General features: G+C 44.1%; 3 protein-coding genes and 1 pseudogene across 4 annotated transcripts in view; 2 read left to right on the top strand and 2 right to left on the bottom strand.

Moving 5' to 3' along the window:
• Window positions 1-13931: 13931 nt before the first annotated feature.
• LOC308629566 (eukaryotic translation initiation factor 2D-like) lies at window positions 13932-23909 on the top strand (the record flags this gene model as incomplete). The annotated part of the gene is made up of 8 exons (XM_081257564.1): window positions 13932-13987; window positions 14898-15088; window positions 16583-16666; window positions 17140-17230; window positions 19808-19915; window positions 21754-22172; window positions 22508-22625; window positions 23798-23909. 8 exons carry the CDS (start codon window positions 13932-13934, stop codon window positions 23808-23810), a joined length of 1080 nt encoding a protein of 359 aa, XP_081113690.1. The 3' UTR covers window positions 23811-23909.
• Window positions 23854-27264, bottom strand: LOC308611905 (dual specificity tyrosine-phosphorylation-regulated kinase 3; the record flags this gene model as incomplete). The annotated part of the gene is made up of 1 exon (XM_081224051.1): window positions 23854-27264. Exon 1 carries the CDS (start codon window positions 25369-25371, stop codon window positions 23854-23856), a length of 1518 nt encoding a protein of 505 aa, XP_081080177.1. The 5' UTR covers window positions 25372-27264.
• A 23478-nt stretch (window positions 27265-50742) lies between these two features.
• LOC308611906 (eukaryotic translation initiation factor 2D-like) lies at window positions 50743-59610 on the top strand. Its single transcript, XM_081224052.1, has 6 exons — window positions 50743-50963; window positions 51874-52064; window positions 53556-53639; window positions 54344-54434; window positions 57013-57120; window positions 58959-59610. The coding sequence occupies exons 1-6, from the start codon at window positions 50908-50910 to the stop codon at window positions 59467-59469; spliced, it is 1041 nt and encodes a 346-aa protein (XP_081080178.1). The 5' UTR covers window positions 50743-50907; the 3' UTR covers window positions 59470-59610.
• Window positions 59611-60524: 914 nt separating this feature from the next.
• LOC308611907 (dual specificity tyrosine-phosphorylation-regulated kinase 3-like) overlaps window positions 60525-61953 on the bottom strand; it is a 10267-nt pseudogene continuing 8838 nt past the window's right edge. Inside the window, exon 3 of the transcript in view lies at window positions 60525-61953. This exon is cut by the window's right edge and continues 679 nt beyond it. The product of the transcript in view is annotated as a dual specificity tyrosine-phosphorylation-regulated kinase 3-like (transcript).

Here is a 61953-nt window from a genome sequence, read left to right as displayed (position 1 = left end):
CTAAACGTTTCGATAGGACTTGCCCCCCCCCCCAAGTTTTCTTACCTCCTTCTGAATCACTGCTCTCTCCAAGTCTGCTTTAAGACATAGCTATGTAAGCCACCTTGAGGCATTCTGCTCCCCTTCCTGCCCCTGAGATAGGAAGCACAGAGGCCTCCTTTGTCTTTAGGCTACTGATCCCAAGGTCACGGGAGGGAGGATTACACGAGGATGCTGGCACTTCATGAGTCTCCGACCTTAGTGACCCAAGTAATTTCTTCAAGGAGCCCCTGTTTCATAACAGTGTGGCTGGATTAAAGCCCAATGGGGGATCTAGCAGGAGCCCCCACACCCCAGCTGAACTGCTGCCCTGTGCGCTCCAGCTCCTGAGCCGCTTCTACATCATTTACGCCCTTTCTTCCCTTCCCGTTACCAAGAAACTGGGTTTGCCTCTTGGTGGGTGTTGAGCCAAAAGATGCAATGAAATCAAAGAGTGAGAGAAGGAAGGATTTATTACTTGCAGCAAGTAAGGAGAACCCTGAGGATCTTTCCCAAAACAGTGTCTCCCAGAACTGTCAAACTGGAGAAGTTTTAAGCATATTCATGATTGACAGAGCTCAAGCTTCAGTTGATTGAAGTCATGAAGTTCATAAAACGTCAACATCATTATCCCTTAGGTTCCAGTTGATCTGGTTGCTGAGCACTTCAGGCTAATCTTTGCCATTGAAAGAGAACTGGGACTCTTTAGAACTTCTCTTGCCTAATAACAGGTAATGTTTCTGCATTCTTTTCTTCCCTTAAGATCATTAATTACTGAGACCTGTGCAAGGGCAAGCATTGTGGCCAGGCTTAGATAACAAAATGGCTTCTGTCAAGAAAGCCATGCCTGGTTCTTTTTCTCCAAGGATCCCCTACCCTATCTGCTTATGCTCCCTAGCCCCACTCAAGAGTAGTTCAAAATTTCCATTGTCTCTCTCAGTGCAGCTAAAGCCAGATTTACCTATCGTGGATTAGCCAAATATCCAGTAAGATACCTGCTTGCTTGTTGAAGCCAGTTCTAATATATCTGCAAAATAAGGAACCCCTAAAAAATAAACAAGAAAAATGGAACTATTCCACCCTCTTCAAAAATCATCAGAACATTCCGAATGTGATTATAACAGTTTCAAATGTAAAGATGAAGAAAATATTCCTATGGCCACATGCACCTGGAATATTGTGATGAAACAACTGTTGGTGGGTTAAGTTTAAATTCTCTTCAATAACTATAAATTATTCTTTGCAGCATGATGTGCCATAATGCATAGTATACCATATTAATCACAAAATTGGAATGCACTTTAAAAAAATCATTTATAGAGAACCTATGAAACTCACCATTTTCCCCAAGCTATGTCGACCTCAAGTTCACCTGAGCTCCAGAAACATGTATAGCTATTTTCAGAAACAGAGATTTAACTCACGGAAACACTCAAACCATGTCATTTTTCTGAAGTTTCAGAAAGCTGTCTCTCTTCTGAACCTCATGGACTTCTGTTACCAAACTCAGGTTCAGCTGTTCACCACTCAAAAACCCATACTTGAGAGGCAAGTGTTGCTTGGAAAGGAAAGGTTGCTTTATTCAGGAGGCTGGCAACCTGGGGAGAAGGCAGACTTGTGTCCAAAAACCAACTTCAGAGATTCTGCTGGACCATGAAAGTTTTCAAAAGGAGAATCATTTGGGGAAGGGGTCAGAGTCTTCATTATCTTCTACCTTGTACAGACTTCTGATTGGTTGGTGGTGAGGTAAGAGGGTGGTGTTCCCAGAATCTAGTGCTTAGCCTGAAGTTACCATCCTCCACCTAGGAGGGGGCCTTAGTTCCTGCAGAAGAACTCAAACATATATTGTTATGTATATTCCTTGAAGAGGAACCAGGAACCTGCCCCATGCTGCACTACTGTTTCTTGATTGCTCCTCCTTTCTTTCTGCAATCCCTCCCTTCCCTGATAAGCAACTGTTTGAATCTGCCCTTTGGAACTCAGGAAAGGTCAAGGAGGCTGAATGAAGACTATTTCCTACAGAGAAGAAACAGGGGACATGGAGAGGATTTATACCTTGGAGGGCCCCACAGGGTCCTGCAAGGTTTCACTTCCTGTACTTCTTCCCTCTCTCTCTCTTCCACAAGCTTTGAAAGTTGCCCCATTAATGCTTCAGAATCTTGAAAACAACAACAACAGCAACCAATAAAATCCCTATGCTTCTTCCAATACTGTAGACACTTGGTTCTATGTCTCCTAAATCCTGAAGTTTGTCCTTATTGATCCCTAACCCCAGAAAGATTTGTCTTTTCCCAAAATATCTGTCACCTCTTCTCACTCTTCCCAAGTCAACATGACCAGTTCCAGCGACAGACCTGAGGGGCCATGTGAAACTATGTTTCTGAAGTTTGAAAACCTAACCAGGACTCTTTCTAATATAATTACCGTTTTTAAAAAATATATTCATTTATTTATTTTGGCCGCACTGGGTCTTAGCTGCGGCACGCAGGATCTTCGTTGAGGCATGTGGGATCTTTAGTTACGGCATGCAGACTTTTAGTTGCAGCATGCATGCAGGGTCTAGTTCCCTGACCAGGGATAGAAGCCGTCCCCCTGCATTGGGAGCGCAGAGTCTTACCCACTGGACCACTAGGGAAATCCCTAATTACCATTTATTAAGTCTATTATGTTCCAGGTACCATCAGAAGTGCTTTACATATATTTTCTCATTTAAAACTTATAACAGTCCTGTGAGATAGGTATTATCCCTATTTTACAATTCAGAAAACATTCTCAAAGATTACCAACTTGTCCAAGTTCACCCAGCTGGTGTGTGGTTCCAACTAAAAATTGTCACTTGCCATCGGGCACTACAAAAATGAAGTCTCAAGCCACTGCAGTTGCTGACCTTCAACACACCCTGAAAGGAGTTTAGGGTAGAGATCAGGAATGAGGCCTTCTGTGCTCTGGGAGAAATTGGCAGAACAGGCCTTCAGATAGTTGGATATTTTCAGAAGGTTTTATGAGCCCAGTTTCTTGCATCTTCTCATATCTAGAGAATCACTAAAATCATAAATGGAGACATCTGCTCCTCATGAGTAGCAGCAACCTTCTGCCAAAATGTGTGCTTGACTGCATGTATCCCTCTTCACCAAAATCACATATATACTGACTTCCGCCCTTACCTCTTCAGAGCAGTTTATCAGAGTTATCTGAGAGGCTGTCTTCTGGGCTATAGTCCTCATTCGCCCCAAATAAAACTTAACTCACAACTCTCATGTTGTGCATATTTTTCCAGTCGACAGTTTTGGTGACCATGAAGGGACGCAGAGCAGACTTCTCTCCTTTACCTGAACTCTGGGAGAAACTGGAACATTGATAGTATCAGAGACCTCTTGTGTCCATCCACCTCCTTGGAGAGTCCAGACGAATTTGGGTGAGTCTCTCCTGGTTCTTGGATCTCCTGTATTGGTTGATGATCCTGAGTTTTATTTGGCAGTGTATAACAGGTACCTGGCCCCCGGTTGAAACATTCCGGGGTGTGCGGGGGTGGGCTGTCTGAAAAACAATGGGGTTTGCTCAGTTTAAAGACACTGAGCGGTCTGGGCTGAGTAGTTTGGTAAGAAGCTGATCTGACTCTTTTCCTCAGTTTGGCTGCCTTCATAGAATTTGTCAGGATAAAAGTGAAGATGTTACATGAGAGCTTTGCTCCAAAGAAGAGGGACAAGACTCCTCCTGGTCAGTTAGAGCTTTCTCAGGCAACTGAGATATGTATGGGAGTGGTGGAGGCAGAGTCCTCATACTGTGCAATGGTCCCACAGGGCAATCCACACATTAATTAAAAGACTTGCTCATCCAGGAATCATGTATAAGAATTGGCCATTCAGTGATCCGAGCACTCACAGTGGTCTTAGACCACTGAAGGGTGAAACTGAGCCACATAAGAGGGCTGAAACGACTCTAGGGTGATGCCTGGAGGAGTTAAGCTCACAAGCCGCACACTGGCCCATCACACAATTTCATTAGTAAGTTTTACCCCTGACAAATTCAACTTTAAAATGGGATATAGAGCCTCTCAAACAGAGACATGAGGAGCATCAGAAAGCCAGCCTCTGACTAACACCCCTGCCAGGTTTATGTATGTCCAAAACTTATATTTACAAGTACTTACTTATTTGGAATTAAAGGGAAACTTTGCCCTGAAAATAGCCAATATGGGCTCTTTTATTTTGTATGCAGTTGTTAGAGAAAGCTGGCTTAATAAAACATCTTTTCAGAATTCTGACCCTTGAGGGAACAGGTCCTTCTAGGAGAACATGCTTTTCTCTCCCTGTGCCTTGAGACCAGGGCTCTCAGGAACAGTTATCTAGACCATCTCTAATTCCAGAGACTGAGGAGAAAAACAGGGAGGAAAGAGGCCTTTTGAAATTTGACTTATTCTAACTGTTACAAAGTAGTGAGTTTTATATTGTAACACCTGATTCATGACTAAGTTTTAAAATAAAACGATGAGATCTCTGATTGTGTCTGTCTATATGTCCATGTGTGCACATATGTCTTTACCTTTGGATGGTATTATCAAAATTAATTTGCAAATGAGCTCTACTTAATTGGCTTAAAGTAAATTAAGCATTTATAAAAATTCTCAGAAATAAAAAAGGAAACTATCCAGAATGAATTTCAAGTTCATGTCAACTGGGAAATATTCAGCATTAAATTAATACCTGGTATTAAGGTTTGTCGGTAGATTTAATTAATACAGACATGTCTTAGAGTCATCAACATTAAGTATACTTTTATTGTACCTAGGTTTAATAAAAGTCAAATAAGATCTTATTATATCTGTTGCAAATTTGTCCACAAGAAAAATAACTTGGTATACTGAAATGTTTTATTACTAAATTAAATGTAAATGAGAAAAGAGGTTTTGGGTGAACTCTTTAGGAAAATTGTTTTAGGAATATCTACTTAAAAATATTCTCTCCAGATACTTGGCAACTTTAAATTTTAGAGTTGTACTAAATTAAGCTAAGTGATGGAAGTTTATTGAATGACTAGGTCATTCCCAAATAAAATAAGATAATGAAACCTTAGGTACTGAACACTGGCTTCCTTTTACAGGGAAACTAAAGGCATTAAGGACTATTAATAAACATGTCTGGGGCCACACTGAGATATTTTCTATAAAAAAACATGTTTTTTAGAAATTATTACTGGTATTTATGTTTGCCAATCTACAGAATGAAAATGTAAACAACAGTTCATAATTGCATACTTCTTAGTCTTCACTAGAAAGTAAGGTTTTAAGAGTTGTGAATTCTAATTAAATACGTAATTAAAGCTACTAGAGATAATAAAGGAAACATTTCCGCATATAGTAGCAAAGTAGGATGTGTGTCTTCAGTAAAAGAAGGTATGAGGAATGGAATTGCATTTTGTTAAGGGAAAAATGTAATTTTGTTCTAGAGCTGGTTGTTTATGGATGGGAAAAAATAAGGGACACACTAGTATGGATACAGAAAGTTACAGAAGGTTTATGGAAAAGGAATCCTGAGAAAAGAGTTCTGTGCATGGTCAGGATTGGCTAAGTGTAGAATACATTTAATTGAGTAAATGAATTTGAGAAATAAGCTGGTGCAAAACCTGAATTTGGTTTTTCTCTCTGTTAAGATGACACAGTTTTCTTAGAATATTGATCCACTTTTGATAACAGATTGTAAAGTTTCTTTTACCTTTAACTGGTAACATGTTATAACTGTCTGTAATTGCCTTTGAAATCTTTTTGTCACTTTGGTTAAGTGGATAAGCATTGTTTCACAGTGACCTATGATCCTATTTGACCAAGAGTTTTAAAAACTTTTAGATATTTTTTGACAAAGTTCCCAAATCAAATTCTAAAGAAGTTCCTTTGACCTCTAGCTAACTTTGACCTCTAGCTAGCATCAAAGGGCTCCCTGAAACATCCCAAAGAGAGGTATTAAACTAATTAGGTTCATTTGGTATGTTAAATTACATGGGAACTATTGTCAAATGAGTAATAAATCTTCTTAGGTTGTATTGCATGGGTAAATATCATTAATATACATAGTCTAGAAATTACCTAAAATTCCTAAAAATCTGGTATGTCCTGGTAAAATTTATCCGTCATAATTCTGGTTATTGTCCTAAAGTGTCACAGCAGTAACCAAGTTTCTTTGTCAATAGCATTGTAATCAGGTCTTTAACTGTGCCTTCTTAAGTCTTTTGTCATTCATAGACAGTTATTGTCTTACACTTATGCCTTTGCAAAAATGCTTCCTCTTCAAGAAGATTCATAGCAAGGACTTTTGGACAAGTACAGATTTCTGATAACTTTTAGAGCATTTTGCTGAACTGGGTAAGAAATTTAAAAATTCTACTGGAAAACCGGATGGCTTCATGAAACTATTAACAGAAACGATAAGTTACATAGGACTGAGTGAACTGATGAATGTGGTTATAATTTTTATGGTTTCTGTCTAAAACATTACTGGCTTTTAATCTGTGTTTTCCAGACATAAGCAGACCCTTTCCTCAAGCTAGTTATGACTTACAGCAATTTGGTAAGTTGTACCTCTGTAAGCAGAATTGAAACATTTATCTTTTCTGTCTACCTGATTCCTTCAGAAATTGGAAACTCATAGGTTCCCAGTAGGCTTATCAGGTAAATAAGGAAGGCAACCTCCTGGTTGGTGATATTGTGGGTATCTTGAAAAGGGAGTAATTCACCCAAATCTGTAAGGCAAAATCTGTGACAAGCCTTTGGCATTGCTTTCCTTGACCTCGAGGCCTTTTTTTTTTTTTTTTTTAATATTCATTTACTTTATTTTATTTATTTATTTTCTTCATTTTTTTGGCTGTGCTGGGTCTTCGTTGCAGCACGCAGGCTTCTCTCTAGTTGTGGTGCGTGGGCTTTCTCTCTCTAGTTGTGGCGCTCAGGCTCAGTAGTTGTGGTGCACAGGCTTAGTTGCCCTGTGGCATGTGGGATCTTAGCTCCCCAACCAGGGATCAAACCCGTGTCCCCTGCATTGGAAGGCAGATTTCGTACCACTGCACCACCAGGGAAGTCCCTGAGAGGGCTTTTTAAAAGAAAACTTCAGTCCGATACTCCTAATGAAAAGTTCCCCATGGCCAATATAAAAGATCCTATATGATCAATTACACTTACCTAAGTAATCAGGCCAAGGTTATTGAAATTAGACTTAATATGCAAACAAATTAATCTTACTTTGTCTATATTTGGTAAAAATGAGGGTAATTTTAGAGAGAAAAATTTATGTTTTAGTGGATATCAAATTCTAGTTTTGTTAATTGAGGTCTGTATTTACTGCTTAAGCCTCACTTCCGATTCAGCTCCTTGCTATTATGTTATATTATTGTAAACTTTAACTGAATTATTAAAAGGACACTCTAATTTGTTTCTGAAGATTATCTCAGTAATCTATCTTTGGATGAAGATCAGATGCCTCATGACCTGTAGCCAGGGATTATGCATACTGGAAAATACATCATTTAAAGGACTATCTCCAACCTAGATGGAAAGACCCTTATCAGGTACTCTTAACTAGTTCATGCACAGCGAAACTGAAAGGAATTGACTCTTGGATTAATGTTTCCAAAAGTGTCCCTGCACTGGACTGGCCTAGAGAGAGGATTGCTGACCTTAAAATCACCTTAAAACAAGACTCAAACAGAGGAGAAACTTCCAGACTAGGATGAGAAGATGACATCTGAAATAGACATCTGACCCAAGATGCTGGACCAGGCCTGTCTACCAATTACTTTGATAATTGCTCACAACTTTGCTTATGAACCGAATGTATTTCACAATCTTATACTGTGTTTAAAGTTAATCCAATTGTTGGCGTATATGGCTATTTACCTATATCCAGTTCTTCTGGATTACTCTGGTGGATTTCTCCACTCCAAGGCTCTAATTGGATAGCCCTTAGGAAATTTATTGTAGAAGAAAGAAATTATAGTTCTCTTTAGGCCACTATTGATATTACTAGGTGATATCCCTCACCTGGCCAATTAATAATACCTGCTCCGACTCTGACCATAAATATGAATTTTCTTTTAGGGCCACTCAAGCTCAATCAGAACATCAAGCAGAATCTCAGTCAAAAACCATAACCTCCTGTTTATGAGAAGGAAACCTCACACAGTTCTGGTATGTATCTATGTGGCTAACACCAGGCTATGCTCAAGTTTAAAGGCTCCTTTAGTATATTAAATCATACGAAGGATAACCAGCTAATAACAGTAGGAAATTGGGTCGGGTGCCTTATAAACAATACCAATATATAATTTCCTTTAAAGATAAGAACTGGTATAGAACAGGCTAAGTCAGGTGACCTGGGGATATACTGGGCTGCACCTAATAGAAGTTCTAGGCTTAAATTCTTATTTATAACCTTACTAATACTACTAGCTATATCATTTGTATTTTGCCTCTTTTACAAAATCTTTTTTTTAATAAATTAATTTATTTAATTTATTTATTTTTGGCTGTGTTGGGTCTTTGTCACTGCTCGCAGGCTTTCTCTAGTTGCGGCGAGCGGGGGCTACTCTTCGTTGCGGTGCACAGGCTTCTCATTGCAGTGACTTCTCTTGTTGAGGTGCACAGGCTTTAGAAGCTGTGGCACATGGGCTCAGTAGTTGTGGCTAGCGGGCTCTTGAGTGCAGGCTCAGTAGTTGTGGTGCACAGGCTTAGTTGCTCCGTGGCATGGGGGATCTTCCCAGACCAGGGCTCGAACCCGTGTCCCCTGCATCGGCAGGCAGACTCTCAACCACTGCGCCACCAGGGAAGCCCCTGTGTTTGGATTTTTTTGTGAGCATATGTTTTTACTCCTCTTGTGTTAGGTTCACAGGGCTTGTATTAGTTTCTCTTGTATTGTTTGCGGTTAACAAATTACCACAAATTGGGTGGCTGAAAACAACAGAAATGTATTCTCTCACAGTTCAGGAGGCCAGAAGTCTAAAATCAAAGTGTCAGCAGGGTTGGTTCCTTCTGGAGGCTCTGAGGGAGGCTATGTTCCATGTCTCTCTCCTAGCTTCTGGGGGCTGCTGGCAACCCTTGACATTCCTTGGCTGGTGGCTGCATTCCTCCAGTCTCTGCCTCCATTGTCACACGGTGTTCTTCCCTGTCATTAATCCTGTGTAGCCTGAGGGACAGTGGAGTTGGTAGATAAGCAGGGCAATGGGGCATTGTGACTAGTTGTAAGGGATACTTTTGGGTCAAATCCTGTCCCCACCCTTAATTTACAGGCTCTCTGAAGGCTGGACCTGAACCCTAGGCTGGGCTGACATCACTGACCTGAGCAAAGATGTTCATCTGCTTCTTTCCAAAGCAAAGGAAGCAGACATCAGCGCTTGCAGACGTGAAGCCCATGTTCCTGCCCTTCTTCCCCAGAGTTTCCCCTCTCTGGATATCCACCCCTAAACATCCAGCCTTCCCATACTCCAGAAGTGTTGCCCAATCCCAGATTCTAGAAATTCTCTTGCCTTCAAGTCCTCTCGAAATGAAATGATAGACAAAACCCAGCCTGTCTGGGCTTGGCTTTGCTGTGGACAGCACAGAACCAGAGGAACTGTGACATTCAGCAATATACCTGCAGCACTTGTCCCCTGAGCCTCTTTCATCTACAGCCTCTGCTGTGTGATCTGGGCAGTTCTAGCTCTAGGTTTGATCACAGGATCCAGAAGTACATTAGGCATCAGTTACAAAGGAACATTTCTCTAAGGGTCTGGTACTATGTGAAAGCCTGACTTTGAAGTTAAGGAAGCATCTTGACTCAGCCCCAGGGCTTTGCATCTAGACTTTGCCTGTGCCCTGCCTGGTCTTCCCTCTTACAGCCACAATAAGAAGCCCACAGCTGGCTGCAGGGCTTCCATTCCTCCTCAGTCACCCCATGCCCTTGGCTTTTCCTTCCTCCTCACCACAGACATCCAGCTCCGAGCTCAAAGGTCCCTGGGAATGCAGGTCATCTGTGGTGTTTTCCCAGAGTCTATTAGGTTCTGAGGGTTTCCAACGACAGGTTTCTACAACAGAAACCTTAGATCAGTCCCTTCCAGATCTATCCCAGGCAAGGAAATAACTGTAACTTTCTGAGATGTAAAAGATTTTACTTCTGAGCAGCTATACAACTCTTTTTTTGCCCAATTGCCAGTGTCTGAGGGTTCCTACAGGCCTCACCTGGGATCGCGCAGGTTCATTAGCTTTTGGGTGTGTGAGTTTGGGGGAGGCAATGAAGAGGAAAGGGGATTTTCAAAAGCCCAGCTGAATATTTAGTTTGAGCAGTCCCAAGAAAAGAGAAAGCACAGGTGGGCATCAAACTCACAAAGAAAGTCCTCACCGTGCTGAAGCAGGGGGCACCTCGGCTTCTAGGGCATGTGTGTCAGGCTGGCTGGGAAGTGGATGCAGCTGTTCTCAGACTGGGTGCTCTGGTCTTGGCTGGCACCCACCTATCCCTGAATACCAGGCAACATATCAGTGCTGAGCTGGGCATAGTGGAACTCTGCCTTCTTCAAATTTGCCTTGTGGTTTTATTTTGCAAGTGCAAGCATCCGATGTGCGTATCTTTGCCTCCTGTGTCCCCCTTTTATATTGTGAGTTCAACATCTTAGGCTTTTAGGTTTTCAATTTCCACATCGTAAGCAAAAGAGCTAGTGGAGGATGATTTCCTGGGAGAAGAGCTGGACTGTACACAGTTGTGGCTTCAATCGCAGTGACATGGACCAACTGGCTATCTCAGGATGCACTGGGAGTGAGAAATGCTTGGGTTCCTGTATTAGTTATCCAGTGCATCATAACAAACCATCCCCAAGCTTAATAACTTAAAACAGTAACTATTTACCATCTCATGACTTCTGTGGATCAGGACTTGAGACAGGGCGTAGTGGAATGGCTAGTCTCTGATCCCTGGTGGCTGGGGCCTCAGCTGGGAGGCTTGAAAGCATGTGGGATGGGACGACTTGCCCAGGGCTGGAGGCTGTGCTTCCAAGGTGGCTCAATCACATGGCTGGCAAGTTGGTGCTAGGAGATGGGTTCCTCTCCACACGGACCTTTTGACAGGGCTTCCTGAGTGTCCTTTCAAGATGGCGGGGGGTTTCCCCCAGAGCAAGAAATCTCGGAGACCAAGGTAGAAATGGCAATGACTTAGCCATAAGGAGTCACACAATATCACTTTGGCCATATGCTAATGGTCACAGAAGTCAGCCCTGGTCTCATGTGGGAGGGGACCACATAAGCACACGAAGACCACTGAGAGCCCTCTTGGAGTCTGGCTATCATCATCTACCCTCTGCCCTTCAATGACGCATGTGCCTCTTAAATGCAAAACATATTAACTTCTTCCCCAGGTCCCCTCAAATTTCACTCCTTTATCTGCTCAAAATGAAGGATCTCATCTTCTAAATCAGGTCCAGCTGTGGATAATGAGCCTCAGGTGTATTTCCTTGAGTATAGCTGCTTGAGTACAGTTCTTGATCTGAAGATCTGTGAACAAAAGACACAAGCTTTCTGCCCCAAACAAATTTGACATTCAGTGTTGGGACAGGCATATTATAACCACCTGTAACCATTGTAGACACTCCTCAAAGGGGAGAAAAATGGAGTCACTGATTATAGCTAATACGAAATGCATCAAGGCATGTGTTGCCAGTTCCTTGATTATGGCTGAAGTCTTGTGAATGACAGTTCTTGGCTCTACCCTCTGGACTCTAACTTCTACCTTTCCTTTTATACAAATCATAAATCAAAGAGAGCCTGTGTTTGCAGCTTACCCAAGAGTGGGCAGCAGGTTGGTAGCCCTGTGGGGCTGTACTGGAGCCACAAAGGGAAAGTTAAAGAATCTAGGCTTGCTGGACTCAGGGTTCAGCCAGCTTGCCTAGCAACAGGGCCACCGGCAGGGAGCACACAGGTCCCTGATGCAGGCAGAGAAGTTGGGATGGCACCCTCCTGGGGAAAGGGAGATCTTGCTCTGCCAATAGGGAGGCAGGATGCTGTGTACAGCATCCCCTTGGGTCTTGGCTCCTACTTGTCAACCATGAATTAATTTTTAGGCTGCTAATCTGTGCCTTCTTAGCCAGGACATATGGTGTGTACAATAGTTTTCACAGCTTGAAATTTCTAGTATGCCCTTGAATAACCTTCCTCGGCTCCTTGGTCAGAGACTGCTTCCATGGCTGTACTGCAATAGGCCTGGTCAACAGCACAGAGTCTGGCACCACACCCCCCCGAGTGTGGCTGGGTGGGGGCCCAAGCGGAGAAGGATCTGTGGCACTCTCCTCCTCTGGGCTCCTCTGACGTTGGCTTTATGGCTGGGGTGGTTCAGAATAAAGGCATGGTGGGTCAGAAGTGCAGGAGGAGATGGAGCTGTGGCTGACCCCAGATTAAGGGCAGAGATGGTGGTGGACAGAGACTGTGCAAGGCCTCATCTTTGTTATAGCCCAGATGGACTTCTCCTCTGTGTGACTGTATCACCAAATTAAAGCAATCAGGATTTCTTTTTTCTTGGTGGATGGACACTCTGCTCTGAAATTTTCATTAGCAAAATTAAGTTTAGTAGGGGCCAGGACCCCAGGTGATTAAATCCTTGTCTCCAGGGTACACAGCAGTCCCTTTCAGGGAAACCCAATCCCTCACCCCTGCCTGAGACTGTTTTTTGTTTGTTTGTTTTGGACTAATATCTACCATTTATGGGAAAATTTCAAAGCACCCTGCAATATATCACATGCGTTATCTCAGTGGTTTCTCACAGAAGCCCAGTGAAGTAGGTATTACCTCCACATCTTACAGAGAATGTAACAGTTTCAGAAAGGATAAGCCATTGGCCCAAGATCAAACTGCTAGGGAGAAGCCAAACCATAATTTGATTTTACTATGCCTCAAAATTAGTTTTTTTATAAGCACTCTGAGTTTTTAAAATTGCTTTGGAAACAAAATCCCCCCAAATAATGCCTGAATGCAAAAGGTACCTAAAAAGGTCCAAAAATGTGGGGTTTTTTATCCAAAAATGTTTTAGGGCTTCCCTGGTGGCGCAGTGGTTGAGCGTCTGCTTGCCGATGCAGGGGACACAGGTTCGCGCCCCGGTCTGGGAAGATCCCACATGCCGCGGAGCGGCTGGACCGCTGAGCCTGAGTCATGGCCGCGGAGCCTGTGCTCCGCAACGGGAGAGGCCACAGCAGTGAGAGGCCCGCATACCGCAAAAAAAAAAAAAAAAAAAAGTTTTAAATAACAGATTTGAAGATCATTTGTATAGTTTTTTCCTCTTAACAGGAGGTCAAACCTCGGACTAAAGTGGATTCCCTCTTATTGTTATTATCACCTCATGTAAATTAAAAAACAGGAAGGAGAAAATCTCGGAAAGAATTCTAGCTGAGGCCCCAAGTGTGCAATAAAATGTAAAGATCTTAAGAAACAAAAGCCCTGAAGAAAACCATTCAAGAGGCCTGCAAGTTTAAGAAAACACGAGTTCAATTAATTTTGCCCAGCTGAACTAAACTGCATGGAATGAGAGCTGGCAGAGCTCCTACTCAACACACTAGAACGCTGATGGAGTAAAAATGAACGGAATCGCTGTTGGCCCCAGAGATACTACAGACGCACCCGCTCAAGCCACTCGCCTAGGCGCAGAGCCGGGCGTAAGGGGTGAGGCGAAAGGGTGCACCGCTCGGCGCAGGGATCCGCCCCGCCTTCTCCGGCCCCGCCCCCCATGCTTCAGTTCCCAGCCTTGCCATTAGGGGTGGCCGCGAAGCTGCGCGGCCCCGGTTTCCAGCCGGGCCCTTTTCCCAGCCGGGCCCAAGCATGGCTGCCCCCAGGACTGCGGGTTGGGAAGCCTCCGTGCTCGCGCTTTGCTGACAGTCCCTGGCTGCTGTGGTCTCCTTTTCTTCCCCAGGCCCCTCCAGCAGACATGTTTGCCAAGGCCTTTCGAGTCAAGTCCAACACGGCCATCAAGGGGTCGGACAGGTGAGGGAGAGAAGAGCCTGCTCTGCCCACCAGGGCACCCAGACATCTCTCAAGCTCGGCTGGCTCACAGCCTTTTCTGGGCTGGAGGCCGAGGGGTACAGCCGGAGAAGGGACCCCGGGGGGCGGGCAAGGGTGAGTTAGACGTGTTTTGAGAGTGAAGATGGAGAGGAGGCCTGATTTATCTCCCAGGCTGTCTTTTGGATATTTTAGTGAGTTTACGAGAAAGCGTATAATTCAATCAGCGCGTATTGACTGCAGTCTGTTTAAGGTGTCGTGGAGGATGCCAAAATGAAGGAAAACGGGGTCCCTGCCCTACCAAGAGCTTTGAGTCCCTTGGGAGAGATTAGATGGGGCACAGAGAACTACAAGCATACGAGAAGAAGTGTCTAGTGATTACCACTGGCAGGAGAGACAGGTGGAGGGTGAGGTGAGAGGGGATAAGGCACATGTGGTAAGAAGTGTATCTGTTCAGTTTTGCAAATGAAGGTGTCACCTTGGGAATTTTGGAGGCAGTGTTCTATAGTTGTCATTCTTGGTGCCCTAGCAGAGCTGTTTAATCATAAGTTGACAGATTGGCCAAGCATAGATGAGAAAGGAGTGGGTCCAGGAGCTATGTGTGGAGTCAGGAAGGCAGGGCTTAGTTTCCAGTGGCAGGCTAACTTGGGTCGCTTACCGGATCTCAGTTTTTCCCTCTCTTTGTAGAATGGAAAGACATGCCCCAGGAACATGTGAAAATAGATGAGACATTGGATGAGAAAGAGAATGGGAGGTTTTGGAAGAGTGAGAATACGGCATCATCAACCAGTCTTTTTCTTGGGCCTCGTGATTGTATAGTAAGTCTTGAGTCCTCAGTATTTATTGGAATCCATCCGGGCAGCATACCTACCAGGTGTGTGCGCTCTCTCTGCAGGAGGAAGCTTCGGGCCGAGGTGACAGCTGCTTTCCCCACTCTTGGAACGGATCAGGTCTCTGAGTTAGTACCTGGAAAGGAAGAACTCAACACTGTGAAGTTGTATGCTCACAGAGGGGATGCAGTGACTGTGTACGTGCGTGGTGGTAACCCCATCCTATTTGAACTGGAGAAAACTCTATATCCGACAGGTATGGCAGTGGGATGGAGATGGCCATTACTATGGTCCTTGCCTAACATCTGTTTCTTCCATTAATCCGTCTTCCTTAAAACAAATAAATGCAAAATCTCCCTAAGAATCTTTTTGGACTTAGTGTCCCTAGAATTGGGTCTTTCAAGATCAGAAACTGCTATAGAAGTGAGGGGGAAAAAGGGTTAACACAAAAAGAGGGTGGTTGCCAAGGGAAATTCTGAGGTGAAGAAACACTGGTTTCTAGTGGGTTAAGTAGGGATTGGAGCAGAGGTCGTGAAAAGGGTGGAGTTTCAGGGCATGTAAAAAATGCTTCTTAAAACTTCCACGAGTGGAATTTTCTTAAGCTACTGAAGAGATCCTGTGATGGGAAAGAAGCTGGGTTAGTTAAACTCCATACCCAGCTGTCTTAGTGGTGGACTTTGGTTGAGATGTCTCACAGGGATTCTTTCTTAGGCTCTTGTCTGGCTCTCAGGATACTTTGCTTGCTTTCTTTGTCACAGATCTCAGAGAGGCAGTGTCCTTTTCTCTTTTCCATGGCTGCGGACACCTACTTTGTCATTCGGGCGCTTTTCTTCCTCCCAGCTTGGCTGCAGCAGTGCAGTGCAGTCTCCTACCCCAGGCCACCCTACCCCCACCCAGCTTTGCTGCTGTACACATACAAGCCCTTTTTGATCTAAGGGTTTTACTGCTAATCCCTGTGGAAACAGAGAGAATAAAAATAAGAAACATGGGAAAGTTTCAGAATTTCTTACAGGCTGGTGCCCTGGTTTCGGATTACTTGCTTCTGAGGACATAAAAGGAATCCTCGTTGGGGCTCTGTCCCTACTTTTATCCACTATGGCCATGTTTGGCTGCTGCCGTCCAGGTGGAACAATAGGTGCCTCCAAGTCTCAAGTGACACCCAGTTTCTTAAGTCTCCGCCTTCTTCAAGACTGCAGCCTCTTTGAGAAGGGAGTCAGCCTGATGTAAACTATATGGAATGTGTTTCCCACAGGAAAAGGGGCACTCAGTTCCCAGAGAGGGGAAAAGGGATACTGGACAGGCAAAAGCAGATGTTCACTTCATCACTAGTTTTAGCCTTACACATAAATATCCAACTTTGGCAGCTAAGCAGACTCTTAGAGCTGTAGCTCACTTCATGTGTCTTCCGACCAGTAAAAGTGATAACTTCTCAAGATCATAGATTGAGAGAAACTACTGCAAAGAGCTCAGTATAAATATGTAAAGAATGCAGGTCTCTAAGGCTAAAGGAAGCAAGGATTCTCAAGTAAATAGCATATAACATATAAACCGCTTCACAAACTTGGGGTAACCTAATAAAAAAAAAAAAAAGAATGCAGCTTCTTTGGGCATCCCCTTACAACCTTCTCTCTAGCTTTGACTTGAGTTTCTTTCTACATGTTGATTAATGTGGCCTTAGTGTTTGGCTTTGCCATTCCCCAGGGGGTTGACTTTTGGGCAGTAAGTGTTTTCTGGCTCTCTTCTTGGACAGTGTACACCCTGTGGTCTTATCCTGATCTTCTAGCAACATTTACAACATGGCCCCTGGTGCTTGAAAAACTGGTGGTGGGAGCAGGTAAGAGTATTTTCCTATATTCTGGATAGTGGCTGAAACCTACTTAGTAAAGGCCAACTACTTTAATAAATGTACCCATTTTGTGCATTCATATGATTGAAAAATAGAATTTTTCCCTCATGTCTGTTGCATCTCTTACTTGGCTGCTTCCATAAGCTCTCTGACCCTGCTGTAAGGCTTAAATAAGATAAGTGACATGAAAGTGCTCTGTGAACTGCCATATGCTATACTTTAGATGAATAAACTGAATTTAGGAAACCAGAATAAGATAGATCATGGAACTGGACCCTCAGCTTGGTGCTTCAGTTTGACCACTAGTCTCCCAGAAGGAAAAGGTCTGATCCTCAGTTTGCCACTTTTTATTTTCATTATGAATAATGTAGTTGATGCTTAACAAATGTATGTTTGTTGAGCAAATGAGTAAATGATGAAGTAAACTGTGGAGTTAGTTGCAATGCTTTTGTTTCCTGCAGATTTGATGCTGCCAGGGCTAGTGGTGCCCCCTGCTGGTCTGCCTCAGGTACAGAAGGGTGACCTCTGTGCCATTGCCTTGGTGGGGAACAGGTACTGTGCCAGTCAGCTGTGCCTATGGGGAAACAACTTAGGGAAAACTTGGGAGGGGTGGGAATGACAACTTCACAGCATATGGATAAAGGATTAAAAGAAAAAACATATTCTTCCTGAGCAATCAGAGAGTGGGGAATGGCAGTGAGCCTGTGGGGTGTCCATACATCTGGGCCAAGTGTATTTGCTCCTGCTGCTGCTGCTTCCTTTTTAAAATTTATTTGTTTTTTTTCTCCTTTAAACATTTTTTTCTTAGATTTACAGAAGAGTTGCAAGTATAGTACAGAGTCCTGAAATACTCCTTACCCAGCTTCCTGTAATGATAACATCTTGTATAACCACAGTACAGTTATCAACACTAAGGAATTAACATTGGTACAGTCCTTTTGACACTATTACAGACTTTATGCATATTTCCCCAGTTTTCCCACGATGTCTTTTTTTTCTTTTTTTGTGTTCAAGAATCCAGTCCAGGGTACCACATTGCATTTAGTTGTCATGTCTTCTTAGTCTCCTGTCTGTGACATTTTCTTGGTCTTTCCTGCCTTGCATGACTTCAACATTATTTTTGTCGAACATCCACATCATCATCCTCATCTTTTAATTATTTTTAATAGATTTATTGAGATACAGTTTTCATACTATAAAATTCACCTGTTTCAAATGTACGATTCGGTGATTTTTTTTAGTATATTTACAGGGTTGTTCAGCCATCACCACAGTGTCTCTTTTTTAAAATAAATTAGGAAGTAATGGTATGAACAGTTGTGAAAAATCAAAACCCTCTCACCCCATAATCCTTTTCTCCTAGAAGTAACCATTATCATTCTGATGCACGTCCTTGTCAGCCTTCTTCAATGCATATATACACGGGCATATAAAATGTATGGTTTGGGGTGTGTATGTTTAAAAATACAAATAAACAAACTTTATCCCTATTACTTTTTCACTTCAGGTAGTGGGGACATGTTCCATGTCAGCAAGCACAGATAAGCTGAATCTTTTTACCCACTGTGGGGTGATGGGAAAAGTCCTCTTCCAGTGGACATTGTGGTTGCCTCTACTTCGTCTCTATCACAAACAAGATCTTCCTGATGCCTCTAGGGACACTAGTGCCAATATTTTTCTAAAGTAGGTACTAGGAAGCAGAACTGTTTGGCTGAAGATCGTGCATATTTTCTGTTGCCCTATAAAAATGCTGTGTCAGTTTTCCCTCCTACCTACAGGGTATATGGAGCCTGTTTCCTTACATGCTCACCGACACTGGATATGATGGGTCATTTTCATTTGTATCATCCTGAATGAAAAATGACATCTTATTATTGTACTCATTGCTTCTTTGAGAGGGAAACATGGGAGGCATGGGAGGGGTCAGTGTTTAAAGATCTTATTTTTGTTGCTCATATTCTCCCATTTTCCTTGAACCTTTGGGAACCAAGCTCCTAGAAATGTTTCGTCCCTTGTTTACCTGTAGCAAAACTTGAAGTTGAAAAGAATGGTGAAATTATTGTTTTTTCCCCCCAGTATTCTATCCAAGATCGGAGAAAACTACATAAATGTGTATTTGGCCTCTGAGTTTGGCATTTAGAATGTATGTGGGAATGAATCCTAGGTGGTTTATGGAAGGGGGTGAGGGTACAAGGGAGTTTACTAAAACTACAAGACAGGTTCGAGACCGAAGTTCTTGAGCCATTGACGATTCCAAGGGTGGAAGACAAAGACCCGTCTTTTAGGAACTGGGAAAGAAGCCAAATTCAAAGATTCTGTGGCAGGAACTGACACATGGGCACAGGAAGTGGAGCCACCGGATTAGCAAACGTTTTTTTTGAAGTTCAGGTGTTGGGAAATCTGCCCTTGAATCGTCTCCCTTGGGTCCAGGCAACGTTGCCAGGCTTGTATATTCCCCCCCTGTTAGCCAGCTGGACACCGATCCTTACAGGCAATGTGTGAGCATTGCTGAGTAACAGTGGGCTGACAGAGATTTCCCATTTGGGCTTTGGAAGTTTTTTGTAGTTATTGTAAATGTGGTTGTTTCTGATATTTTGGACACATCCAGTTCTTAGATAGATGTTATACAGAGCAAGGCCTGTTATAAAGAACCAACTCAGAAGGAACCTTTCGTTGGTACCACTGTATCTCTCTTCTCTCTTCCCTCTGGCATCCCTCAGCCTAATTTATGGCATATGAATGGCCTCCCTTCTGAATTTCCATATAGGATGGCTATGCCTTTTTTAAGATAGGGGAGATAATTTATTTTTTGAAATTAAAGAAAGGGAACTTTAAATATCCTTCTGAGTCCTGGCTGGGTTTGGTTCATAATAAGAATATAAGAATGATAACATCAGTAGAGGAGTTACTTACACAGAAGGGAATATTTGGTCAAGGAATTTTTGAAAGTCATATGTGTAGGTAATTTGAATAAGATTGAGACTGCACCGAGTTTTAGCTCTGTGATACAAGTGGATGCTTCAGATTTGCAACCGTGGTGCTTTGAACACATGTGTAGAAACCTGGTCCTGACATGTGCCCTCCTGGAAGACTTTCCCTGACCCTCGTCTCTGACCTCCTCCTTCTCAGAGCCCCCGTTGCCATCGGAGTTGCTGCCATGTCCACAGCCGAGATGCTGACCTCAGGTCTGAAGGGAAGGGGCTTCTCTGTGCTCCACACCTACCAGGACCACTTGTGGTGGGTTCCATGCTTTTTCTGTTTTATAGGGAGCTGGGTGGGCGGAGGGAGCACAGGGCCTGGATTGAGAAGCGAGAGTTTTGATCCCTGCTGTGTCCTTAGTCAAGTTGCTGACCCTAGACATTAATTTCCTTGCAAAATGTGGAGAAAAGATTTTTTTTTTGGCCTGTTTAGAAAAGAAATTACAGAGAACTTGATTTCCTAGGTGAATTATAGAATCCTAGGGCTGGAAGAAGGCCTTAGGGATTGTCTTCTCTGCCTCTCAGTACAGTGATATTCTTTATTTTTATGGCACTGGTCGATCTGGCCTTTTCTGCCGTGTACATTTAGGCATTTTCTGACCCCATGATGAGTGCTCGGGAATTCTCACATCTGAATCCAGATCAAAGCAGAGTAGATCCTCAGGCACCAGGGTGACAACCTGATGACTTTCCTGTTGTTCAAGTTCCACATTTAGGATCTCCTCCTCATTACGGAACTTGCACTTTCTCACTGTGACGGTTGCTCTCTGGAGCTGTATGTGAGTTTATTTTCTGGTTATTTTCGTGTCATTTAACCAAAATAGTAAGTAGTGCTTTTCTCGAAAGCAGTCTACCTGGTCTTCTGGCCAAGTGTTGTGTGGCCTGTTGGTATAGATTTACCCTTACGTTTTTAGTCAGTCTTGGAGTTACTTATTTTACAAGTATTGGCCAAGCCCTGCTTTGCTGGAGGTACAGCCTCATCAGTGTGGGTTTCAGCAGGCATCTGAGGGCTGCTTACTCACGTACTCCCAGCACCTTGTTTTCTGACTGTTAGTCTGGGCAGTTAAGGTCCTGTTGTCTAAATTGTTTTATCAGTGGCTGCCTCAGTCTCCCGTCCTCCCGCCCTTTGAAAACACTTATGGTATTTACCTGATCAGAATAGCCTAAACATACGCTCTGGCCTCACTAGTAGCCATACTTAATAAGCCTTGCTGCGGCTGTTAGTAAAACTTTGTTTGACTTGCATAATCTTAGTTAACATAAAGCTTTTTGTTTTTACCGCTCTGCTATGTGGCATCCCTTTTTTTCCTGTCTTCATAAGGCTTAGTGGCATAAAGCCATTGTAATCTCTACTCTGCAGGTTAGATTGCATTCTTTTTTTTCAGTTGAGGTATAGTTGATGTACAATGTTGTGTTAGTTTCAGGTGAACAGCCAAGTGATTCTAGTGACCATTAGTATATCTAGTGATTCTAGATATAGATATATACATATATGTTCTTTCTCAGATTCTTTTCCATTAAAGGTTATTACAAGGTATTGAATATAGTTCCCTGTGCTATACAGTTGGTCCTTGTCATTTATCTATTTTAGATTGCATTCTGATTTAACACAGAAGCAGTCTTGAGCAGTCTTGAGCAGTCCAGGTGTTTGTAATTTGTTCCATACGCTCAACCTTGGGTTTGTATTTCACCAACCTGGTACTACAGATGCGTTTGCAATCTTCATTTGGTTATTTAATTCAAAATGGTTTTATTTTTAATTTATATGGAGGGAATACTTTGGAAGGGGAGCTCCACTTTAACTATGTTGTCTTTAATTTTTCTCTGTCCCTGAATTTCTGTTAATAATATTATTATTCCTTGGGTTAAGGAGGAGGCAAGAATTACTCTCCCCATTTCAAAGATGAGGAAACTGAGGCATGGGACTTCTCTGGGCCCAGAATTGGAAACAGAGTTGAGAGGCACACCCAGGTTCTCTGGCCTCTCCTGGACACCCCTGCCTGTGGGTCTTACTCTCTCTGGACCCCTGCTGACCCCCTGACCGGGGCTGGAGTGTTGTGGCTGCTGCTCAGTGTTTCTGACATGAGGTTTTTGCAGGCGATCTGGAGACAAGTCCTCTCCACCATCCATTGCTCCACTGGCCCTGGATCCCCCAGATCTCAGTGAAGAGAAGGGGTCTGTCCAGGCAGACACCACCTTGCAGGGAGACATGAGGCGCCTGACCCTGGCGGGAGAGGAGGAGGAGGGGGAGGTTCAGCAGAGGTGTGGGGAGAAGTCCCCGTCGGAAGCTACAGAAGACCCCAGTGTCGGGGGCCTGAGCCCAGAGCCCACGGACAGCAAGACCCTTCCAGGTACAGCTCTGGCAGGAGCAGGGCGCTCGCCTCTCAGTGTGGGGACTGAAGCGCTGGGCTCTGCTTCCGCCCAGAGCGGCGCCACGGCTCCGGGAGGGGCGGGGAAAGGCCTTAGTTTTGGTGAGGGTGGTGCCACAGCCCTTTGCCATCTTACCTGGGAGTCTTGCGCATATGTGGCGTTTCCCTGGATACCCGTCGGCTCTGCTATTTGGACTGTTCCCAGCTACACGGCCCTCTTAGTTTTCTTCTGGCTCTGACTTCTCTATCAGAGAAGCATCTGCGCCTGGCTGGGTGGGACTTTGTGGCCTGACCCCCTCTGTGGGGTCAGACCTCTGTAAAGGCTCAGTGTTCTAGAGAGTCTGGGAGCTTTGGTGCCTGGGAATGGGCTCCTTCAGAGCTGAGGGTTGAGGTACGGATGTCACCGTGCGGGGAGTTATCTTGTGCTGCGCGGGCCTTCTGCGGCCTTCAGGAAGGATGTGGTTCTTGTCTTCTCCTTGCAGATCAAATGGACGAAGTGTTGCAGAGATGCTTCTTGCATGCTTTGAAGTACCGCGTCAAAAAGGCTGACCTCCCTTTACTCACCAGCACTCTCCTGGGCAGCCACATGTTCTCCTGCTGGTATGGAAGGCATGGTGTGGGCTGGGGGCCGGGCGGTGGGTCTGTCTCCTGCTCTTTGGTGGTAGGATGGGACAAGGCTGATGGGGGAATTGTTTTAGGGACATGATGTGGAAAGAGCGAAGTGGAGGGTTGATCTAGCAAACACTGAGTTTTAAAGACTTAAGTTTTAGCCAGTGAAAGGATGTCGAGGAAATGAAGGTTAAAATGCGCAAGGCGCTTTGAGCACTGCCTCTGCTGTGGTGATTCTGGGCTCTTTTACAGATTGGGCAGCATGTCCGGCCCCGGAAGGGCCCTGGGGCAGCCTGTTTGTTCTGGAGGCTTCAGTCCCCTCACCTTTCTGAAGAGTAGGTGGGCCAGATTAGGTTGTGTCAGCAGGAAGAATCGGTGTGAACACCCCCACCCGACCCGCACACACAGCCACCAGCAGAGGGAGTGTTACATGTGGGTTGAACCTGGACTTTGAAGACTGAGCCATCTGGGCTCAAAAGCCAGCTCCCCAGGGTGTTGGAGCAAAGGTGTATTTGAGCCCATTACCAGGCTTCTCTGAGCCCTGATTTCTAACACTTGTAAGATTGCTGTCAAGATCGAATAACCTGACATTTAATAAGCACCCGGTAAATATTATCATGTCAGGAGATTTGCTTATTGATTTTCACCTCAAGTCTGAACTTCTTTCTTTTTGAGAATTTTGCTCTGTTTTTTAAACAAGGGGTTTTAATGTAATTCTCTTCCTCTACGTGTGAGCTTCTTTAAGGCATTCTATACACATGTGGGGTCTGGAGTGCGCGGCAGATCTAGTTTTCAGTCTCATCTATAACTACGGCCATGTCCCAAATTAAGCCTCTGGAACAGATGCCGAGGGAGACTAGAAGTGAATGTTCAGGATATACTTTCTGGTATATCGTCTACCTTGAGAGAAAAGGATTTAAACCCACAGAATAATACACAGGTTGGTGAACACCTGACAATAATAACAAAAGATGCACTGACTTATAAAAAGTCTTTTACTATGTATCCCAGGATGGCCAATACAAGCTGGTTAGGTAATTAGCCCTTCAAGAGTTCTTTTACAGTCATATAAAAATGCTTTGCCTTGTTAAAAAAAGATATCTAGTCTACCAAAAACATATCCATTAATGGGCTTGGTGTTGTTTCTTTTTTTCCATTTTCAGGTTTGCAAGATAATTAAAAATACCTACATTTCATCTCTGAGCACACCAGCTGTCCATTAGCTAATCAGTTTTGGCAATACAGTGCACAGAGGTATACCACCACTGGTTTCTGACATTAAGTTAGCTTTAAGCTTATTGGCTATTCGTACAATTGGAGGCAGCTTGGAACCCAGGCCCTGGAAAGCATTTGCAGGGTTTACTACCCTTTTGCCTGACACCTTTTCAATGGTGAGAGGTCTGGGCACAGACTTGCTAATCCAAGGGTGTCTTAGTGCTTGAGCTGGGGTCAGGCGGGCAGAGGGGTCCCAGGTAAGACACCTTTTCAAAAAGTCTATGAAGAGGTAATCATCACACCCCTTCAGTGCTGTCCGCCAGTCTTTGCTGCCTGGGGGACCCCGCTTCTTAACCCTCCGTGAACGACCGCCCACAAACACAACCCTCCCATCTGCCCGACTGGTCACAAAACAGTAGCGAGGTAGACCTCTGGAGTTAATAAAGTACTTGGCACGTTTGGATTGCTCCAGGAGTTTTGGTGGTGGCATCCCTAGAAGCTCCATCATACAGGCCAGCTGGTCTCCTTCATCCTCTCCAGGGAAGAGAGGATGTCCTGTTAAAAGTTCTGCAAGGATGCAGCCAAAACTCCACATGTCAATGGACGTGCTGTAGCGGCTTCCTAAGATGATCTCTGGAGCTCTGTAGAACCGAGACTGGATATAGGTGTAAAGCTTCCGGTACTCAAAACAGCTGGACCCAAAGTCAATGACCTTAGTCGCACTGTGCCCATCGTGTTTCAGGAGAATGTTTTCTGGCTTCAGGTCACAGTGAATGATCTTGTTTCTGTGGAGAGCATCCAAGGATTGCAAGATGGATTGAGCAAACTTGCGAACCAACTGGATACTAAAACCCTGGAACTTGTTTTTTTTCATGAGCTCATAAAGGTCTACGCTCAGTAACTCAAAGGCCATGCAAACATGGTTCCGGAACGTGAAACTTTCCAGCATATGAATAACGTTCATGCTACCGGTTTTATCCTGCTTTTTAAGATGCTCCAAAATCCGGATCTCCTCGGCTGCTTGGCGATGGAGGTGCTTTTCATTGCGTACCATCTTCAGGGCCACGTACTGTCGAAGTTTGTGATCATAGACCCGGGCTACCTGCCCAAAACTGCCCTTGCCAATAATTTTCAGCACCTCATATCGATAAGCTAGATGGTCTCGAGGCACGTGAATGTAGGCCCCATCTGCATCATCATAACCCCCATTATTGGGACCACCGATAACTCCATGTCTTTTTTTGGCATTTGGACCCACAAAGTAGATTTCTGGATAATTGATGATTTCCAGCTTCTCGTAAGCAGTGAGGTGGTGTTTATACTGCTTCAGTGCTTGTTCTGGAGTCAGAGGCAACACTTTGGATGCTTTGGATGAACTGCTGGATTTTACTGTATTCAAACGATCTGAACTTTTACCCTGAGAAACTGTAGGAGAGCATTTTTCAGAGTCGTTGATGCCATCTGACTGAAAAGTATCAGATCTTCTGTTGCCAGATTCTTGAAATAGTTGTTCTACCTTCATCTCACCTCCATTCAGGAAGCACTGAGTAGGATCTCTTGTTAAATGCTCAGTGGTGATCTACGGCAAAGAGAAGTGAATCTATGTTAAAGTCACTAAAAATGGTGGAAGAACGAAAGAATCGTCCCCCTGACTGAACAAAACAACAAAACATGCCAGTTGTGTAGTTAAAAGGCCCAAAAGTGAGATAAGAAAAGCAGGAGTCTCTAGAAACTCGTGTTATGTTAATCCTTAGGTTCCCTGACTGCTGTGGCCACCCCAGCCCCACTACATAGGCCTCCCTTTGTTCAAAACAAGACGGTCATCTTACCATACCCGAAACATGCTAGATTCCTTCTAACTGGTATGTCTTCCTACCGAGAATCTTTTCACCCTATCCACTCAAATCCTACGCTCTTTCAAAGCCCAATGCTAGTCCTCCCTCTTCCACTTAGAACTACTCCAAGCCCATACTAACTATGGCTCCACTCACATCTTAGCTGCAGCTTTTCGAGTCTGCCACGTAATCTGGCCCTTGTTATATATATACTGTCCTATATTGTTCACAAACTGTTTCAAGTATCTTCCCAAATCTTAAGGGCATGTACCAGGAGCAAATGAATACATATTAAAGTGTTCTGTAAATGATAAAGGGACAGAGGCAGGATGTGATCCCCAGGTCTTCTGAATCTTGGTCCAGAACATTAACATAACCTGGTACCAGCTTCTCCTAGTGCCTGTACTATTCTCCAGTAGGGCTGAATGTTGACCTTGGCCTGGAATCAACCAAGGCCTCATCATCTACTCCTGGGTCCCCAAATAAATGATCGCATCTTTCTATCTCAGTTCATTGAATCACAAAATTTCTAATCCAGAGAGAACTCTTGAGATCACCAAGGCCAATTCTTTATGTATCTGATGAATAGCAGTGAGAATCTAAGGCCCCAGGGTGCTTCTTGTAAAACTCTCCTAAAGACAAAGAGTCTCCTTTCTCTGTCCTTCCCTTGCTCATAGACACATACACTAGTCTCCCTCAGCAAACGCCTACGTGACAAAGGCATACAACTCTTTTTACTTGATTTGGCATCACCTTTTCCTGCAAGGAACAATAACCTACAGAAGAAAACTCTACTTATTAAATACCTCTGAAATGAAATAAGATTCTTTGAAACTCGGTGGAGGGAAAGACAATGACAAAGCCAGACGCTAAAAAAAATACTAAGAAAAATATAAGAATGTGCTAGAAGGAAAGAAGAAAAAAAGTGCTACATCTGTTGTTTAAAAAAAAAAGTCTGGGATACTTCAAAGAACAACTCTTTTTCGTAACAGACCCTGAAGAACTTTACCCCCGATCTGTATGATTGAGAGCCTCTATGATCAGGGGTAGATAATTCCAGAGAAGCTCTGAGCTATCTTTATGATCTCTTAAAATATAACGCAAATTATAAGGTAATGATCCAAAGTGGCCAACCATTTAAAAAAGAGAATTTTAATATAACCTAAGCAAACAACACCTGACCCATCACCTATATAAATAAAAATATAAAAGATGTAAATATAAAAAACAAAAAAGGGATGAAAAAAACATTAAGTGTTGTCATACTTTAGACAGCCCCTAATTTAGTTATAAAAGCACGACATTAGTTCCTGCCTGCTTCTTTTAGGTCATTTAATCAATTTAAACATTTATATAGTACTACAGTTACAAAAATGAGGCACTGCACCATCTTACATATAAGCAAAGCAGCCAGTACAACGGTAGCCATACTTTGGCATTGAGTTTCCAAATAAAGAGGCAAGATACGGACCAGGAGAGATCTCTGATACCAAAATAGAGAACTATCACTAGTCAAGAAAATAAAACAGGCTGGCAGACAGAACCTAAATACCTTGCTAAGATGTAAGTATAATGCAACATTTTGTTTATCAGCAATTAAGTCAAATAACCTTTCCTGTTTTTAGGGATGGAAAAAAAAGGCCTCATCCATCCATCTAACATTCACATGAGCACTAATTGTTCACAATTATAAAAGTGCCAAAAAACAGGTTACCTCAAGGCACTACAATCTATTAGGAGATAGGTTTGGCTGAACTAGGGAATTATAATTATTTGGTTTTAGGTAGATTTACATAACAAAACCAAATATTTGCATGCATCTAAACCAGTTTTCCTTAAATTTTTACTACCTAACCGAAATGCATCTAAATATTTACTGCTAAAATCCTGGGGACACATTCTGAAGAAACGTGAAGTCAGAAGGCCTAGGTTGGGGTCCTGGCTACACTGCTCAAAAACTGTAGGTCCCAGGGTAGGCTTAACCTTTAGCCCAGTTTCTTAGCCTCAATTTCTTTATCTTTAAAATGTGGATAATAATACCTCCTTGCAGGATGTTGCGTGAATCAAATTATAATTAGTAATATATGTGAAAGACCCTCAGAAACTATAAAACATGTTAAAAACACTGGTAACAATTAGGCAAAATTCTCAATATATTGTTTAAACTCCAATACACCCTCCCTTTCCCCTTTCAGCTTATCTTTTCTCTCTGTGGTGCCTTCCTCTGCAGTTCCAGACTCCCTCCACCAGACATCTGGCATCAACTATGCCTTCTGCTCCGTGAAGGCCTGCACAATCAGCCTTCCCTTAGGATGCGTGGAAACACCTCACCCACTTTCTCCCCCACATAAAACCTCCTTTCAACTTGCCATGCAATTTAATGGGTTATCTCTCCAGACATATTTGACCTTTAAAAAGATCAATGCCTTAACCCAAGGGAATGACTCTCTAGGACCCGCGGTCATCAATGACAAGCTGGTAGGAAAGGTATTTGTGGTCCAGGGTCCACCCCTGGGCATTTCACCTACTCTACCTACATGTAAGGCTGTGCTGGCTCTGGAGGTATTCATTTCTGTTTGTGGTAAAGAGAGGGTCTCAGGTACAGACTGTTAATAAGAACAGAAATTTAACTTCCACAGAACTATTACAATAAGATTAAGGATGTCATTTGGATTTCCTGACTCATGGTTTTTCCTTAAAGTGAGCCTAAATCTCTCTCTCTGCAAATTAAGTCTTATTTTGCCCTCCGGAACTACACAGGAGTGTCCAAATTTCCATGTTAAAGCCCTTCAGATACCTAAAAGGGGCTGTCCTGCCTTCACCATTTTTTCTCGAGGCTCATCATCCCCATCACATCCTCCACCTCACACAGCCTGGGTCAGGCTGCCTTACTATATCCTATTCACGTTCTCAGCACGTTATGGGCTGCACGTTATATCTCTCTGCAAGTGTGGCTTCCAGAACAGAACAAGACACTTCAGGTCTAGTCCCCTGTGGACTGTCAAGGTTTGAACCTCCAATGAATCTGAAGAATTCCAGAAAGAAATTTTTCCACACAGGGAGGGGTTCTCGCCTTAGCTTTCTTTCCTTTCCTGTAATAACTCAAATACTGGTCTGAATCAATTATGTATCAAGTCTGCTGTGCTATAAATAAAATCTTCCTTCCGTTGTTCTACGAGAATCTACAATTTTCACACATGTTAAAGTAGTTACAAAACACTGTATATTTCTAGTCTAGGGTTATAATCACAAGAACTGACCAATGTCTGCTATCGACTTCAAATATTTTAACTATGTAATTATATCCAGAGAGACAAATAATGCCAGATTAATCATGTTTCATTTAAGAATGCTTCATGTACATTGTTAATTTGGAGCCCTCTTTTTTTTTTTTAACACCCCTGTATTGGAGTATAATTGCTTTACAATGGTGTGTTAGTTTCTGCTTTATAACAAAGCGAATCAGCCATACATATACATATGTCCCCATATCTCCTCCATCTTGCGTCTCCCATCCTCCCTATCCCACCCCTCTAGGTGGTCACAAAGCACCGAGCTGATCAATTTGGAGCACTCTTGACATTTCAAATAGAATCTTCAACTGCGTTAATCAAGTCTTAAAGATCTTGTTGAGAAATTCAGAAAAGGAATATCCTTCTCATCCAGATATAAAACACCACCCCCTCCCTCGTTCTCGACCCTAAATCTCTGCAACACAAAGCTAACCCAATAAAAGCCTATGAGCAGATGATTTATAGTTTCCAACAAGAATGTAAGGGCATCTTGGATAAACAAGGAAGCCAAAGCACTTTGTGAAATGAGCAATAGCGTCTCGCAATGGAGTCATGGCATAATGAACTATAAGTGTTACTAAGAGGTCAAAAGCACTTTTTTCAGCAAAATTTGCAAAGACACCATTGTTTTAGAATCTAAAATCTTGTGTTTTGCAAGCTGTGTTACTCTGAATACCACACAGTAAAAAAAATCATTTTGATCCTGAAACATACAATTTAATTGCCCTACTATATGGTGATTAGCACTGGCCAACTCTGAAGTAAAGTTAAAATGGACTTTAAGTCACATGATGACGGACTGTAAAAGTTTCCCAGAGAGATGTGCTAATTGTCAGCAAGTAACCACGAAATCTGATAGTCAACACACGAGTATATAGGTGGTTCTGGAGCTCTTAGAGGTTTTTACATATTAAAAACAATAAGCTTGTGGAGAATGGAAACTTACTGCACTTTGGAAAGGAGATTAAAAATAGGGTGACCAGCCTTCCAAATATATGTAGCCCGTATCTTGTAATATTATTAGCCTTGAAAGTAGTGAAGGGGTTGATTTTTAATGGCAAAAGCTGACAAAGCGTTGGGAAGGACTATGAAAAATGCAAGCAGTGTTTTACATAGAAATAATTTTAGGTCTTAAACAGAAATAGGAAGGAGAATTATTGATAAATTAGTCTACTCAATTATTCAGTTTGTTCGTTGATGATATATGCAGCAAATTTTAAAGTCACAGGATAGATTCTCCCTGTCATGGAACTTGTCCAAAACCCTGCTCTCCCTACCTCTCTATGAGTGCCGAGGGACTGGGAATTAATTTATTCTCTTAAACATAAAACGGTGTCAAAAGCTAAATGTCTGCAAGCTCCAAAATGATTAAATGCATCGAAACCAAAATGTATTGCTCAAGTTTCATTTATGATCTATAAAATGGTTCTCTTAAGCATACTAAGAAGCTAGGACTGCATTTCTACCGTGCAGGAAAAATCTGCAGATCTGTAAGTTCAGAGGTATTTTCTGTTTCTTGTTCTTGTTAAAATGAGCCATCATAATATACTGCACATATCATTCTATCAAAAAAAAATAACCACTATCTAGGGCTTCCCTGGTGGCGCAGTGGTTGAGAGTCCGCCTGCCGATGCAGGGGACACGGGTTCGTGTCCCGGTCCGGGAAGATCCCACATGCCGCGGAGTGGCTGGGCCCGTCAGCCATGGCCGCTGAGCCTGCGCGTCCGGAGCCTGTGCTCCGCAACGGGAGAGGCCACAAAGGTGAGAGGCCCGCGTACCGCAAACAAACAAACAAACAAACACTATCTAGATAAAAGTAGCATGTCGTTTTTTCCCCTGTTTACCCCAGTGATTGAAAGGAATAGGTGGGCTCCAAATCAAAATCATTCTGAAAAGCTGAACTTGGACCACAGAAATTGTTATTTCAAAGTCAAGAGAAACCAAAAGTGAATAAAAAAGAGCCTGGGTTACCAGTGACATGTAACTGTACCTTGACCATTTAAAGTAGCACTTCCTCCTTTCCAGGCCCATTAGAGCTCAAAGAATTACTTCATTTACTTACATTTAGTCTTCTGGGTAGAGGTGGTTCAGAAGGATTGCAGAGTGTATTTGAACAGGGTGAGCCTTTGGTTTCATCTATTAGGACAGTATCATAGACAAAATCATCCAGTCTAGTTGAAAGGATTACAGATAAAATCTGTCAGTAACTGAAGTATATAAATTTGTATTTCCAAAACACCCTTTAACTGCTTCATATCTGCTACAAAGAAGAATTAATACAAACAAATGTCCACACTGCATTTTGGCACTGAATACACACCACAGGGGTATTTGGCAGAGGAAGGGAGGAAACCCAACTTTTCCTCCTTTTTTTATTTTTAAAGAAAGGACAGCATTTCTAGGTTTATAGTTTGAACTTGTTAAAATAAGTCTTACTTTCTGAATGTTGTTAACAATAGGGACCATCAAAAGAATCTCATTTAACTTACTACTTGAAAACGAAGGCTAGTTGAAATCTGAAGCCTAAAAGCTAACCAGAACAAACAAACAAGACAGAGAACTGTATTTTCAAGTCGGAGACTTGGATTCTAATCTCAGCTCTACCACTGGCTACTCTACCTTCCTCTCTGAGCCGTTGGCCACATGTTGTAAAGGGAAGAATAGTTCCAGTCTACGCACTTCTGGGTCTCACAAGCAAGAAATAAAAGGCCTTCTTAGGGCTTTCTCTATATTTATTTATTTACTTTCCTACTTAACATCTATCTAACTTGTAGAAAACTACAGTGAATTCTACAGCAAATACTATAGGGATTCTCTAAATTACAAAACGTACTGGATTTCACATCTTTACCCACTTAATTTTCGGGTGGATGGTGGAAGCTAAATGCCAAATGATAATTTCTCTGCTCTTTAACACTGTGCCTCCCTCCACCACTGTAAGGGAACACAAAAGACGGAGAGGATTTATTTAATCCACAAGATGGCTCTGAATAATGTATTTCATCTGCCACCAAGAACATGGATTTCCCAGTAACACACATCAGCATTTCATTGTATCATTTTTACATGATATACTATGAATACAATGATAATGAGCCAGCTGCAAGGGAAGAATTTTTTTTAATCTTTAAAACTATGCTGGAATATTTTAGTGGCTTATAAAAACTGTTTTGTAAAATTCTAGAGTTTTCTTAATCGATGTGTTATAGGAGTACAAAGAAAAAAAAAACGAAAAACAAAAACCAAACAGAAAACCCACTACAAATTATTTTTGGAATGTTCTCTTTTTAAAAAACATGCTTACATTCTGATAAAATTATACCTTTAACGGAAACTGCTTCATTGACAAGAACCAAAAATTCTGGATGTGACTGATTCTTTGCCAACAGCACGAATAAAACAAACAAAATGGGACAGACGTCCACATTTACAAAGAAAAAGACAGACTGAAGACCTACAAGATTTCCTATAAATAGCCAAAGGAAATTACCCAAAGGTAGTCTCCATGCAAATGAAGTGGGCAGGTGGTCCCTACTCTCCATCAAGGTGTAAAATCCTATGAAAGGTGGAGAATCTCTCAAAACACGATCCACAAAAAGTCCTACTCGGCAGAGCCCCTCACCTACACCCCTCACGGCAAAGCCCTTGGTTATCTGCTCTGAGCAACAGGGCTTATTTGAAAAGGGATTGCTCCCTGTCTCCCCCAGTTTGCTAAAAACCCCACCAAAAACCTCCCAGCTTCTCAGAGTTCCTACCATATACCCCCGATGTAGGACTTGAGAAATAATCCCCAGGGTGGGAATTCTTCTTTGCCTAACTCCTTTCTAGCCCACTCCCGCGCTGGGCTGGGGGCAGGGGAGCTGATGGAGAGGAAGAGGGTGGGCCAGTCCCGGAGAGGGAGTCAGACCCCTTCCCTCGTCCTTACTGCTTGGGGGCTCGCTCAACCTCCAGCGCAGTCCATCCACGCCCCCCGACCTCGCCTGCCAGCTGCAGCGGCTCCTTCGGGAGCCCTAGCGCGTTATCCCCCGGCGCCGTTACCTCCGCGGCTGGGGCGGCAGTCCGTCTCCTGGCGGCCCCGCATCTTTCCGCCCGGACCCGCGAGCTGTGCCTCCCATCCGTTAGCTCCGGATCCCCCGGAGGGAGGGGCGGCGTTTGGACGGTCAGGCGAGCAGCGTCCACCTGAGCTGGGGCGGCTGCCTCCCGGGCCGCGACGTTTCCTCGGTACCTCTCTTCCACACAGTGCAGCTCCCAGCGCGTCCGCTCGGGACTGGCTGGGGTCGACAACTGCCAGAGGAGCAGCAGGGGCGGGAAGGGGAGTGGTGTGGTCGCCTAGCAACCGCGGTACGCCCCTTGAAACGCCTCGGCGCAACAATGTGGCCACGCACAGGGGCGGGGCCGAGGCCCCTCCCCACTGAGCGGCGCGTGTCTCGGAAGCTCTCGCTGGCCCCGGAAGGTGGGAGGCGGGAGGCTGGGAACCCGCCGCCTGAGGTTTTCTGGTCGCTGGCCGAGGCCTGAGGGCCGCGGCTGGGGAGGTAGAAGGGCCCTGACGGGGGGTTTGTGAAATAGCAGCCCCCGATTTCTGCCTCAGAAGTGGCAGCCGGCACCTCACGGTCAGCTAGCTATCTCTTAGCAAGTTGCAGCCTAGAGTTCTAAAACCTCCCTTGAATATGAATAAAATAAGAACGAAAGACATGGGTAATTTCTCAGACTTCTCCACTGAGGGGCGTCCCTCCGGAGGGTAATGAGTTAACAAAGGAAACCAATAATAATAAACCCATTTTGTGACACCACCGGCGCCACGAATCTTTTCATTTAGCCTCGGTAACCATACTAGATGACATCCCTCTTTTATATAGATTTAACTAGGATCCGGAATTTAAGCTGAGGTATGTCTGACTCCCCTGCAATGGGATGCCACGGATGGTAGGGCTCAGAGCCATTTTAAGGATGAGGAAAGTGAGGCCAGAGGAGATCTGTGGTTGGCAAAGCGTGAACTAAATGTCTCCAAATTCCCAGCCTTCGTCCTGCTGCACCAGACCCCCTGGAAAGAAGGCTCTTCCTGTCTTCTTCCTTGGAATGGGTGGGGGTTTTCCCTTTACTTTTCTGAAAAGTTAAGATGCCTCGGCAACACCAAGGGTAAGCGGATTTGGATAGTTGGAACGAAAGTGAAAGGGAAGGAGGTTAAAACAGAAGAACACAAGTGTTGTTTTCTTGAGCGTAACAGCCAGTCGGATTATCTAAACCTACAAAACACGAGGCAGGCTGTCTGACCCTTGAGGAGAGAACTAAACGTTATGGAAATGCCGAACACGGGCGCCACCTGGTGGGGCTTGGGGACTCACTGCCCCAAGCCTGCAGAGCATAGTCCAGAAACCTGAACATTTGCATCCAAGGCTCATTTCCGTGAGACTCAAAGTCAGAGTCCCTGTTCTCATGTCTTTAGTAAAAATGCCCTTAAAATCCAAAGGCTCTTCACTTTATAAATTACTAATGTGTCCGTTTGGGGAACTTTACAATCAATGTTTTCTTTAGCCTATGATAAAAATATAAATTCAAAGATTTTCTTCCATGATGATTTAAAATTTTTTTCTAATCTTATGAATAAGCTTTTTTTCCCTAGCCTCGCCCAGCCCCTCCCCCACCCCTCCCCAACCAGAACAATCCTGCTTTCATGTGGGTTTGTATTTAGACTCCTATGGAAGATTTTGTTTGAAGGAAGAGTTCCATGGCAGCGAAAGGTTTGGACTAGATTGTTGCTGAGGTCCTTTCCAGCTCTAAGGTTGCAAACTTGTATTAAGTAATCATTGTTCTTAGTACTTATGTGGACCCCTCAGACCACTTTACTGCACTAAACGTTTCGATAGGACTTGCCCCCCCCCCCGCCAAGTTTTCTTACCTCCTTCTGAATCACTGCTCTCTCCAAGTCTGCTTTTTTTTTTTTTTTTTCTTTTTGCGGTATGCGGGCCTCTCACTGTTGTGGCCTCTCCCGTTGCGGAGCACAGGCTCCGGACGCGCAGGCCCAGCGGCCATGGCTCACGGGCCCAGCCGCTCCGCGGCATATGGGATCCTCCCAGACCGGGGCACGAACCCGTATCCCCTGCATCGGCAGGCGGACTCTCAACCACTGCGCCACCAGGGAGGCCCTCCAAGTCTGCTTTAAGACATAGCTATGTAAGCCACCTTGAGGCATTCTGCTCCCCTTCCTGCCCCTGAGATAGGAAGCACAGAGGCCTCCTTTGTCTTTAGGCTACTGATCCCAAGGTCACGGGAGGGAGGATTACACGAGGATGCTGGCACTTCATGAGTCTCCGACCTTAGTGACCCAAGTAATTTCTTCAAGGAGCCCCTGTTTCATAACAGTGTGGCTGGATTAAAGCCCAATGGGGGATCTAGCAGGAGCCCCCACACCCCAGCTGAACTGCTGCCCTGTGCGCTCCAGCTCCTGAGCCGCTTCTACATCATTTACGCCCTTTCTTCCCTTCCCGTTACCAAGAAACTGGGTTTGCCTCTTGGTGGGTGTTGAGCCAAAAGATGCAATGAAATCAAAGAGTGACAGAAGGAAGGATTTATTACTTGCAGCAAGTAAGGAGAACCCTGAGGATCTTTCCCAAAACAGTGTCTCCCAGAACTGTCAAACTGGAGAAGTTTTAAGCATATTCATGATTGACAGAGCTCAAGCTTCAGTTGATTGAAGTCATGAAGTTCATAAAAAGTCAACATCATTATCCCTTAGTTTCCAGTTGATCTGGTAGCTGAGCACTTCAGGCTAATCTTTGCCATTGAAAGAGAACTGGGACTCTTTAGAACTTCTCTTGCCTAATAACAGGTAATGTTTCTGCATTCTTTTCTTCCCTTAAGATCATTAATTACTGAGACCTGTGCAAGGGCAAGCATTGTGGCCAGGCTTAGATAACAAAATGGCTTCTGTCAAGAAAGCCATGCCTGGTTCTTTTTCTCCAAGGATCCCCTACCCTATCTGCTTATGCTCCCTAGCCCCACTCAAGAGTAGTTCAAAATTTCCATTGTCTCTCTCAGTGCAGCTAAAGCCAGATTTACCTATCGTGGATTAGCCAAATATCCTGTAAGATACCTGCTTGCTTGTTGAAGCCAGTTCTAATATATCTGCAAAATAAGGAACCCCTAAAAAATAAACAAGAAAAATGGGACTATTCCAGCCTCTTCAAAAATCATCAGAACATTCCGAATGTGATTATAACAGTTTCAAATGTAAAGATGAAGAAAATATTCCTATGGCCACATGCACCTGGAATTTTGTGATGAAACACCTGTTGGTGGGTTAAGTTTAAATTCTTTTCAATAACTATAAATTATTCTTTGCAGCATGATGTGCCATAATGCATAGTATACCATATTAATCACAAAATTGGAATGCACTTTAAAAAAATCATTTATAGAGAACCTATGAAACTCACCATTTTCCTCAAGCTATGTCGACCTCAAGTTCACCTGAGCTCCAGAAACATGTATAGCTATTTTCAGAAACAGAGATTTAACTCACGGAAACACTCAAACCATGTCATTTTTCTGAAGTTTCAGAAAGCTGTCTCTCTTCTGAACCTCATGGACTTCTGTTACCAAACTCAGGTTCAGCTGTTCACCACTCTAAAACCCATACTTGAGAGGCAAGTGTTGCTTGGAAAGGAAAGGTTGCTTTATTCAGGAGGCTGGCAACCTGGGGAGAAGGCAGACTTGTGTCCAAAAACCAACTCCAGAGATTCTGCTGGACCATGAAAGTTTTCAAAAGGAGAATCATTTGGGGAGGGGGACAGAGTCTTCATTATCTTCTACCTTGTACAGACTTCTGATTGGTTGGTGGTGAGGTAAGAGGGTGGTGTTCCCAGAATCTAGTGCTTAGCCTGAAGTTACCATCCTCCACCTGGGAGGGGGCCTTAGTTCCTGCAGAAGAACTCAAACATATATTGTTATGTATATTCCTTGAAGAGGAACCAGGAACCTGCCCCATGCTGCACTACTGTTTCTTGATTGCTCCTCCTTTCTTTCTGCAATCCCTCCCTTCCCTGATAAGCAACTGTTTGAATCTGCCCTTTGGAACTCAGGAAAGGTCAAGGAGGCTGAATGAAGACTATTTCCTACAGAGAAGAAACAGGGGACATGGAAAGGATTTATACCTTGGAGGGCCCCACAGGGTCCTGCAAGGTTTCACGTCCTGTACTTCTTCCCTCTCTCTCTCTTCCCCAAGCTTTGAAAGTTGCCCCATTAATGCTTCAGAATCTTGAAAACAACAACAACAGCAACCAATAAAATCCCTATGCTTCTTCCAATACTGTAGACACTTGGTTCTATGTCTCCTAAATCCTGAAGTTTGTCCTTATTGATCCCTAACCCCAGAAAGATTTGTCTTTTCCCAAAATATCTGTCACCTCTTCTCACTCTTCCCAAGTCAACATGACCAGTTCCAGCGACAGACCTGAGGGGCCATGTGAAACTATGTTTCTGAAGTTTGAAAACCTAACCAGGACTCTTTCTAATATAATTACCGTTTTTAAAAAATATATTCATTTATTTATTTTGGCCGCACTGGGTCTTAGCTGCGGCACGCAGGATCCTCGTTGAGGCATGTGGGATCTTTAGTTACGGCATGCAGACTTTTAGTTGCAGCATGCATGCAGGGTCTAGTTCCCTGACCAGGGATAGAAGCCGTCCCCCTGCATTGGGAGCGCAGAGTCTTACCCACTGGACCACTAGGGAAATCCCTAATTACCATTTATTAAGTCTATTATGTTCCAGGTACCATCAGAAGTGCTTTACATATATTTTCTCATTTAAAACTTATAACAGTCCTGTGAGATAGGTATTATCCCTATTTTACAATTCAGAAAACATTCTCAAAGATTACCAACTTGTCCAAGTTCACCCAGCTGGTGTGTGGTTCCAACTAAAAATTGTCACTTGCCATCGGGCACTACAAAAATGAAGTCTCAAGCCACTGCAGTTGCTGACCTTCAACACACCCTGAAAGGAGTTTAGGGTAGAGATCAGGAATGAGGCCTTCTGTGCTCTGGGAGAAATTGGCAGAACAGGCCTTCAGATAGTTGGATATTTTCAGAAGGTTTTATGAGCCCAGTTTCTTGCATCTTCTCATATCTAGAGAATCACTAAAATCATAAATGGAGACATCTGCTCCTCATGAGTAGCAGCAACCTTCTGCCAAAATGTGTGCTTGACTGCATGTATCCCTCTTCACCAAAATCACATATATACTGACTTCCGCCCTTACCTCTTCAGAGCAGTTTATCAGAGTTATCTGAGAGGCTGTCTTCTGGGCTATAGTCCTCATTCGCCCCAAATAAAACTTAACTCACAACTCTCATGTTGTGCATATTTTTCCAGTCGACAGTTTTGGCGACCATGGTCAGGATTGGCTAAGTGTAGAATAAGTTTAATTGAGTAAATGAATTTTAGAAATAAGCTGGTGCAAAACCTGAATTTGGATTTTCTCTCGGTTAAGATGACACAGTTTTCTTAGAATATTGATCCACTTTTGATAACAGATTGTAAAGTTTCTTTAACCTTTAACTGGTAATATGTTATAACTGTGTGTAATTGCCTTTGAAATCTTTGTGTCACTTTGGTTAAGTGGATAAGCATTGTTTCACAGTGACCTATGATCCTATTTGACCAAGAGTTTTAAAAACTTTTAGATATTTTTTGACAAAGTTCCCAAATCAAATTCTAAAGATGTTCCTTTGACCTCTAGCTAGCTTCAAAGGGCTCCCTGAAACATCCCAAAGAGGGGTATTAAACTAATTAGGTTCATTTGGTATGTTAAATTACATGGGAACTATTGTCAAATGAGTAATAAATCTTCTTAGGTTGTATTGCATGGGTAAATATCATTAATATACATAGTCTAGAAATTACCTAAAATTCCTAAAAATCTGGTATGTCCTGGTAAAATTTATCCGTCATAATTCTGGTTATTATCCTAAAGTGTCACAGCAGTAACCAAGTTTCTTTGTCAATAGCATTGTAATCAGGTCTTTAACTGTGCCTTCTTAAGTCTTTTGTCATTCATAGACAGTTATTGTCTTACACTTATGCCTATGCAAAAATGCTTCCTCTTCAAGAAGATTCATAGCAAGGACTTTTGGACAAGTACAGATTTCTGATAACTTTTAGAGCATTTTGCTGAACTGGGTAAGAAATTTAAAAATTCTACTGGAAAACCGGATGGCTTCATGAAACTATTAACAGAAACGATTAGTTACATAGGACTGAGTGAACTGATGAATGTGGTTATAATTTTTATGGTTTCTGTCTAAAACATTACTGGCTTTTAATCTGTGTTTTCCAGCCATAAGCAGACCCTTCCCTCAAGCTAGTTATGACTTACAGCAATTTGGTAAGTTGTACCTCTGTAAACAGAATTGAAACATTTATCTTTTCTGTCTACCTGATTCCTTCAGAAATTGGAAACTCATAGGTTCCCAGTAGCCTTATCAGATAAATAAGGAAGGCAACCTCCTGGCTGGTGATATTGTGGGGATCTTGAAAAGGGAGTAATTCACCCAAATCTGTAAGGCAAAATCTGTGACAAGCCTTTGGCATTGCTTTCCTTGACCTTGAGGTCTTTTGTTTTTTTAATATTCATTTACTTTATTTTATTTATTTATTTTCCTCCTTTTTTTGGCTGTGCTGGGTCTTCATTGCAGCACACAGGCTTCTCTCTAGTTGTGGTGCGTGGGCTTTCTCTCTCTAGTTGTGGCGCGCAGGCTCAGTAGTTTTGGTGCACAGGCTTAGTTGCCCTGTGGCACGTGGGATCTTAGTTCCCCAACCAGGGATCAAACCCATGTCCCCTGCATTGGAAGGCAGATTTTGTACCACTGCACCACCAGGGAAGTCCCTGAGAGGGCTTTTTTAAAAAAAACTTCAGTCCGAGGCTCCTAATGAAAAGTTCCCCATGGCCAATATAAAAGATCCTATATGATCAATTACACTTACCTAAGTAATCAGGCCAAGTTTATTAAAATTAGACTTAATATGCAAACAAATTAATCTTAATTTGTCTATATTTGGTAAAAATGAGGGTAATTTTAGAGAGAAAAATTTATGTTTTAGTGGATATCAAATTCTAGTTTTGTTAATTGAGGTCTGTATTTACTGCTTAAGCCTCACTTCCGATTCAGCTCCTTGCTATTATGTTATATTATTGTAAAGTTTAATTGAATTATTAAAAGGACACTAATTTGTTTCTGAAGTTTATCTCAGTAATCTATCTTTGGATGAAGATCAGATGCCTCATGACCTGTAGCCAGGGATTATGCATACTGGAAAAAACATCATTTAAAGGACTCTCTCCAACCTAGATGGAAAGACCCTTATCAGGTACTCTTAACTAGCTCATGCACAGCGAAACTGAAAGGAATTGACTCTTGGATTAATGTTTCCAAAAGTGTCCCCACACTGGACTGGCCTAGAGAGAGGATTGCTGACTTTAAAATCACCTTAAAACAAGACTCAAACAGAGGAGAAACTTCCAGACTAGGATGAGAAGATGACATCTGAAATAGACATCTGACCCAAGATGCTGGACCAGGCCTGTCTACCAATTACTTTGATAATTGCTCACAACTTTGCTTATGAACTGAATGTATTTCACAATCTTATACTGAGTGTAAAGTTAATCCAATTGTTGGCGTATATGGCTATTTACCTATATCCAGTTCTTCTGGATTACTTTGGTGGATTTCTCCACTCCAAGGCTCTAATTGGTTAGCCCTTAGGAAATTTATTGTAGAAGAAAGAAATTATAGTTCTCTTTAGGCCACTATTGATATTACTAGGTGATATCCCACACCTGGTCAATTAATAATACCTGCTCCGACTCTGACCATAAATATGAATTTTCTTTTAGGGTCACTCAAGCTCAATCAGAACACCAAGTGGAATCTCAGTCAAAAACCATAACCTCCTGTTTATGACAAGGAAACCTCACACAGTTCTGGTATGTATCTATGTGGCTAACACCAGGCTATGCTCAAGTTTAAAGGCTCCTTTAGTATATTAAATCATACGAAGGATAACTAGCTAATAACAGTAGGAAATTGGGTCGGGTGCCTTATAAACAATACCAATATATAATTTCCTTTAAAGATAAGACTTGTTATAGAACAGGCTAAGTCAGATGACCTGGGGATATACTGGGCTGCACCTAATAGAAGTTCTAGGCTTAAATTCTTATTTATAACCTTACTAATACTACTAGCTATATCATTTGTATTTTGCCTGTTTTACAAAATCTTTTTTTAAATAAATTTACTTATTTAATTTATTTATTTTTGGCTGTGTTGGGTCTTCGTCACTGCTCGCAGGCTTTCTCTAGTTGCGGCGAGCAGGGGCTACTCTTCGTTGCAGTGCACAGGCTTCTCATTGCGGTGGCTTCTCTTGTTGAGGTGCACAGGCTTTAGTAGTTGTGGCACGCGGGCTCAGTAGTTGTGGCTCGCGGGCTCTAGAGCGCAGGCTCAGTAGTTGTGGTGCACAGGCTTAGTTGCTCCGTGGCATGGGGGATCTTCCCAGACCAGGGCTCGAACCCGTGTCCCCTGCATTGGCAGGCGGATTCTTAACCACTGTGCCACCAGGGAAGCCCTAAAATTGTTGTTTTTTGCATTATCAAATGTGTGACTGAGACTTTGATAAAATAATGACTAGGTGAACTTGAAGCAGTTGACCATATACATAGTTCTATGTCACATCAATGATCGTAATAGTGTAACTCTTGATATGGGGAAAGGCAACAAGAGGGAATCATTTCCTGTACCATAACAGACTAGTGAGACTGTCTTGTGGTCCAGAGACTTTGGCTACTGTTAATAGGGCCTAGTCCAGTAACAGCACATTGAGTTGCCTATCGACGAAACCCTCACGTGGTGCAGGAATGCCTTAGCACTCTGGGACAAAATGCTCACGAAGTGCCTCCCAAACCATGGTCGAATTTATGACCATGATCGGGCACTGCCAACTAAAAATTGTCACTTGCCATCTGGCACCACAAGAATGAAGTCACTGGCCACTGCAGTGGCTGACCTTCAACACACCCTGAAAGGAGTTCGGAGGAGAGATCAGGGATGAGGCATTCTGTGCTCTGGGAAAAACTGGCAGAACAGGCCTTCAGATAGATATTTTTAGGGTAAGATTTTATGAGCCCCATTTCTTGCATCTTCTCGTATCTAGAAAAACACTAAAATCATTAATGGAGACATTTTTTCCTTGTGACTAGCAGCAACCCTCTACCAAAATGTGTGCTAGATTGCACGTATCCTCCTTCACCAAAATCACATATATACTGACCTCCCCCCTTACTTCTTCAGAGCAGTTCCTCAGAGTTATCTCAGAGGCTGTCTCTTGGGATATAGTCTTCATTTTGACCCCAATAAAACTTAATCACAACTCTCACGTTGTGTACTTTTTTTCAGTTGACAGTGGTGAACTGGAATTCAAACCTTGGTCTGCTTGAATCTAAAGCCCAGTCCTGGGGCTTCCCTGGTGGTCCAGTGGTTAAGACTCCATGCTCCCAATGCAGGGGGCCTGGGTTCAATCCCTGGTCAGGGAACTAGATCCCACATGCTGCAACTAAAAGATCCTGCACACCACAATGAAGATCCTGCATGCGGCAACGAAGATCCCACGTGTCACAACTAAGACCTGGTGCAGCCAAATAAACAAATAAATATTAAAAAAAAAATGGAGCCCAGTCCGTTGACTGCCTGTATGCTGCCTGAGCATGCAGAGCCTGTCAGGGTAACCCAGACTAGATCACTGGATCCTTTGAATTATGTGACAGTTTCCCTTGATCTAAGATTCCCAAATGTGGTAACAGAATAATCATCCTCCAAAGATGTCCGTGTCCTAATCTCCAGAACCTGTCAGTATGTCACCTTAAATGGCGAAAGGGACTTTGCAGTGTGATTAAGGATCTTAAATTCGGGAGATTATCTTAAATTATCAGGATGGGCCCAGTGTAACCATAAGCGTCTTTATAAAATGGAAGAGGGAGGCAGGAGGGTCAGAGACGAAGATGTGACAATGGAAGCAGAAGTCGGGGAGGTGGGGAGATCTGATGCTTGGTTTTGGTCTTAAAGCTTGAGGAGGGGGCTGCAAAACAAGGAATGAAGGTGGCTTCTAGAAGCTGAAAAAAGTAAGGAAACAGATTCTCCCCTAGCGCCTCCAGAAAGAACACAGCTCTGCCAACCAATTGATTTTAGGACTTCTGACTTCCAGAATCGTAAGATATTAAATCTGTGTTGTTTTACTCCATTAAGTTTGTGGTATTTGTTACATTAAAGCTTAAGAAGCTTGGGTACTATGGTAGATTAGACACGGCCACATATTCTTTGCAGCTACTCCTATTAGGTGGTGGAGATTAGTTTCCCAGTTCCTGACTTTGGCTAGCCATGTGACTTGCTTTGACCAATAGAATGGGATGGAATTGGTCTTGTGTGCTCACGAGTTTAGGCCTCAGAGACCTTACAGTTTCTCTCTCTCTCTCTCTCTTATCTGCTGCCACCATATGGACAAGTTGCAGCTAGATTGGTGGAGAATCCTCAGCCAACATCAACTGCTAGCACGTGAGACAGGAGACGAGTTGCCACATGACAGCAGCCACATGAGGATCCCAAGCAAATCTAACAGAAGAACCAAGTCAGCAGCCCCTTGAGAACTGTGAGCAAATAGGTATTGTTATTTTAAGCCATTAAGTTTTGGAGCACTGCAATAGATAAATGATACGGGTGCTTTTGAAAAATATCCATTTCTGCCTATCCTCCATTTCACCAGATAGAGTGATCAAGAATTTCTTGGTAAGGAGCTCCACTGATATTTTTGTTGTGTCTGTTGGTCATCAATAAGGTTTGGAACTCACTAGTGTGGACCTTGGAGATTAAGTTCTACTGGGTCACCTGTACTTTGGAAGCCTACTAAGTCTGCTCTACTCATGGCGCGTGGGCCAAGGAAACCAATTCTCTATCACCTAGTGTACAGGTCAGGACTTTTTCTATTGCAAGTATCAAAAAACCCAACGAAAACTGCTTAAAGAAGATGTATTATAAACTTTTTTCTTTTTTTTGCAATTTTTAAAAGCAGTAGGGCTTAATTCAGGTATGGTGTATGTTCTGTTCTCTCCCCATTGCTTGTCTCACACTGGCTTCATTCTCAGGCTTCTTCTGTGCAAACAAGATGCATACCAGCGGTTCCAGGATCAACTCCGTGGAAAAGCTGTCTCAGTGGTTTCCACAAAGTCTCACGATATATTGTGGGCTTTGATTGGATCCATCCTTGAAACAAATCTCTGGCCAGGAAAATGCAGTACTCTGATTGGTCAGGCCAGAGCCACCTGGAGCAAAAAGCAGTGTCATCTGAAGTACATTAGACAAGGAGTTAGGGAGACAGCAATTCTCCAGAGAAAAATTGCTATAGTAGATTCCAGAAAAGGGATGAATGGATGTTGGGCAGCAAAACTCGCTGATATTTACTAGCTGGACATTGGAGATCAGCTTTACTGGTGTCACTTAAATCCTGATAATCCACATTGAGTCACCTGGCTACTGGAAATCTTCACCTTCCCAATCTCAAATGCCTGGACACCAGGCTTTGAAATGCATCTCACCTGTCACCTGAATGAGGGAAGCAGGTTGCCCTCTCCATCAAAAATGCCCCCTATGCTCTGTAAAACAACTCGTGAAGTACTTCTCATGTGAGATAATTTAATCCCAACTCTAAGGGCCCTACCAATATGTCTCAATGTTCATAACCCTCTAATTTCATGTACCTCTTTGTATTACAGTAAAAGCTGGATTAAGGGATGTTGTAGTCAAACATTTTCCCAGGGAGTTAGTCCATTAGGAGGGTTAAAATTAACCAGAAATGTACAAAGATGGAGAATATTGTTTTTATCTGGATTTCTCTTATGGAGACAACCATACGTGCCTGGAAGAAATTCTTGGATAAGCGCCTTGTGGGGACAGTTGGGGGACAAAGGTAGGACTCCCAAGGGACCTTCAGGAAAACATGATGTCGAAACTGCCTTCTGTGGAGGGTGGGTTCAGTTGTCTGCAGGGATTTTAGGTCTGAAAGCTGTTCTTCTCTGCCCTTTTCCCTGACCAGCTCAGTCCCTCTCTCCTCTAAACAAATAAGCACATATCTGGGTTTGAGGAAAATCCGGGTATTTCCACTGGCCCTGATTATAATGATGTGTGCATGGGTCTGTCTCACTCCCTGAGACGGGCACTTTGTTTTATTGATAATCTTCATATTCCCCACATCAAGTACAGTGCCTGGCATATAGCAGGCTCTCAGCAAAGATGTCAATGTCACCAGAATTTTAGAAACCACTCCCTGAAAGATGGAAATCTGTCTTAATATCCACTACTCCCTTCAAAATAGTACTTGCTGGTCACCCTGATGCTGGGGAGTCTTCACTTTTGTTTGTTTGCTTTTTTTTTTTTAATTAATTAATTAATTAATTAATTTTTGGCTGGGTTGGGTCTTCGAAAGTGTGCAAGGGCTTTCTCAAGTTGCAGCAAGCGGGGCCCACTCTTCATCGCGGTGCACAGGCCTCTCACTGTCGCGGCCTGTCTTGCGGAGCACAGGCTCCAGATACACAGGCTCAGTAGTTGTGGCTCACGGGACCAGCCACTCCACGGCATGTGGGATCTTCCCAGACCGGGGCTCGAACCCGTGTCCCCTGCATCGGCAGGCACACTCTCAACCACTGCGCCACCAGGGAAGCCCCTGTGTTCGGATCTTTTTGTGAGCATATGTTTTTACTCCTCTTGTATTAGTTTCACAGGGCTTGTATTAGTTTCTCTTGTATTTGTTTGCGGTTAACAAATTACCACAAATTGGGTGGCTGAAAACAACAGAAATGTATTCTCTCACAGTTCAGGAGGCCAGAAGTCTAAAATCAAAGTGTCAGCAGGGTTGGTTCCTTCTGGAGGCTCTGAGGGAGGCTATGTTCCATGTCTCTCTCCTAGCTTCTGGGGGCTGCTGGCAACCCTTGACATTCCTTGGCTGGTGGCTGCATTCCTCCAGTCTCTGCCTCCATTGTCACACGGTGTTCTTCCCTGTCATTAATCCTGTGTAGCCTGAGGGACAGTGGAGTTGGTAGATAAGCAGGGCAATGGGGCATTGTGACTAGTTGTAAGGGATACTTTTGGGTCAAATCCTGTCCCCACCCTTAATTTACAGGCTCTCTGAAGGCTGGACCTGAACCCTAGGCTGGGCTGACATCACTGACCCGAGCAAAGATGTTCATCTGCTTCTTTCCAAAGCAAAGGAAGCAGACATCAGCGCTTGCAGACGTGAAGCCCATGTTCCTGCCCTTCTTCCCCAGAGTTTCCCCTCTCTGGATATCCACCCCTAAACATCCAGCCTTCCCATACTCCAGAAGTGTTGCCCAATCCCAGATTCTAGAAATTCTCTTGCCTTCAAGTCCTCTCGAAATGAAATGATAGACAAAACCCAGCCTGTCTGGGCTTGGCTTTGCTGTGGACAGCACAGAACCAGAGGAACTGTGACATTCAGCAATATACCTGCAGCACTTGTCCCCTGAGCCTCTTTCATCTACAGCCTCTGCTGTGTGATCCGGGCAGTTCTAGCTCTAGGTTTGATCACAGGATCCAGAAGTACATTAGGCATCAGTTACAAAGGAACATTTCTCTAAGGGTCTGGTACTATGTGAAAGCCTGACTTTGAAGTTAAGGAAGCATCTTGACTCAGCCCCAGGGCTTTGCATCTAGACTTTGCCTGTGCCCTGCCTGGTCTTCCCTCTTACAGCCACAATAAGAAGCCCACAGCTGGCTGCAGGGCTTCCATTCCTCCTCGGTCACCCCATGCCCTTGGCTTTTCCTTCCTCCTCACCACAGACATCCAGCTCCGAGCTCAAAGGTCCCTGGGAATGCAGGTCATCTGTGGTGTTTTCCCAGAGTCTATTAGGTTCTGAGGGTTTCCAACGACAGGTTTCTGCAACAGAAACCTTAGATCAGTCCCTTCCAGATCTATCCCAGGCAAGGAAATAACTGTAACTTTCTGAGATGTAAAAGATTTTACTTCTGAGCAGCTACACAACTCTTTTTTTGCCCAATTGCCAGTGTCTGAGGGTTCCTACAGGCCTCACCTGGGATTGCGCAGGTTCATTAGCTTTTGGGTGTGTGAGTTTGGGGGAGGCAATGAAGAGGAAAGGGGATTTTCAAAAGCCCAGCTGAATATCTAGTTTGAGCAGTCCCAAGAAAAGAGAAAGGACAGGTGGGCATCAAACTCACAAAGAAAGTCCTCACCGTGCTGAAGCAGGGGGCAGCTCAGGGCTCCCAGGGCATGTGTGGCTGGCTGGCTGGGAAGTGGATGCAGCTATTCTCAGACTGGGTGCTCTGGTCTTGGCTGGCACCCACCTATCCCTGAATACCAGGCAACATATCAGTGCTGAGCTGGGCATAGTGGAACTCTGCCTTCTTCAAATTTGCCTTGTGGTTTTATTTTGCAAGTGCAAGCATCCGATGTGCATATCTTTGCCTCCTGTGTCCCCCTTTTATATTGTGAGTTCAACATCTTAGGCTTTTAGGTTTTCAATTTCCACATCGTAAGCAAAAGAGCCAGTGGAGGATGATTTCCTGGGAGAAGAGCTGGACTGTACACAGTTGTGGCTTCAATCGCAGTGACATGGACCAACTGGCTATTTCAGGATGCACTGGGAGTGAGAAATGCTTGGGTTCCTGTATTAGTTATCCAGTGCATCATAACAAACCATCCCCAAGCTTAATAACTTAAAACAGTAACTATTTACCATCTCATGACTTCTGTGGATCAGGACTTGAGACAGGGCGTAGTGGAATGGCTAGTCTCTGATCCCTGGTGTCTGGGGCCTCAGCTGGGAGGCTTGAAAGCATGTGGGATGGGACGACTTGCCCAGGGCTGGAGGCTGTGCTTCCAAGGTGGCTCAATCACATGGCTGGCAAGTTGGTGCTAGGAGATGGGTTCCTCTCCACACGGACCTTTTGACAGGGCTTCCTGAGTGTCCTTTCAAGATGGTGGGGGCTTTCCCCCAGAGCAAGAAATCTCGGAGACCAAGGTAGAAATGGCAATGACTTAGCCATAAGGAGTCACACAATATCACTTTGGCCATATGCTAATGGTCACAGAAGTCAGCCCTGGTCTCATGTGGGAGGGGACCACATAAGCACATGAAGACCACTGAGAGCCCTCTTGGAGTCTGGCTATCATCATCTACCCTCTGCCCTTCAATGACGCATGTGCCTCTTAAATGCAAAACATATTAACTTCTTCCCCAGGTCCCCTCAAATTTCACTCCTTTATCTGCTCAAAATGAAGGATCTCATCATCGAAATCAGGTCCAGCTGTGGATAATGAGCCTCAGGTGTATTTCCTTGAGTATAGCTGCTTGAGTACAGTTCTTGATCTGAAGATCTGTGAACAAAAGACACAAGCTTTATGCCCCAAACAAATTTGACATTCAGTGTTGGGACAGGCATATTATAACCACCTGTAGCCATTGTAGACACTCCTCAAAGGGGAGAAAAATGGGAGGCACACAGGAGTCACTGATTATAGCTAATACGAAATGCATCAAGGCATGTGTTGCCGGTTCCTTGATTATGGCTGAAGTCTTGTGAATGACAGTTCTTGGCTCTACCCTCTGGACTCTAACTTCTACCTTTCCTTTTATACAAATCATAAATCAAAGAGGGCCTGTGTTTGCAGCTTACCCAAGAGTGGGCAGCAGGTTGGTAGCCCTGTGGGGCTGTACTGGAGCCACAAAGGGAAAGTTAAAGAATCTAGGCTTGCTGGACTCAGGGTTCAGCCAGCTTGCCTAGCAACAGGGCCACCGGCAGGGAGCACACAGGTCCCTGATGCAGGCGGAGAAGTTGGGATGGCACCCTCCTGGGGAAAGGGAGATCTTGCTCTGCCAATAGGGAGGCAGGATGCTGTGTACAGCATCCCCTTGGGTCTTGGCTCCTACTTGTCAACCATGAATTAATTTTTAGGCTGCTAATCTGTGCCTTCTTAGCCAGGACATATGGTGTGTACAATAGTTTTCACAGCTTGAAATTTCTAGTATGCCCTTGAATAACCTTCCTCGGCTCCGTGGAAAGAGACTGCTTCCACCATGGCTGTACTGCAACAGGCCTGGTCAACAGCACAGAGTCTGGCATCACACCCCCCGAGTGTGGCTGGGTGGGGGCCCAAGCAGAGAAGGATCTGTGGCACTCTCCTCCTCTGGGCTCCTCTGACGTTGGCTTTATGGCTGGGGTGGTTCAGAATAAAGGCATGGTGGGTCAGAAGTGCAGGAGGAGATGGAGCTGTGGCTGACCCCAGATTAAGGGCACAGATGGTGGTGGACAGAGACTGTGCAAGGCCTCATCTTTGTTATAGCCCAGATGGACTTCTCCTCTGTGTGACTGTATCACCAAATTAAAGCAATCAGGATTTTTTTTTTCTTGGTGGATGGACACTCTGCTCTGAAATTTTCATTAGCAAAATTAAGTTTAGTAGGGGCCAGGACCCCAGGTGATTAAATCCTTGTCTCCAGGGTACACAGCAGTCCCTTTCAGGGAAACCCAATCCCTCACCCCTGCCTGAGACTGTTTTTTGTTTGTTTGTTTTGGACTAATATCTACCATTTATGGGAAAATTTCAAAGCACCCTGCAATATATCACATGCGTTATCTCAGTGGTTTCTCACAGAAGCCCAGTGAAGTAGGTATTACCTCCACATCTTACAGAGAATGTAAGAGTTTCAGAAAGGATAAGCCATTGGCCCAAGATCAAACTGCTAGGGAGAAGCCAAACCATAATTTGATTTTACTATGCCTCAAAATTAGTTTTTTATAAGCACTCTGAGTTTTTAAAATTGCTTTGCAAACAAAATCCCCCCAAATAATGCCTGAATGCAAAAGGTACCTAAAAAGGTCCAAAAATGTGGGGTTTTTTATCCAAAAATGTTTTAGGGCTTCCCTGGTGGCGCAGTGGTTGAGCGTCTGCTTGCCGTTGCAGAGGATACAGGTTTGTTGCAGAGGATACAGGTTTGCGCCCCGCTTCGGGAAGACCCCACATGCCGCGGAATGGCTGGGCTCCTGAGCTATGGCCGCTGAGCCTGAGTCATGGCCGCTGAGCCTGCGCGTCCGGAGCCTGTGCTCCGCAACGGGAGAGGCCACAGCAGTGAGAGGCCCGCATACCGCAAAAAAAAAAAAAAAAAGTTTTAAATAACAGATTTGAAGATCATCTGTATAGTTGTTTCCTCTTAACAGGAGGTCAAACCTCGGACTAAAGTGGATTCCCTGTTATTGTTATTATCACCTCATGTAAATTAAAAAACAGGAAGGAGAAAATCTCGGAAAGAATTCTAGCTGAGGCCCCAAGTGTGCAATAAAATGTAAAGATCTTAAGAAACAAAAGCCCTGAAGAAAACCATTCAAGAGGCCTGCAAGTTTAAGAAAACACGAGTTCAATTAATTTTGCCCAGCTGAACTAAACTGCATGGAATGAGAGCTGGCAGAGCTCCTACTCAACACACTAGAACGCTGATGGAGCAAAAATGAACGGAATCGCTGTTGGCCCCAGAGATACTACAGACGCGCCCGCTCAAGCCACTCGCCTAGGCGCAGAGCCCGGCAGAAGGGGTGAGGCGAAAGGGTGCACCGCTCGGCGCAGGGATCCGCCCCGCCTTCTCCGGCCCCGCCCCCCATGCTTCAGTTCCCAGCCTTGCCATTAGGGGTGGCCGCGAAGCTGCGCGGCCCCGGTTTCCAGCCGGGCCCTTTTCCCAGCCGGGCCCAAGCATGGCTGCCCCCAGGACTGCGGGTTGGGAAGCCGCCGTGCTCGCGCTTTGCTGACAGTCCCTGGCTGCTGTGGTCTCCTTCTCTTCCCCAGGCCCCTCCAGCAGACATGTTTGCCAAGGCCTTTCGGGTCAAGTCCAACACGGCCATCAGGGGGTCGGACAGGTGAGGGAGAGAAGAGCCTGCTCTGCCCACCAGGGCACCCAGACATCTCTCAAGCTCGGCTGGCTCACAGCCTTTTCTGGGCTGGAGGCCGAGGGGTACAGCCGGAGAAGGGACCCCGGGGGGCGGGCAAGGGTGAGTTAGACGTGTTTTGAGAGTGAAGATGGAGAGGGGGCCTGATTTATCTCCCAGGCTGTCTTTTGGATATTTTAGTGAGTTTACGAGAAAGCGTATAATTCAATCAGCGCGTATTGACTGCAGTCTGTTTAAGGTGTCGTGGAGGATGCCAAAATGAAGGAAAACGGGGTCCCTGCCCTACCAAGAGCTTTGAGTCCCTTGGGAGAGATTAGATGGGGCACAGAGAACTACAAGCATACGAGAAGAAGTGTCTAGTGATTACCACTGGCAGGAGAGACAGGTGGAGGGTGAGGTGAGAGGGGATAAGGCACATGTGGTAAGAAGTGTATCTGTTCAGTTTTGCAAATGAAGGTGTCACCTTGGGAATTTTGGAGGCAGTGTTCTATAGTTGTCATTCTTGGTGCCCTAGCAGAGCTGTTTAATCACAAGTTGACAGATTGGCCAAGCATAGATGAGAAAGGAGTGGGTCCAGGAGCTATGTGTGGAGTCAGGAAGGCAGGGCTTAGTTTCCAGTGGCAGGCTAACTTGGGTCGCTTACCGGATCTCAGTTTTTCCCTCTCTTTGTAGAATGGAAAGACATGCCCCAGGAACATGTGAAAATAGATGAGACATTGGATGAGAAAGAGAATGGGAGGTTTTGGAAGAGTGAGAATACGGCATCATCAACCAGTCTTTTTCTTGGGCCTCGTGATTGTATAGTAAGTCTTGAGTCCTCAGTATTTATTGGAATCCATCCGGGCAGCATACCTACCAGGTGTGTGCGCTCTCTCTGCAGGAGGAAGCTTCGGGCCGAGGTGACAGCTGCTTTCCCCACTCTTGGAACGGATCAGGTCTCTGAGTTAGTACCTGGAAAGGAAGAACTCAACACTGTGAAGTTGTATGCTCACAGAGGGGATGCAGTGACTGTGTACGTGCGTGGTGGTAACCCCATCCTATTTGAACTGGAGAAAACTCTATATCCGACAGGTATGGCAGTGGGATGGAGATGGCCATTACTATGGTCCTTGCCTAACATCTGTTTCTTCCATTAATCCGTCTTCCTTAAAACAAATAAATGCAAAATCTCCCTAAGAATCTTTTTGGACTTAGTGTCCCTAGAATTGGGTCTTTCAAGATCAGAAACTGCTATAGAAGTGAGGGGGAAAAAGGGTTAACACAAAAAGAGGGTGGTTGCCAAGGGAAATTCTGAGGTGAAGAAACACTGGTTTCTAGTGGGTTAAGTAGGGATTGGAGCAGAGGTCGTGAAAAGGGTGGAGTTTCAGGACATGTAAAAAATGCTTCTTAAAACTTTTACGAGTGGAATTTTCTTAAGATACTGAAGAGATCCTGTGATGGCAAAGAAGCTGGGTTAGTTAAACTCCATACCCAGCTGTCTTAGTGGTGGACTTTGGTTGCGATGTCTCACAGGGATTCTTTCTTAGGCTCTTGTCTGGCTCTCAGGATACTTTGCTTGCTTTCTTTGTCACAGATCTCAGAGAGGCAGTGTCCTTTTCTCTTTTCCATGGCTGCGGACACCTACTTTGTCATTCGGGGGCTTTTCTTCCTCCCAGCTTGGCTGCAGCAGTGCAGTGCAGTCTCCTACCCCAGGCCACCCTACCCCCACCCTGCTTTGCTGCTGTACACATACAAGCCCTTTTTGATCTAAGGGTTTTACTGCTAATCCCTGTGGAAACAGAGAGAATAAAAATAAGAAACATGGGAAAGTTTCAGAATTTCTTACAGGCTGGTGCCCTGGTTTCGGATTACTTGCTTCTGAGGACATAAAAGGAATCCTCGTTGGGGCTCTGTCCCTACTTTTATCCACTATGGCCATGTTTGGCTGCTGCCGTCCAGGTGGAACAATAGGTGCCTCCAAGTCTCAAGTGACACCCAGTTTCTTAAGTCTCCGCCTTCTTCAAGACTGCAGCCTCTTTGAGAAGGGAGTCAGCCTGATGTAAACTATATGGAATGTGTTTCCCACAGGAAAAGGGGCACTCAGTTCCCAGAGAGGGGAAAAGGGATACTGGACAGGCAAAAGCAGATGTTCACTTCATCACTAGTTTTAGCCTTACACATAAATATCCAACTTTGGCAGCTAAACAGACTCTTAGAGCTGTAGCTCACTTCATGTGTCTTCTGACCAGTAAAAGTGATAACTTCTCAAGATCATAGATTGAGAGAAACTACTGCAAAGAGCCCAGTATAAATATGTAAAGAATGCAGGTCTCTAAGGCTAAAGGAAGCAAGGATTCTCAAGTAAATAGCATATAACATATAAACCGCTTCACAAACTTGGGGTAACCTAATAAAAAAAAAAAGAATGCAGCTTCTTTGGGCATCCCCTTACAACCTTCTCTCTAGCTTTGACTTGAGTTTCTTTCTACATGTTGATTAATGTGGCCTTAGTGTTTGGCTTTGCCATTCCCCAGGGGGTTGACTTTTGGGCAGTAAGTGTTTTCTGGCTCTCTTCTTGGACAGTGTACACCCTGTGGTCTTATCCTGATCTTCTAGCAACATTTACAACATGGCCCCTGGTGCTTGAAAAACTGGTGGTGGGAGCAGGTAAGAGTATTTTCCTATATTCTGGATAGTGGCTGAAACCTACTTAGTAAAGGCCAACTACTTTAATAAATGTACCCATTTTGTGCATTCATATGATTGAAAAATAGAATTTTTCCCTCATGTCTGTTGCATCTCTTACTTGGCTGCTTCCATAAGCTCTCTGACCCTGCTGTAAGGCTTAAATAAGATAAGTGACATGGGGGGCTTCCCTGGTGGGGCAGTGGTTGAGAGTCCGCCTGCCGATGCAGGGGACGCGGGTTCGTGCTCCGGTCCGGGAAGATCCCACATGCCGCGGAGCGGCTGGGCCCGTGAGCCATGGCCGCTGAGCCTGCGCGTCCGGAGCCTGTGCTCCGCAACGGGAGAGGCCACGACAGTGAGAGGCCTGCGTACCGCAAAAAAAAAAAAAAAAAAAAAAAAGATAAGTGACATGAAAGTGCTCTGTGAACTGCCATATGCTATACTTTAGATTAATAAACTGAATTTAGGAAACCAGAATAAGATAGATCATGGAACTGGACCCTCAGCTTGGTGCTTCAGTTTGACCACTAGTCTCCCAGAAGGAAAAGGTCTGATCCTCAGTTTGCCACTTTTTATTTTCATTATGAATAATGTAGTTGATGCTTAACAAATGTATGTTTGTTGAGCAAATGAGTAAATGATGAAGTAAACTGTGGAGTTAGTTGCAATGCTTTTGTTTCCTGCAGATTTGATGCTGCCAAGGCTAGTGGTGCCCCCTGCTGGTCTGCCTCAGGTACAGAAGGGTGACCTCTGTGCCATTGCCTTGGTGGGGAACAGGTACTGTGCCAGTCAGCTGTGCCTATGGGGAAAAAACTTAGGGAAAACTTGGGAGGGGTGGGAATGACAACTTCACAGCATATGGATAAAGGATTAAAAGAAAAAACATATTCTTCCTGAGCAATCAGAGAGTGGGGAATGGCAGTGAGCCTGTGGGGTGTCCATACATCTGGGCCAAGTGTATTTGCTCCTCCTGCTGCTTCTTCCTTTTTAAAATTTATTTGTTTTTTTTCTCCTTTAAACATTTTTTTCTTAGATTTACAGAAGAGTTTCAAGTATAGTACAGAGTCCTGAAATACTCCTTACCCAGCTTCCTGTAATGATAACATCTTGTATAACCACAGTACAGTTATCAACACTAAGGAATTAACATTGGTACAGTCCTTTTGACACTATTACAGACTTTATGCATATTTCCCCAGTTTTCCCACGATGTCTTTTTTTTCTTTTTTTGTGTTCAAGAATCCAGTCCAGGGTACCACTCTGCATTTAGTTGTCATGTCTTCTTAGTCTCCTGTCTGTGACATTTTCTTGGTCTTTCCTGCCTTGCATGACTTCAACATTATTTTTGTCGAACATCCACATCATCATCCTCATCTTTTAATTATTTTTAATAGATTTATTGAGATACAGTTTTCATACTGTAAAATTCACCTGTTTCAAATGTACGATTCGGTGATTTTTTTTAGTATATTTACAGGGTTGTTCAGCCATCACCACAGTGTCTCTTTTTTAAAATAAATTAGGAAGTAATGGTATGAACAGTTGTGAAAAATCAAAACCCTCTCACCCCATAATCCTTTTCTCCTAGAAGTAACCATTATCATTCTGATGCACGTCCTTGTCAGCCTTCTTCAATGCATATATACACGTGCATATAAAATGTATGGTTTGGGGTGTGTATGTTTAAAAATACAAATAAACAAACTTTATCCCTATTACTTTTTCACTTCAGGTAGTGGGGACATGTTCCATGTCAGCAAGCACAGATAAGCTGAATCTTTTTACCCACTGTGGGGTGATGGGAAAAGTCCTCTTCCAGTGGACATTGTGGTTGCCTCTACTTCGTCTCTATCACAAACAAGATCTTCCTGATGCCTCTAGGGACACTAGTGCCAATATTTTTCTAAAGTAGATACTAGGAAGCAGAACTGTTTGGCTGAAGATCGTGCATATTTTCTGTTGCCCTATAAAAATACTGTGTCAGTTTTCCCTCCTACCTACAGGGTATATGGAGCCTGTTTCCTTACATGCTCACCGACACTGGATATGATGGGTCATTTTCATTTGTATCATCCTGAATGAAAAATGACATCTTATTATTGTACTCATTGCTTCTTTGAGAGGGAAACATGGGAGGCATGGGAGGGGTCAGTGTTTAAAGATCTTATTTTTGTTGCTCATATTCTCCCATTTTCCTTGAACCTTTGGGAACCAAGCACCTAGAAATGTTTCCTTCCTTGTTTACCTGTAGCAAAACTTGAAGTTGAAAAGAATGGTGAAATTATTGTTTTTTCCCCCCAGTATTCTATCCAAGATCGGAGAAAACTACATAAATGTGTATTTGGCCTCTGAGTTTGGCATTTAGAATGTATGTGGGAATGAATCCTAGGTGGTTTATGGAAGGGGGTGAGGGTACAAGGGAGTTTACTAAAACTACAAGACAGGTTCGAGACCGAAGTTCTTGAGCCATTGACAATTCCAAGGGTGGAAGACAAAGACCCGTCTTTTAGGAACTGGGAAAGAAGCCAAATTCAAAGATTCTGTGGCAGGAACTGACCCATGGGCACAGGAAGTGGAGCCACCGGATTAGCAAACGTTTTTTTTGAAGTTCAGGTGTTGGGAAATCTGCCCTTGAATCGTCTCCCTTGGGTCCAGGCAACGTTGCCAGGCTTGTATATTCCCCTCCTGTTAGCCAGCTGGACACCGATCCTTACAGGCAATGTGTGAGCATTGCTGAGTAACAGTGGGCTGACAGAGATTTCCCATTTGGGCTTTGGAAGTTTTTTGTAGTTATTGTAAATGTGGTTGTTTCTGATATTTTGGACACATCCAGTTCTTAGATAGATGTTATACAGAGCAAGGCCTGTTATAAAGAACCAACTCAGAAGGAACCTTTCGTTGGTACCACTGTATCTCTCTTCTCTCTTCCCTCTGGCATCCCTCAGCCTAATTTATGGCATATGAATGGCCTCCCTTCTGAATTTCCATATAGGATGGCTATGCCTTTTTTAAGATAGGGGAGATAATTTATATCTTTGAAATTAAAGAAAGGGAACTTTAAATATCCTTCTGAGTCCTGGCTGGGTTTGGTTCATAATAAGAATATAACAGTGATATCATCAATAGAGGAGTTACTTACACAGAAGGGAATATTTGGTCAAGGAATTTTTGAAAGTCATATGTGTAGGTAATTTGAATAAGATTGAGACTGCACCGAGTTTTAGCTCTGTGATACAAGTAGATGCTTCAGATTTGCAACCGTGGTGCTTTGAACACATGTGTAGAAACCTGGTCCTGACATGTGCCCTCCTGGAAGACTTTCCCTGACCCTCGTCTCTGACCTCCTCCTTCTCAGAGCCCCCATTGCCATCGGAGTTGCTGCCATGTCCACAGCCGAGATGCTGACCTCAGGTCTGAAGGGAAGGGGCTTCTCTGTGCTCCACACCTACCAGGACCACTTGTGGTGGGTTCCATGCTTTTTCTGTTTTATAGGGAGCTGGGTGGGCGGAGGGAGCACAGGGCCTGGATTGAGAAGCGAGAGTTTTGATCCCTGCTGTGTCCTTAGTCAAGTTGCTGACCCTAGACATTAATTTCCTTGCAAAATGTGGAGAAAAGATTTTTTTTTTGGCCTGTTTAGAAAAGAAATTACAGAGAACTTGATTTCCTAGGTGAATTATAGAATCCTAGGGCTGGAAGAAGGCCTTAGGGATTGTCTTCTCTGCCTCTCAGTACAGTGATATTCTTTATTTTTATGGCACTGGTCGATCTGGCCTTTTCTGCCGTGTACATTTAGGCATTTTCTGACCCCATGATGAGTGCTCGGGAATTCTCACATCTGAATCCAGATCAAAGCAGAGTAGATCCTCAGGCACCAGGGTGACAACCTGATGACTTTCCTGTTGTTCAAGTTCCACATTTAGGATCTCCTCCTCATTACGGAACTTGCACTTTCTCACTGTGACGGTTGCTCTCTGGAGCTGTATGTGAGTTTATTTTCTGGTTATTTTCGTGTCATTTAACCAAAATAGTAAGTAGTGCTTTTCTCGAAAGCAGTCTACCTGGTCTTCTGGCCAAGTGTTGTGTGGCCTGTTGGTATAGATTTACCCTTACGTTTTTAGTCAGTCTTGGAGTTACTTATTTTACAAGTATTGGCCAAGCCCTGCTTTGCTGGAGGTACAGCCTCATCAGTGTGGGTTTCAGCAGGCATCTGAGGGCTGCTTACTCACGTACTCCCAGCACCTTGTTTTCTGACTGTTAGTCTGGGCAGTTAAGGTCCTGTTGTCTAAATTGTTTTATCAGTGGCTGCCTCAGTCTCCCGTCCTCCCGCCCTTTGAAAACACTTATGGTATTTACCTGATCAGAATAGCCTAAACATACGCTCTGGCCTCACTAGTAGCCATACTTAATAAGCCTTGCTGCGGCTGTTAGTAAAACTTTGTTTGACTTGCATAATCTTAGTTAACATAAAGCTTTTTGTTTTTACCGCTCTGCTATGTGGCATCCCTTTTTTTCCTGTCTTCATAAGGCTTAGTGGCATAAAGCCATTGTAATCTCTACTCTGCAGGTTAGATTGCATTCTTTTTTTTCAGTTGAGGTATAGTTGATGTACAATGTTGTGTTAGTTTCAGGTGAACAGCCAAGTGATTCTAGTGACCATTAGTATATCTAGTGATTCTAGATATAGATATATACATATATGTTCTTTCTCAGATTCTTTTCCATTAAAGGTTATTACAAGGTATTGAATATAGTTCCCTGTGCTATACAGTTGGTCCTTGTCATTTATCTATTTTAGATTGCATTCTGATTTAACACAGAAGCAGTCTTGAGCAGTCTTGAGCAGTCCAGGTGTTTGTAATTTGTTCCATACGCTCAACCTTGGGTTTGTATTTCACCAACCTGGTACTACAGATGCGTTTGCAATCTTCATTTGGTTATTTAATTCAAAATGGTTTTATTTTTAATTTATATGGAGGGAATACTTTGGAAGGGGAGCTCCACTTTAACTATGTTGTCTTTAATTTTTCTCTGTCCCTGAATTTCTGTTAATAATATTATTATTCCTTGGGTTAAGGAGGAGGCAAGAATTACTCTCCCCATTTCAAAGATGAGGAAACTGAGGCATGGGACTTCTCTGGGCCCAGAATTGGAAACAGAGTTGAGAGGCACACCCAGGTTCTCTGGCCTCTCCTGGACACCCCTGCCTGTGGGTCTTACTCTCTCTGGACCCCTGCTGACCCCCTGACCGGGGCTGGAGTGTTGTGGCTGCTGCTCAGTGTTTCTGACATGAGGTTTTTGCAGGCAATCTGGAGACAAGTCCTCTCCACCATCCATTGCTCCACTGGCCCTGGATCCCCCAGATCTCAGTGAAGAGAAGGGGTCTGTCCAGGCAGACACCACCTTGCAGGGAGACATGAGGCGCCTGACCCTGGCGGGAGAGGAGGAGGAGGGGGAGGTTCAGCAGAGGTGTGGGGAGAAGTCCCCGTCGGAAGCTACAGAAGACCCCAGTGTCGGGGGCCTGAGCCCAGAGCCCACGGACAGCAAGACCCTTCCAGGTACAGCTCTGGCAGGAGCAGGGCGCTCGCCTCTCAGTGTGGGGACTGAAGCGCTGGGCTCTGCTTCCGCCCAGAGCGGCGCCACGGCTCCAGGAGGGGCGGGGAAAGGCCTTAGTTTTGATGAGGGTGGTGCCACAGCCCTTTGCCATCTTACCTGGGAGTCTTGCGCATATGTCGCGTTTCCCTGGATACCCGTCGGCTCTGCTATTTGGACTGTTCCCAGCTACACGGCCCTCTTAGTTTTCTTCTGGCTCTGACTTCTCTATCAGAGAAGCATCCGCGCCTGGCTGGGTGGGACTTTGTGGCCTGACCCCCTCTGTGGGGTCAGACCTCTGTAAAGGCTCAGTGTTCTAGAGAGTCTGGGAGCTTTGGTGCCTGGGAATGGGCTCCTTCAGAGCTGAGGGTTGAGGTACGGATGTCACCGTGCGGGGAGTTATCTTGTGCTGCGCGGGCCTTCTGCGGCCTTCAGGAAGGATGTGGTTCTTGTCTTCTCCTTGCAGATCAAATGGACGAAGTGTTGCAGAGATGCTTCTTGCATGCTTTGAAGTACCGCGTCAAAAAGGCTGACCTCCCTTTACTCACCAGCACTCTCCTGGGCAGCCACATGTTCTCCTGCTGGTATGGAAGGCATGGTGTGGGCTGGGGGCCGGGCGGTGGGTCTGTCTCCTGCTCTTTGGTGGTAGGATGGGACAAGGCTGATGGGGGAATTGTTTTAGGGACATGATGTGGAAAGAGCGAAGTGGAGGGTTGATCTAGCAAACACTGAGTTTTAAAGACTTAAGTTTTAGCCAGTGAAAGGATGTCGAGGAAATGAAGGTTAAAATGCGCAAGGCGCTTTGAGCACTGCCTCTGCTGTGGTGATTCTGGGCTCTTTTACAGATTGGGCAGCATGTCCGGCCCCGGAAGGGCCCTGGGGCAGCCTGTTTGTTCTGGAGGCTTCAGTCCCCTCACCTTTCTGAAGAGTAGGTGGGCCAGATTAGGTTGTGTCAGCAGGAAGAATCGGTGTGAACACCCCCACCCGACCCGCACACACAGCCACCAGCAGAGGGAGTGTTACATGTGGGTTGAACCTGGACTTTGAAGACTGAGCCATCTGGGCTCAAAAGCCAGCTCCCCAGGGTGTTGGAGCAAAGGTGTATTTGAGCCCATTACCAGGCTTCTCTGAGCCCTGATTTCTAACACTTGTAAGATTGCTGTCAAGATCGAATAACCTGACATTTAATAAGCACCCGGTAAATATTATCATGTCAGGAGATTTGCTTATTGATTTTTACCTCAAGTCTGAACTTCTTTCTTTTTGAGAATTTTGCTCTGTTTTTTAAACAAGGGGTTTTAATGTAATTCTCTTCCTCTACGTGTGAGCTTCTTTAAGGCATTCTATACACATGTGGGGTCTGGAGTGCGCGGCAGATCTAGTTTTCAGTCTCATCTATAACTACGGCCATGTCCCAAATTAAGCCTCTGGAACAGATGCCGAGGGAGACTAGAAGTGAATGTTCAGGATATACTTTCTGGTATATCGTCTACCTTGAGAGAAAAGGATTTAAACCCACAGAATAATACACAGGTTGGTGAACACCTGACAATAATAACAAAAGATGCACTGACTTATAAAAAGTCTTTTACTATGTATCCCAGGATGGCCAATACAAGCTGGTTAGGTAATTAGCCCTTCAAGAGTTCTTTTACAGTCATATAAAAATGCTTTGCCTTGTTAAAAAAAGATATCTAGTCTACCAAAAACATATCCATTAATGGGCTTGGTGTTGTTTCTTTTTTTCCATTTTCAGGTTTGCAAGATAATTAAAAATACCTACATTTCATCTCTGAGCACACCAGCTGTCCATTAGCTAATCAGTTTTGGCAATACAGTGCACAGAGGTATACCACCACTGGTTTCTGACATTAAGTTAGCTTTAAGCTTATTGGCTATTCGTACAATTGGAGGCAGCTTGGAACCCAGGCCCTGGAAAGCATTTGCAGGGTTTACTACCCTTTTGCCTGACACCTTTTCAATGGTGAGAGGTCTGGGCACAGACTTGCTAATCCAAGGGTGTCTTAGTGCTTGAGCTGGGGTCAGGCGGGCAGAGGGGTCCCAGGTAAGACACCTTTTCAAAAAGTCTATGAAGAGGTAATCATCACACCCCTTCAGTGCTGTCCGCCAGTCTTTGCTGCCTGGGGGACCCCGCTTCTTAACCCTCCGTGAACGACCGCCCACAAACACAACCCTCCCATCTGCCCGACTGGTCACAAAACAGTAGCGAGGTAGACCTCTGGAGTTAATAAAGTACTTGGCACGTTTGGATTGCTCCAGGAGTTTTGGTGGTGGCATCCCTAGAAGCTCCATCATACAGGCCAGCTGGTCTCCTTCATCCTCTCCAGGGAAGAGAGGATGTCCTGTTAAAAGTTCTGCAAGGATGCAGCCAAAACTCCACATGTCAATGGACGTGCTGTAGCGGCTTCCTAAGATGATCTCTGGAGCTCTGTAGAACCGAGACTGGATATAGGTGTAAAGCTTCCGGTACTCAAAACAGCTGGACCCAAAGTCAATGACCTTAGTCGCACTGTGCCCATCGTGTTTCAGGAGAATGTTTTCTGGCTTCAGGTCACAGTGAATGATCTTGTTTCTGTGGAGAGCATCCAAGGATTGCAAGATGGATTGAGCAAACTTGCGAACCAACTGGATACTAAAACCCTGGAACTTGTTTTTTTTCATGAGCTCATAAAGGTCTACGCTCAGT

Source organism: Mesoplodon bidens (assembly GCF_964165515.1).
Source record: "Mesoplodon bidens genome assembly, chromosome: 2".
NCBI lineage: Eukaryota > Metazoa > Chordata > Mammalia > Artiodactyla > Ziphiidae > Mesoplodon > Mesoplodon bidens.
Note: the sequence above shows the minus strand (reverse complement) of the source record. Positions and strands in the feature narration are given on the sequence as shown.

Coding starts and splice junctions, on each gene's coding strand:
- LOC308611906 (XM_081224052.1), top strand. CDS start 50,908: ATGTTTGCCAAGGCCTTTCGGGTCAAGTCCAACACGGCCATCAGGGGG. Junction 53,640..54,343: donor AAAACTGGTGGTGGGAGCAG/GTAAGAGTATTT, acceptor TGTTTCCTGCAG/ATTTGATGCTGCCAAGGCTA. Junction 57,121..58,958: donor ACCTACCAGGACCACTTGTG/GTGGGTTCCATG, acceptor AGGTTTTTGCAG/GCAATCTGGAGACAAGTCCT.